This window comes from Vicia villosa, unplaced genomic scaffold, assembly GCF_029867415.1.
Source record: "Vicia villosa cultivar HV-30 ecotype Madison, WI unplaced genomic scaffold, Vvil1.0 ctg.002247F_1_1, whole genome shotgun sequence".
In the NCBI taxonomy this organism is placed as follows: Eukaryota; Viridiplantae; Streptophyta; class Magnoliopsida; order Fabales; family Fabaceae; genus Vicia; species Vicia villosa.
The window spans coordinates 168774-240862 of record NW_026705875.1 but is presented as its reverse complement, the minus strand read 5'-3'; the positions used below and the strand labels follow the sequence as shown (position 1 = coordinate 240862).

The window sequence follows — 72089 nt, the reverse complement described above, 5'->3', positions numbered from 1 at the left end:
AGGTACAAAAATCCTTAACCTTAGTTTACCATTGGGGCGGGGATTGCGTTTGGACTTCATGACCACTATACCCTTCAACGCCATGTTTGTTTAAAACTCTTGTGTGTGCATTCATGCATTCATTCATCATTCATTAATAAACAACTAAAAACAAAAAGAGTCTTTTTCGAGTCGTTTTTCAAGGAAACTAAATAACGAACGTTTTGAACTTCATAGAAAGAGAGAAACGGAGAAAGGACTTAAGGATCTATATTATGGATTACGGGAGAAAGAGAGCTAGGAAATACACCTTCAAGATTCCCCAGGTCGAGGAACTGGGAAAGCTCGGAAAACTGGTGGTCAACCCCCAGGCTTTCAAGGAGAAGTATGGAAAACTTTTACCTTTGCTCAATACCAACATGGTGGATGGGATCCTTCCCACCTTGGTACAGTTTTACGATCCAACGTATCACTGCTTCACCTTTCCAGATTATCAGCTCATGCCTACGTTGGAGGAGTACTCTCGTCTGATTGAAATACCCGTGTACGCGCAAGATCCGTACTCTGGTTTGGAAAAGAATCCTGACGACATTATCATTGCTGCAACTACTCCTTTGAACGTAGTCGACATCAGAACTCATATGGTGAGTAGAGGAGGAATTCAAGGATTGCCCTCCAAATTCCTGTTTGATCAAGCTCGGTACTTCGTCAGCATCCAAGATATGAGCGCTTTTGAGGAAGTCTTGGCTTTGCTTATCTACGGATTGTTTTTGTTCCCTAACATTAACGATTTTGTCGACATCAACGCAATTAAGATCTTCTTAATTGGAAATCCAGTTCCAACCTTGCTTGCGGATGCTTATCACTCTGTGCATTCAAGAAACCTGCAGCGAGGAGGATTAATCACATGCTGCGTACCGTTGTTATACGAATGGTTCGTTTCGCACTTGCCAAAGTCTAGCACTTTCTGGAACATGAGGGATGGCCTTTACTGGTCACAGAAAATCATGTCTCTCACTCATACAGACATTGATTGGTGTAGTCCTGACAACGACGAAACCAAGATCATTTTCAGTTGCGGAAGTTTTCCCAACATACCCCTTATTGGAACTAAGGGAGGAATCAGTTACAATCCAGCTTTAGCCCGTCGTCAATACGGCTATCCTATGAAAAACATTCCAAGTAACATCCAATTGGAGGGTCTGTTCTTCAAGAACATCGATGATCATGGCAACATGCTAAAGAAGGAAATTGTCCAAGCCTGGCGTCTTGTTCACAGCAAAGGGAGAAGATTGTTAGGAAAACATCTTTGCATCTCCCTGGATCCTTACCTTCAATGGGTACGCGTCAGAGCATTCAAGCTTAGGATGCCATATCAACATCAAGAACCCATTCCCTTAAGGGAACCAATTTACCTTTTCTCCACCGATGTTGAAAAACTGCAAGCGGCATTAAACAAGGTATGCCAAGAAAGGAATGCTTGGAGGAACCAGTATCGAATTGTCAACATGGAAAATGTTGAAATTCAGAACATCCTAAGAAGGAAGGATGAGTTACTTGAAGTACTCGATCGACAAGTGACACAAACGTCACTTTCTCATCATATCCCTCCTGCTTCCTGGATCATCGATCAGCTCACGTCAGAGAACGCTCAGCTCAAGAAACATAAGAAGATGTTAGAACGTGAAGTCGGCTCATCATCAAAGTTTTAGAGTCCTTTCTCTCAGTTTCTCTGTATTTCCATTTTCAAAGTGTGTAAAAACGGCGTTTTCGCTTAATTAATAAAAGTTTGATGTTTCATAACGTAATTATGGTGTTTCCTTGAAAAATATTAACTTAATTGCATATCATGCATCGCTTTAGTCGTACGCACTGACACGAGAATTGTCGCGGATCTAATAGTCACTTTCCTTTCTCCAGAAAGAGAGGAGGAGAAGGAGGTGAACCAAGACTTTCAAGCTGTCTCATCCATACAACATTCGTTCAAGTCGCAAGAAAAGAATGGAAGACTTTGAGCAAGAGAATGAAGAACTCAAGGAAGAGATTAATACTCTCAAAGGTACTGTTGAAAGACTCAATAGTATGGTAGAAGCCCTGGTAGTTGCGCAGAATCGACCAACGCAGAAGAACCACAAAGGACTGTGGTTTCCGAGATTGTTTCTACTCCTATTCCTCATTATACCATGCCGCCTGATCGACCTTGGGGCATGCCGTATAACTTTACTCCAGAAGGGTACATACCTCCAGCTTCTGAAGCTCCAAAAGTCACCATGGATATGCGTCCACCGGAGGGTTACAAACCTCTGGAAATTCAAGTTCCAAGAGCAACGACAATGGGTTTCGCACAACAGAATGCTGAGATACCGAGATCTGCTGTCATGGCTTCTCCACAGCCCATTATGCATACTTTTCCCCCGCAAGGCGGACAAGTATATCATCACGCTCCAAGTGAGGATGCTGGCGTGTATGAAAGATTGGACGAGTTCCAAGAACAGTTTCTGCAAATGCAGAAGGAACTCAAGACTCTCCGAGGACAAGATCTATTTGGGAAGAATGCTGCAGACCTCTGTCTGGTTCCAAATGTTAAGATTCCTCACAAATTCAAAGTACCAGAATTCGAGAAGTATAAAGGGAATTCATGCCCACAAAGTCATCTTGTGATGTACGCTCGAAGAATGTCAACTCAGACTGATAATCAACAATTGCTCATTCATTATTTTCAAGACTGCCTGACTGGTGTTGCACTCAAATGGTACATGAACTTGGACAGTTCAGAGATTCGTACTTTTCGAGACCTCGGAGAGGCCTTCGTCAAACAGTATAAGTACAATCTGGATATGGCTCCCGACAGAGATCAACTCCGGGCCATGACTCAAAAGGATAGAGAAAGCTTCAAGGAATACGCTCAGAGATGGCGTGAAGTTGTTGCTCAAATTTGTCCACCACTTGAAGAGAAAGAAATGACAAAAATCTATCTCAAAACTTTAAGTCCATTTTACTACGGACGAATGGTTGCAAGTGCACCAAGTGACTTTACTGAGATGGTAAACATGGGTGTGCGTTTAGAAGAAGCAGTTCGGGAAGGACGCTTCAACAAAGAACCAGAATCTTCTGTTGGTCCAAGGAAGTATGGAAGTTCTTTCCAGAAGAAAAAGGATCAAGATGTCAGCAATGTCTTGCACAAAATCAAGAAGAAATTCCAACCTCAAGTTGCAACAATAACTCCGGTTGTTAACTCAGCGCCAGCTTATCAACCTCAGGTTTCGCAACAACAAATTCAACAAAGGTCGCAGCAACCTCAGCAGCAGGTTCGACCTCCAAATTACAACAATCGGGCTCCAAGGTATCCTGCCTTTGACCCCGTACCAATGCCGTATGCAGAATTGTTTCCAACATTACTTGCAAAAGGACTCATTCAGACAAGGAGTCCTCCAAATCCTACAAACAGTTCCTCACCATGGTATAAGGCTGACCAATCTTGTCCCTATCATCAGGGGGCACCAGGTCACAATATTGAGAACTGTTTCTCTTTCAAGATTGACGTCCAACGATTAGTGAAGAGCGGAATGCTATCCTTCAAAGATACTAATCCAAACGTCCAAGCAAATCCTTTGCCGCAGCACAAAGAAGCTTCAGTAAATCTGATAGATCAACACCCCAACGTCATTCAAATCTACGACATTCGTCAGATAGGGGAAAATCTTGTCAGGATGCACGCTAAACAAGCTGGGTACGGTCATGTACCACCTCACAACTACTTCACATGCGAAATTTGTCCAAAGAATAATCAAGGATGTGCCGTAGTTCAAGCTGCATTACAAGAACAAATGGACTTGGGATGGATTCAACATATCCGAGTCAGAACTGAACATGACATCAACATGGTTCAAGGATGTCCAGGAAAATACAAAATCTACAAAGTTGAAGACCTTGAAGGATCGGTAGTCAGGTTCCACAAAACTTTAAATGGACTTGCCTACTTTGGAACAGATTTCCACGCTTACAGTAGATGCAGAATTTGTCGAAGAAATTCAAGAGGATGTTTGCGTGTTCGCGACGACATTCAAAAGCTGATGGATGACAATATCATTACTGTTCTTGCCAACAGAGAAGATGATGAAGTCTTTACCGTATCTCCTCAAATTAATCAAGATGAACCTATGCAAATTAAGTATGATAGTAGGAAGACAGCAGTTGCACCACTAGTCATCTACTTACCAGGTCCTGTACCGTATGAGTCCAGCAAGGCTATACCATACAAGTACAACGCTACATTCATTGAAAATGGTAAGGAAATACCATTACCGTCTGTTGTCAACATTGCTGATGTTAGTCGAGTCACCAGAAGTGGACGAGTCTTCAACAGAACAACAGAAAATGTGGAGAAACCTTCGGAGGAAGTACCACATAGGCAAGACAATCATCCGACCAATGATGTTCAAGCAAAAGAAAATGATGAGATCTTGAAGTTAATCCAGAGGAGTGAATACAACATTGTAGATCAATTACTACATACTCCGTCTAGGATTTCTGTTCTTTCCCTACTATTGAGTTCTGAAGCTCATAGGGAAGCTCTACAGAAAGTTTTGGAACAAGCTTTCCTAGAACCTAGCGTCACAATAAGCCAATTTAACAAAATCGTTGCCAACATCTCTGCGGGAACTAGCCTAAGTTTCTGTGACGAAGATCTTCCTGAAGAAGGGGTGGACCACAATCTTCCACTTCACATCTCAGTTGGCTGCATGGGTAATACACTCACAGGAGTCCTAATAGACAATGGATCCTCTCTCAACGTCATGCCTAAATCAACATTGTCAAGATTATCTTTCGAAGACTACCCTCTAAGAAAAAGTCATGTCATCGTCAAAGCATTTGATGGATCAAGAAAGTCAGTTTTTGGAGAAGTAGATCTTCCCATAACTATTGGACCTCAGACGTTCAATATCACTTTCCAGGTTATGGACATTCCAGCACAATACAGTTGTTTGCTAGGTCGCCCATGGATTCATGAAGCTGGGGCAATTACTTCAACACTTCATCAGAAACTGAAGTTCATAAGAAATGACAAATTGGTAACCGTATGTGGAGAACGAGCTCTGATCGTCAGCAACTTGTCATCATTCTCCGACATAGAACCAAAAGAAGTTGTTGGAACTAAATTCCAAGCACTTTCCTTGGACAAAGGAAAGGAGAAAGCAGCGTCTATCTCTTCATACAAAGATGCAATCCAAGTTGTAAAGAATGGCACTACCAGTGGTTGGGGGCACATTAATATTCCTACCAACAACAAGAACAGAACAGGAATTGGATTCTTTCCGATATCATCAAAAGCTATCCCAGGGATTGAGGTAGTTCTCCCTATTCAAGAAACTTTCTGCAGTGGAGGTTTTCTTCAACCTGTTCAACAAACAGTCAATACCATCGGTACAGAAAACACCGATGAAGAGGAATGGTTATCCTATCTTAACAAAGCAGGATACATCTCCCTACCAGAGTCTGATTCACCTTGCTGTTATCCGACTAAAGGATCTGAAAGTAAGACTCAACCAAGCAGTGATGAAGTTACTGACAGCTTCACCACCAGAAGTCATAGTTCATCAGAAGAAGTTCCTCCTATCCCCGAAGAGACTTGGGATACATTAGGAGAACCAAGCGGAAAATTCGACTACATGGTGAAATACTTCGCTCCTGAAAGTTCAAGAATCTCTCTTGAAGATATTGTTCCAACTGGATGGAACATTGATTATGAGTACCTCTCTCAGCCAAAAGAGATGTATAACCCTTGCTATTCATCATCATCGACTGGTGAAATCATTATTGAGGATTATATCCCCAAGTCACCTTCCGAGGCTACGGATCTAGAGTTCACATATCTAGTTAATGCCATCTTGGGAGAAGAGCAAGACCAAAATACAGAAGAGGATGATCTCGAAAGTGTCTCCGACAACGAGTCTCTCCATTCAGAAGATTGGAAGTTTCCTCAAAAGAAAGTTCGACATACTCCACTTGGAAATGGGTATGCTCACACCGCTCCGTCTGCTGAAGTAGAAGAAGACCGTCTGAGTGTTGCAAAGACAGTGGTTGGTAAATCAAGACCTACCACGGGCCAGCTTAAGCCTAAGATTCCAGATTACTTAGTGCACAATGGGGTTCGCCACTACTGGACAGCTGTTGAAGTTTCAACTGTTGTTCGCACTCCTAAGTAGGAACTTTCACCGTTATTTTGTCCTCTCACCATAGCCCAGGGTGAAGAGATGTTTCATAGGGCTTTGCATTTTACTATTTCTTAGGAAAATGTTCCTCTTTGCTTCGCCCAAAGCAATAGAGTTTTGTTTTATAGGGTCTTTGTTTCAAGAAATGACTGTCAATAAATAAAAATGTCATTCTGTTCCTTCGTTTAGTTTTCCCTTTTCTTTTTTCGGAAATTGGTAATCCTAAAAACCACCCTTAAAAAACATCAAAAATTATTAACTGCATACACCGAGTCTTCCCTCGTTGTCTAAATAAAACTTATCACACATATGCAGATTAATCATAAAATACCCCGTTGAAACGTGCGACCGTATGACTTCTCCAAGCTTTGAGTTTCCTGTATTCGAGGCAGAGGAAGAAGAAGACGAAGAAATATCAAAGGAAATTTCACGGTTACTTCAACAAAAGGAAGAGGCCATTCAGCCATACAATGAGCCTCTAGAGATCATTAACCTTGGTTCCGATGGAAACAGAAAAGAGGTTAAGATTGGAGCTTCGCTCAGTTCAGAGATCAGAGAGAGTTTGATACAGCTGCTCAAAGAATTCTCAGATGTCTTCGCTTGGTCTTATCAAGATATGCCAGGGTTGGATACCAATATAGTGGAGCATCACTTGCCATTAAAAGCAGAATGCCCTCCGGTCAAGCAAAAATTAAGAAGAACTCATCCGGAGATGGCCATGAAAATCAAAGAGGAAGTTCAAAAGCAGATCAACGCAGGTTTCCTCGTCACTTCAGAATACCCTCAGTGGTTAGCTAACATTGTTCCCGTTCCTAAGAAAGACGGAAAAGTCCGCATGTGCGTCGACTACAGAGATTTGAACAAAGCTAGCCCTAAGGATGATTTTCCTTTACCACATATTGATATGTTGGTAGACAGTACAGCAAAATCCAAAGTGTTCTCATTCATGGACGAATTTTCAGGATACAACCAAATCAAAATGGCACCTGAAGACATGGAAAAAACAGCTTTCATCACCCCCTGGGGCACGTTCTGCTACCGTGTTATGCCTTTTGGACTAAAGAACGCAGGGGCAACTTATCAAAGGGCCATGACTACGCTTTTTCACGACATGATGCATAAAGAAGTGGAAGTCTATATGGACGACATGATTGCCAAATCAGAAAATGAAGAAGATCACATACAGAATCTGACAAAGTTATTTCAACGCTTACGGAAGTTTCAGCTTCGCCTGAACCCTAACAAGTGCACCTTTGGTGTCTATTCAGGAAAACTCCTTGGTTTCATTGTCAGCAAACGAGGAATTGAAGTAGATCCAGACAAAGTCAAGGCAATTCAAGAAATGCCTTCGCCCAGAACCGAGAAACAAGTTAGAGGATTTCTTGGACGTCTGAATTACATCTCGAGATTCATATATCTCATGACAGCAACTTGTGCTCCTATTTTCAAACTTCTACGGAAAAATCAAAGTTGCGTCTGGACAGACGATTGTCAGAAAGCGTTCGACAGCATTAAGGAATATCTGCTCGAACCACCCATCTTGTCTCCTCCAGTGGAAGGAAGACCTTTGATAATGTACTTAACCGTCTTAGAAGATTCCATGGGATGTGTCCTTGGACAGCAAGACGAGACGAAGAGAAAAGAGCATGCCATCTACTACCTGAGCAAGAAATTCACTGACTGTGAATCCCGCTACTCCATGCTCGAGAAGACGTGTTGTGCTTTGGCCTGGGTTGCCAAGCGTCTCCGCCAGTACATGATTCGACATACTACTTGTTTGATCTCTCATATGGATCCAATCAAGTACATCTTTGAGAAGCCTGCTTTAACCGGGAGAATTGCCCGTTGGCAGATGTTGTTATCAGAATATGACATTGAGTATCACGCACAAAAAGCCGTGAAAGGAAGCATTCTAGCTGAGCACCTGGCTCACCATCCACTCAATGGTCATGAATCAACCAGTTTTGACTTTCCGGACGAGGACGTCATGTACCTCAAGATGAAAGATTACGACGAGCCACTACCAGACGAAGGACCTGAGATAGGATCCCAGTGGGGCTTAATCTTTGACGGAGCTGTCAATGCTTATGGACGAGGAATTGGGGCAATCATTGTTACCCCTCAGGGTACCCATATTCCATTTACTGCCAGATTAACTTTCAAATGTACAAACAATGAGGCCGAATATGAAGCTTGCATCAAGGGTCTCGAAGAAGCCATGGGTCTAAGAATCAAACACTTGGATGTATACGGAGATTCTGCTTTGGTCATCAATCAAATCAAAGGAGAATGGGAAACACGCCAACTGTTGAAAGTATTTGTGGGTAAATATTTTCTGTAATATATCGTATCCACAGGGATTGGTTAATATCACTGCCGTTCTATAGTTGTTTATTTTGAGTTAAGAAATTTGGTTTGGTTTGTTTTATACTAATAATAATATCAAAAGCAAATAATAAAATAAAAGCAAGTAAAGGACTTTGTGTTAACAAGTAAAGAAAGATGTTGAGTCTTTAGGGTTCATCAACCTAATCCTATACAATTATCAATTAATTCACAATAGAACAATCCTTTGAATCATTATCTTCACTTATCCTCAAATAAGATTCCATGTCTGCAAATCAAATTAGATAACTTTTACCGGTATGAGATTCGATCTCTCCAAATCACAATAACGATAATAGTAATTAAGAACGATAATTATGAAAACCCAATTACAATTCCATCTCTGCAAATTGCAATTGAATCAATATAGTAACCTAGGGCAAAAGTTAAATCCTTTCTTTCGATCAAAGATTCAACAATGATGTAAATTAAAAGCAAGGTTTCTTATTGATAATAAATTCAAACAATTGTTCACAGGGATTAATCAATGGTAATGTATATTCATAGGTTAACTACTACCTTAGACTCAACAAGAGGGATTTAGCTCTCCATAGACATGAAGAACATACAAGAATCAATGGAGGAATTCATCTTCATCAATAGAATGCCTTCAATTGGTAAAGAATCCACCTTCTATTGTTATTCTCAGCTTCAGAATCAGATAGCTCTCCTAATTTCGCTCCCAAAAAGTATATCTAACCACTTGGAAACTAGGGCTTTAAACAGAACTTTTGGGCTTTTAACGCCGAGGCCGCGGCGCGGCAACGGGCTGGCGCGGCGCGCCCCTCAAACAGAAGTATTTTCGCGACGCGCCTAGGAACTCTCGCGGCGCGCCCTTTGTACTTTCCATCTTTTTCTTCAGCCTTTGAGACTTCCAGCTTTCTTTCCTCCTCATGTTCTTCTTAAGTTCTTATTCAGCTCAAAACCTGCAACAATAACACCCACAAGTGATTCGATTTGCTTTACGCACGAACTAAACTTATTCAGTTCAATTCTTAATAAAAACCTATGGATTCATCACATTTTTGCATTGGTTTAGAGAAGAAATCACTTATATTAACACATGAATTTACCATTAATTTACTCCTAACAAACTTTCCCCAACTTAGAGTTTTGTTTGTCCCTAAACAAAATTACTTACCTCCAACAAAGTTTACCGACAATCAAGCAACACGTTTTTCAAAAAGTTTTTCTCAAGTGGTTCAATCTAGCAACTAAGTCAGATACTCCTCTTCTACCTGCAAACTCAGAATATACACAAGAAACAAACTTTGAAAGCAAATTACCTCCAGAAGTTCAAAACACTACACAATTGTAATTGAATCAGCACTAATCACTCTCATCAACAAGTATGATGAATAAAAGAGGGGTTAAACACTCATCCAAACAATTAAATCAACAAAGATCCATATCATACATTCACCAAATTGCTCGCATCAAGTCTTGTGGAATCTGAGAATCAGAAGGTCTTTCTATGGTTGTAATGTGGTTTAGATTCAAAGAAAAGAAGATAATCAAGGGTTGTTCCTAATATAGGGAAGCATCCAATTCATAACTTATTTCTTTTTCTCTAAAACTCTACTTCCTTTACCTGTCCATCTTTTTTCATTCATTCGTAGCTTGATTCTTCTTTTTCACTTTTTTTTCAACAATCTTTATATTCAAACGTTGTTACTTCTCTTTTTTTTTTTTTCAAGCTACGACTTCTTTTATCTTTCACCGATTACCATAAGTACTTACTCTTCTTTTAAATGTGACTCTCCCCAACTTGGAGATCAACCTGTATTCAGATTATATGAATGCTCCCCTACTTTCTAAAAAGGTCAAAGAGAAAACACATCACCAAATTTTATGGTTGATGGTCCAGAACAAAACTTTTTATTGAGATCAAAACTCACCAGATATTTTCCTTGGTGTATATTATAATGCTTACCTTGACCTCAGGCTCAAAGAATGGTTAGCAAAGGATCACACTCTCACAGAAGAAGATAATTTTTACGGTGGAGTCGGCTCAAAGAACTCTCAAATTCAAACAATTGCCTAAATCACTTCCACAGATTTCCACAGACGATGCAACAACCGGTTTAGCATGATACGAACACGTCAACAATAATTGATGGTCTTCCTGCATATAGTAAACAATGGAAAGCTTTCCTCACAATGGTTAAGGCTAAGCCGATCCAACAAACAATGTACCATAAAGAACTTCTGACAGTATTTACTAACACCTTAAGTTTCATTGCACACATTAAGAGTTTGAGTTCAAAAATTCATACCTGCTTTGTTACTTATTGAAAAAGAAAGTGAAACTGAAAAATTTTTGAACATTCACTTCCTACCACTTTTCATACATGTTGCTTCCTTGTTGATACTTCGCTTGAGATTCTCGCTTTGTTATGGGACTACCTACTCTAACTGGGAGTACAAAAAAAAACTAGAATTGAAAGAAACAACGAATTGCAATACTTAACATAACTTAACTCAAATAAAACAAGTCATAGTGACCACTGAGGTTCACTAGAGTCTAGATCAGATAAACAGAAAAAAAAACAGTCTTATCATCAACCCAATTACCAACACAAAACACTTTTTCACTCAAATCTCAAACAAACATGGCATCAATATCAGCCTCAATATCCTCCTCATTCTCCTGGCCTTGGTTATCAGCCCCAGCAGTACCACCTGCATCAGCACTTGTACCAGTACCTGCATCCCCCCCAACAGGAAAAGGGTTGGTCTCCGGCCAACCACAGTAAGTGAAGTAGCTTTCCCTGGTTGGGAAAGTTCTCTCTTCAGGAGCTACAGACAGGTTCCTGAATTGTTGCTGCATAGCATCGTGCAGAAAGATCTGGGACCTCTGATTTGCTTCAAACATAGCAGAATAATAATGATGGGCTACCAGAGGGTCAAAAGGGGCTGCACTACCCTGAGGGGGTGCTGCAGAAACGGAAGGTCCAGCTGGAGGAGGATCGGTTGCTTGATCCCTGTAATATGGCTTCGCACAAAACCTGTCAATAAAAACATCATCAATAAAAGTGTTAATAACGTGATGTCCCTGTGCAGGAATTTCCACTCCGGCGTCTTTACAAAGACCCATAATCAATCCAGGTAATGGCAACACACATTTGGCATTAATGCCATGTTGTGTGTCACTCAAAGCAGCTCGTCGCAATTCCTGGGAGAGGATGAATGCGACATCAACAGAGTTTTCCGTCATGATTGTGGTTATTAAGAAAGCCACATCAAGAGGAATGGTGGTGACATGAGTCCTTGGTCGGATGTTGTAGAGGATCACCGACAAAATTCCCCTTGCTGAAACCTTTAGATCCTTCTTGTTGTAGTGAGTTGGATTCCCTTGCCGACTAAGCTCTGGTCCTCGCCCCCTAGTACAAATGTTCTCCGTCATCAGTTCCACAAAGTCGACACAATTGTTGACATTCTGCCGGTAGAAGCATTTTTCATTCTCACCCAATTGGAGTGGTTCCCCTAAGAATTCACTGATTGACTCTCTGTCAAACGCCACAGTTTTGCCTCTTACATAGGACTGATAAGAGTAAGCGACAGATTCATCAGTAGTCTTGATTGCATTGGCATAAAATTCCTTGACTATGTCATAGTCAATCACTGTGTGTGGTTCAAACACTTTTTCCCAATTCCTGTTTTCCAGAAAACCCCACATATTAGCATAAGGAGCGTCTTCATCTCCCCGAGGTACAACAACTTTTTCAGCCAAGATGGTTCTCGAGCCCAGAATCTTGAACCTGTCGGCTTGAGCCCGACCTAAAAACTTCTCGGATTGGTTTGCAGTAGCACGGGATCCTCTAGGACCAGAGCTTGTGGACTTGGTGCGCACTCTCTTGGCTGGATTCATCTGCAATTAAACAATGACAGAGCAGCATAGCGGGTTAGATAAACAAAACAAAATTTGTCAACAATCTCCAGCCGCGGCGCGACTGCGGTTTCCCGCGGCGCGACTGCGGTTTCCCGCGGCGCGGCTGCGGCGCATCTAAGGGTTCCTTCCCTGCACTGAACCTTCTTTGAAGGTCCTAACGCCCTTAGTCAGACCATAGCAGAGCAATTGGACAATAAAACAATGTCTTCTACCCTAGGGTTCACACAAATATCATTTAATTCTTAATACCTCATGATTTAGGGTTACCTTCAAGTGAAACACAGCGGCTAGAACACAAGAGTGGAGAGGGAGGAACATACCTTGCTGTAGATTGAGTAATGATGGGCAAACATAGCGAACTGGGTGATTGATTGGAGCTCTGAACCGGAGGTTGCGCTTTTGGACTTGGAAGTTGTAAAAGATAGAATGAGGGGGAAATGAGGGTTTTCAAAATAAAACCTATTTTTAGCCTTGTACCGCGGCGCGCAAGCGTACCTCCGCGGCGCGCAAATATTTCTGTTTTGCGTCGCGGCGCGCGCTTAACGCCCGCGGCGCGATCCTTTTTAAAAAAATTTCTTTTGTTCCTTGTTCCCCCACTTCGCTCTTTTGCAACTTCCCTTGTGCTGATGGCACTGATTGATGATAACTGAATAAACTAAAAAGATAAAAGAAAATTACTTAAATTGAAAGATGCTTACTCTGTTGGGTTGCCTCCCAACAAGCGCTTCGTTTAACGTCGCATGGCTCGACGGTTAAACCCCTTTGACTAGGAGTTCAACAGGGAGATTGTGCATACTTCTCTATCAAACTCTCCCCTAAGGTAGCTTTTTACCCGTTCTCCATTAACGGTCCAACTGTCTTTGGTCTTACCATCTTCAATAGTAATGGCCCCGTAGGGTTTAATTTCCTTGATTATAAACGGTCCTGACCACTTAGACTTCAATTTGCCTGGGAAGAGCTTGAGTCTGGAGTTGAATAGTAATACAAGGTCGCCTACCTTGAACTCTTTCTTCTTGATTCTCTTATCATGGTACCTTTTCATGTTTTCCTTATACATTTTATTAGACTCATATGCTAGGTACCTGAATTCCTCAAGTTCATGGAGTTGATTCTTCCTCTTCTTATACGCCAAACTATCATCTCTATTGAAGAAACGAAGGGCCCATAGTGCTTTGTGCTCTACCTCCACCGGTAGATGACATGCCTTACCATAAACCATTTGAAAAGGCGATGCGCCCGTTGGTGCTTTGTATGCTGTCCTATATGCCCACAAGGCATCATCTATCCTTACCGACCAGTCTTTACGGGATTCTGACACTGTCTTCTCGAGAATGTTCTTGATTGCTCGATTGGAAATCTCTGCTTGCCCGTTGGTTTGGGGATGATAAGGCGAAGCTATCTTGTGGTTGATATGATATTTGTCCAGCACTTTTGCCACCTGTTCATTAACAAAATGAGATCCACCATCGCTTATGATCACTCTAGGCATGCCAAAACGTGTGAATATGTTACGATTTAAAAATTTTAGCACTGTTTTGGCATCCGCCTTTGGTGTAGCGATGGCTTCAACCCACTTGGAAACATAATCTACTGCAACTAAAATATATTCGTTAGCAAAAGAGGGAAGAAATGGCCCCATAAAATCAATGCCCCAACAATCAAAAACTTCTATTTCAATGATGGTTTGAAGTGGCATCTCATCCCGTTTGCTTATCCCTCCAACTCTTTGGCATTTGTCACAACTCTTTGCATGGTGATGGGCGTCTTTAAAAATTGTTGGCCAGAAAAATCCGGATTGGAGGACCTTTGTTGCTGTCCTCCATCCATTAAAATGACCACCACTTGGTGAATTATGACAATGCCACAAGATTTGTTGGGCTTCTTCTTCAGTCACACATCTTCTTAGAATTCCATCCTTACCTATCTTGAACAAGTATGGGTCGTCCCACACATAGTACTTTGCATCGGCTAACAACTTTTTCTTTTTGTTCCAGTCAAAGTCCTCCGGTATCATACCGGTTGCTTTATGATTAGCCAAATCGGCGAACCATGGTCTTGTTTGTATTTCAAAAAGTTGTTCATCCGGGAATGTCTCATTTATTTCAGCTTCTTGGTTGGTGACATTTACATTGACCAACCGAGATAAATGGTCTGCTACCACATTCTCTGACCCTTTTTTATCCCGGATTTCTATGTCAAATTCTTGTAAGAGAAGGACCCAACGAATGAGTCTTTGCTTCGAATCCGGTTTGGTGAGCAAATATTTTATTGCTGCATGGTCAGTATAAATCACCACTTTTGACCCAATGAGATAGGATCTGAATTTTTCAAGAGCATACACTATAGCTAAAAATTCTTTTTCTGTGGTAGCATAGTTGACTTGAGCGTCATTTAGCACCTTGCTTGCATAGTGTATGACATGAAAAACTTTTCCTTTCCGTTGGCCTAACACCGCACCTATGGCATAGTCGCTAGCATCACACATCAGTTCAAAATGGTTTTTCCAATCTGGTGCTACTATCACAGGTGCGGTAGCTAGCCTTTCTTTCAGGTCATTGAAGGCTTTGACACAAGATTCATCAAAATTAAAACACGTACCTTGGTTGAGTAGATTACTCAAAGGCTTGGAAATCTTGGAAAAATCTTTAACAAACCTTCTTTAGAATCCTGCATGACCTAAAAAGCTTCGTACTCCTTTGACATTGATTGGAGGTGGGAGTTTTGAAATTACCTCCACCTTGGCTTGGTCTACTTCAAGTCCCCTTGAAGATACTTTGTGTCCGAGTACAATTCCTTCTGTTACCATAAAATGGCACTTCTCCCAATTAAGAATCAAGTTGGTCTCAATACACCTTTCAAGTGCCACGTCCAGATTATTCAAGCATGTATCAAATGTCTTTCCGAACACTGAAAAGTCATCCATGAATACCTCAATACTCTTTTCAATAAGGTCAGAGAATATGGCTTGCATGCATCGTTGAAAGGTTGCTGGGGCATTGCATAGTCCAAATGGCATCCTCCTATATGCGAAGATTCCAAATGGACATGTAAATGCTGTCTTCTCATGATCTTCTGGGTTGACTACGATTTGATTGTATCCGGAATATCCATCCAGAAAGCAATAGTAATTCTGCCCCGATAATCTCTCAAGCATTTGATCCATGAATGGTAATGGAAAGTGGTCTTTTCTCGTTGCTTTATTGAGTCTCCGGTAATCTATGCACATGCGCCACCCGGTCACAGTTCTAGATGGTATGAGTTCATTCTTGTCATTCCGGATTACCGTCATGCCTCCCTTCTTTGGAACAACTTGTACCGGACTTACCCATGCACTATCAGAAATTGGGTAAATCATTCCTGCTTCAAGGAGTTTGATTACCTCTTTCCTTACTACCTCTTTCATTGTTGGGTTCAGTCTTCGTTGTGGTTGGGCCACTGGTTTGAAGTCTTCTTCTAACATAATCTTGTGCATGCAATATGCGGGGCTGATACCTTTCAAATCTGCCAATACCCATCCGATTGCTGCTTTATTCTTTTGAAGGATTTGTATGAGTCTTGCCTCTTCGGTCGCATTTAACTTTGAGCTAATAACGACCGGCTTTCTTCCTTCTTCATCTAAAAATACATATTTCAAATGAGTTGGAAGCACTTTTAATTCTAGCTTCGACTCTTTCACTTCTTTTTTCAGCTCCAAATCCTCCACTTTGTCATCTTTGTTGGATGTGTTGCCACCTTTCTCTAATTCTTTTAGAAACAACTCAATTTCTTTTTCTTCTTCTTGAGTGAGTACATTAAATGAATCAACAAGAGACCTCTCTAAAGGGTTAGAAAGATGAATTTGGCTTGCTACTTCTTCGACACTTGTTTCAGTTACATCCATGCGAAAACAATCATTCTTGTCTTTGGGTTGTTTCATGGCATCAAAGAGGTTAAAACATACCTCTTCATCTTGGACTCTTAGCTTCATTATACCGTCATCGATGTCAATCATCATCCGGGCTGTTTTCATGAATGGTCTTCCAAGAATGATAGGTGAGTCTTTATCTTCTTCCATATTGATTACCACAAAATCTACCGGAAACAAAAATTTGTCAACTTTCACTAACATGTCTTGTGCAATTCCATATGGGAGAGTGGTAGACTTGTCAGCTAGTTGCAAAGTCATTCTTGTTGCTTTCATCTCAATATTTCCCAGCCGCTTTACTATTGATAAAGGAATTAAATTTATGCTGGATCCGAGATCAATCAATCCATTCCCAATATTTTGATTCCCTATTGTAACCGGTAAAGTGACTCTTCCAGGATCTCTCGCCTTTTGAGGAAGACGCGATATGATAGCACTACATTGTGCATCAAGTATAACAACCTCTTCTTCTTCCGGTCTTTTCTTCTTTGTCAAGATATCTTTCATGAATTTCGCATATTTTGGCATTTGGGCAATAGCTTCAGAGAATGGAATATTAATTTGTAGTTGCTTAAAAATTTCCATAAACCTGGCATATTGTCTCGCGTTGTCTTTCTTTGAAGGAGCATGAGGATATGGCAAATGTTGACTTGGAATCGTGTTGTTCGCCATCTTATCTTTAGCACTCCTTCTTTTTAATTTCTCCTTCTTGACTTCTCTACTCAAATCTTCCTCTTCATCCCCCTTTCTAATAATTTCATATTCTTCATCTTCTCCATCATGTTTTTCATCTTCTTTTTCTTTATCGTCTTCAACCTCATTAGTTTTCGTTTCATCCTTGCCACCTTTTTGTCCAGACCTTGTTACCACTGCTTTGCAATGTTCTCTTGGGTTCTCTTGAGTGTTGGCCGAGAAAGTTGCATTTGATTGATTAGTTGCAATCTGCTTAGCAAGTTGGCCCACTTGAGTTTCTAAACTCTTTATAGCCGCTTCTTGATTCTTTTGATTTGTCGTGGACATTTGCATAAATTGTGTCATAGTTTCTTCTAGCTTTGATTGTCCTCCTTGTTGTGGTGGTGGTTGGGTGTATGGTTGGAATGCTTGTTGTTGATACCCTTGATTCGGTGACCTTTGTTGGTACCCTTGGTTGTTGTATCTTGGTGGATAACCTTGTTGGTATGGCTGATTCTGATATTGATTCTGCCTTTGTCCTTGGTTATTATTCATGTAATTCACTTCTTCTTCTTGCACTGGTGGACAGAATCCTGTTTGATGATCTCCCTTGCACAATTCGTACCTAGCAACTTGATATGAATTAGATACCCCGTTCAGCTCCTTGATTTGTTGTGGTAGTTTAGACATTTGTTGTGTCAAAAGTTCCACTTGTGAAGTTAGCAATTTGTTCTGAGCAAGTAGAGCATCACTGTTGTTCAACTCTAACATTCCGGGTTTCTTATCTCTTACCGTTCGATCATGATTGCCTTGACGATCATTTAGAGCCATTCGCTCTATTATCTGAGTAGCTTCTTCAGGTGTTTTGGACATGAGAGAACCACCAGCTGTGGCGTCCAAAAGTGTCTTGTTTGTAGCTGTGAGACCGTTACGGAACATATGGATTTGGTCAACGTCTGAAAAACCGTGTCCTTTGCACTTTCTCAACATAGCTTTATACCTTTCCCATGCTTCATTCAAAGATTCATTACTACCTTGAGAAAATACTGCTATTGCTGTTTTTGCTTCGAAGAATCGGTTTTGAGAGTAAAACCTTTCCAGAAATTTTTCTTCCAATGTGTTCCAATTTGTCATAACTACCTCGGGTTGATCCAGATACCAATCCTTTGCCTTAGATAGCAAAGAGTGTGGGAACAACCTCTTAAATAATGCTTCCTCATCAGCTTGAGCGACACCCGTAGTACCCGCTAACTCATAGAATCGAGTAAGATGCGTGTACGGGTCTTCATGGTCCAATCCGGCGAAAGGACTTGCACAAATCAATTGTATGATACCGGTCTTCAGTTCTGTCGGTCGCCCGTTGGCGGCAGTTCTCGCGAACTGAGGATTGAGTCTTGGACTATTAGCACATGGACCATTAGCAGCCATGTTGCCAACAGTAGGTTGTATAAAAACTTCCGGTTCTTCCTCCGTGAATAGTTCGTGAAAGAAGAATCCTTCTTGCGACTCGTCAATGGTTTCAAGTTGTTGTGACGATGTCGCGGTTGCGTTGTCTCTTGCTTTTGCTATGTTCGCTCTTTTTCGTGCTTTGCTATTTAACCTCCTAGCGGTCCTTTCGATCTCGGGATCAAAAAGAAGTTGATCGCTAGAAACTTTGCTGCGCATACACAATCTTCTGCAAAACTAGCAAACACGTGAAACAACCAAATAGAGAAAATAAAAATTAAAACTCAAAATAAGAACTATTGCAATGCATGCAATATTGACACCAATCCCCGGCAACGGCGCCAATTTGTTGAAAGTATTTGTGGGTAAATATTTTCTGTAATATATCGTATCCACAGGGATTGGTTAATATCACTGCCGTTCTATAGTTGTTTATTTTGAGTTAAGAAATTTGGTTTGGTTTGTTTTATACTAATAATAATATCAAAAGCAAATAATAAAATAAAAGCAAGTAAAGGACTTTGTGTTAACAAGTAAAGAAAGATGTTGAGTCTTTAGGGTTCATCAACCTAATCCTATACAATTATCAATTAATTCACAATAGAACAATCCTTTGAATCATTATCTTCACTTATCCTCAAATAAGATTCCATGTCTACAAATCAAATTAGATAACTTTTACCGGTATGAGATTCGATCTCTCCAAATCACAATAACGATAATAGTAATTAAGAACGATAATTATGAAAACCCAATTACAATTCCATCTCTGCAAATTGCAATTGAATCAATATAGTAACCTAGGGCAAAAGTTAAATCCTTTCTTTCGATCAAAGATTCAACAATGATGTAAATTAAAAGCAAGGTTTCTTATTGATAATAAATTCAAACAATTGTTCACAGGGATTAATCAATGGTAATGTATATTCATAGGTTAACTACTACCTTAGACTCAACAAGAGGGATTTAGCTCTCCATAGACATGAAGAACATACAAGAATCAATGGAGGAATTCATCTTCATCAATAGAATGCCTTCAATTGGTAAAGAATCCACCTTCTATTGTTATTCTCAGCTTCAGAATCAGATAGCTCTCCTAATTTCGCTCCCAAAAAGTATATCTAACCACTTGGAAACTAGGGCTTTAAACAGAACTTTTGGGCTTTTAACGCCGAGGCCGCGGCGCGGCAACGGGCTGGCGCGGCGCGCCCCTCAAACAGAAGTATTTTCGCGGCGCGCCTAGGAACTCTCGCGGCGCGCCCTTTGTACTTTCCATCTTTTTCTTCAGCCTTTGAGACTTCCAGCTTTCTTTCCTCCTCATGTTCTTCTTAAGTTCTTATTCAGCTCAAAACCTGCAACAATAACACCCACAAGTGATTCGATTTGCTTTACGCACGAACTAAACTTATTTAGTTCAATTCTTAATAAAAACCTATGGATTCATCACATTTTTGCATTGGTTTAGAGAAGAAATCACTTATATTAACACATGAATTTACCATTAATTTACTCCTAACACCAACCAGGGCTAATCCCTTACAAAGACTACGCGAGAAGATTGTTACCATTCTTCGACAGGGTAGATTTTCATCACATTCCTCGTGAAGAAAACAATTTGGCTGATGCATTAGCCACACTCTCTTCCATGATTAGGATAAATCATTGGAATGACATTCCTCGGATCGATGTTATGCGCCTGGATAGGCCCGCTCATGTGTTCACAGTAGAAGCAATCATCGACGACAAACCGTGGTATCACGACATCAAGAACTTTCTTCAAAAGCAAGAGTACCCTCTTGGGGCATCAAAGAAAGATAGAAAGACTTTGAGAAGGTTAGCTTGTAGATTCTTCCTGAATGAAGATGTTCTATACAAGAGAAACTTCGACATGGTTCTGCTCAGATGCGTTGACAGAAGAGAAGCAGAAATACTCATGAGAGAAATACATGAAGGTTCCTTTGGTACTCACACCAATGGACATACCATGACAAGGAAAATACTGAGAGCAGGATATTATTGGCTGACGATGGATTCAGATTGCTACCAGTACGCAAAGAGGTGTCACAAATGTCAGATCTACGCCGATAGAATTCATGTGCCACCATCTCTTCTCAACATACTCTCTTCCCCTTGGCCTTTCTCCATGTGGGGAATCGACATGATTGGAATGATCGAGCCAAAAGCGTCCAACGGACATCGCTTCATCTTGGTAGCCATAGACTATTTCACCAAATGGGTTGAAGCAGCTTCATATGCAAACGTTACAAGACAAGTTGTCGTCAGGTTTATCAAGAATCACATCATCTGTCGCTATGGCATTCCTAGCAAGATAATCACTAACAATGGGTCAAATTTGAATAACAAAATGATGAAGGAGCTTTGTGAAGAATTCAAGATCGAACATCACAACTCATCTCCTTACAGGCCAAAGATGAATGGAGCTGTAGAAGCAGCTAACAAAAACATCAAGAAAATCATTCAGAAGATGGTCATCACTTACAAAGATTGGCATGAAATTCTCCCGTATGCTCTTCATGGTTACCGTACATCAGTACGTACTTCGACCGGAGCAACTCCTTTCTCCCTTGTATATGGCATGGAGGCAGTCCTACCAATAGAGGTTGAAATCCCATCAATGAGAGTCTTGATGGAGGCAAAATTAACAGAAGCCGAGTGGTGTCAAAGCAGATTCGATGAATTGAACTTAATCGAAGAAAAGCGCATGACAGCTTTATGCCACGGACAGCTATATCAACAAAGAATGAAGAAAGCTTTCGACAAAAAGGTTCGACCTCGCACAATCAAAGAAGGCGACCTGGTACTCAAAAAGATTCAATCTTTTCTCACAGATTCGAGAGGGAAATGGACTCCCAATTATGACGGCCCCTACGTGGTCAAGAGAGCTTTCTCAGGAGGAGCCTTAATACTCACGACTATGGATGGAGAAGAATTCACCCGTCCTGTGAACGTCGACGCAGTCAAGAAATACTTCGCCTAAATAAACAAAAGAACAGCTCGCTAAGTTGAAAACTCGCAAAGAGCGGCTTAGGCAAAAAAGAGCGTCTCGGTGAATCGAAAACCCGAAAGGGCGGTTCAGGCAAAAATTAGAGACATAAAAAAAATATATAATAATCAATCCCGGTAAACTTAAAACCCGAAAGGGGTAGTTTACGCAAAAGTTAGGGATATATGGCAAGTAACTGTGTTCAGGACAAACTTGATCATTCAAAATCCATAGCGGAGTATTCATCAGCAGTAGGTCATCTTCTACGAAGCACGAATACAGCGCAACTCGGAGTGGAAGGGAAAGATAACGGTCGTCACGTTTCATCGTAGCCCTTTTCCCAAAAATTACCAATTTCCAACTTTGTAAATACTCCATGGAATCAAGCATTTGGCTGATTACCATTCCATATATAATAATTTGAGCCTTGTGCTTTTCCTTTGCAATCTAGTCTTATTCAGTTTCTTGGAATGCATTTTAAGTCTAAACAGTCAATTTCTTGAAACAATTGTTTTCATAAAATAAAATGAATTTACTTGCAAAAATAAAGGTGAAATTTCTTTCTGAGGTTTACAAACAATAGGAAGAATGCAAACAGTTGCTCCGAGAACGGTTGAGACTCCGGGAACCCAGATTTCCCCATGAGGTCGCTTTGCGAACATCTCCCGATGACGGATCTTTACTTCAATTCATATTACTCATTTCGGACAGCGGACAACTGATAACCAGGTATTCCCAACAGAGTTCGAACTACAAGAAGAGGACCTCTTCTGATTCACAAGAATTCAAGTCGTATCATAGGATTTTACATCTGCGACAATTCCATTCACATTCACTTTACATTTTATCATTGTCGTAATATTCATGCATACATTACATCATAACTGCATAGTCAAGTCAGGCTTTGATCCTATGAATGCCTAAGTCATTTAGGCATGAACTCAAGTTTCCCCTGCAAGTTCCGGAGAAACTTTTTCCTTCGAAACAACAGTTCATACACAAGGATCTCCTCAAACAAGTCAACAGATGGTAGTCTCCCTCAAAGAGATAGTTTGTTCACTTTTGGAATTCCTCAGCCGAGAATCTCCTGCAGAGCGGCATTCGACAGTCTTCTTCAGATAAGATAGTCTGCTTCACATTTTGGAATTCCCTACAGGTTTGGTATTTCCCCAGCAGGGTCCAGAGGTGCCACTTCTTGTCAAAGAAGAATTCAGAGTCTCCCAGCAGATCGACAAATGATTCCCCAGCGGAGTCAGCGAATGATAGTCTTCGTCCAGAAGATAGTTCAGATTCCCCAACAAAGTCAGCAAATGGCAGTCTCTTTCAGCAGAAGACAGTTTGCTCACTTTCTATCACAACAAAGTCAGCAAATGGCAGTCTCTTTCAGCAGAAGACAGTTTGCTCACTTTCTATCATAACAAAGTCAGCAAATGGCAGTCTCTTTCAGCAGAAGACAGTTTGCTCACTTTCTATCACAACAAAGTCAGCAAATGGCAGTCTCTTTCAGCAGAAGACAGTTTGCTCACTTTCTATCACAACAAAGTCAGCAAATGGCAGTCTCTTTCATCAGAAGACAGTTTGCTCACTTCATATCATAACAAAGTCAGCGAATGGCAGTCTCTTTCAGCAGAAGACAGTTTGCTCACTTTCTTTCATGACACGGTCGACAAATGGCAGTCTCCCCCAGTAGAAGACAGTTTGCTCCCCTAGCAATTGGCAAATGGCATCTTAAGAAGTTTGACGAGGAAACAAACCTTTGAAGTTTCTCTACAGCCGTCAAATGGCATCTTACCTCCAAGCGCTGGTAAGAAGTTTGACGAGGAAACAAACCTTTGAAGTTTCTTTACAGCCGTCAAATGGCATCTTACCTCCAAGCGCTGGTAAGAAGTTTGATGAGGAAACAGACCTTTGGAGATTTTCTCTTTATCTGAGATATTGTCCAAACGCAACTGAGACCAGTTTCGAGATTTGGACATCCGGAACGAGAGGAGGTTGTTTACCTTTTTCTAAGTATCAATACTTAGTTAAAGAAGATGGATTGCGCATCCTACATTGCCATCCATTCACCAGAATTCACATCAAGTATTTCTACAGGAGTTTGTCTCCTCATCCCCCGCCAAGTGCGACAACGGGATCAAATCATGCAAAGATTTTATCATCTCAGGAGCGCCCAAAATTCGGGCATTCTTTGATATTTAAGTCTCTTTTACGCAGGAGAGATCGAGATATCAATCTCTCTCCCTCCAGTTAAAAGAAACTTAAATAGGGGCATCTGTCATACCCTAATTTTTGACCCCCCCTGAGATGACATATCTTCAGAATTTTCATCAAGTCAAAGCAAGTACCCAGAGCAGCCTGACATTCAATCGAGGGTGTTCAAAGACAGGAAAACTCAGGCAAAGGATCAATCAATAGGAGGATTAGTCTCTAATACAATCATAAGACTCAAGAGTTTCATTATTTCACCCATGATTGATTAGACACCCAGTCATTTAAGTACAGAATTACTCAGATCAACAGACTAGGGTTTTGAGCCTTATCAAGGACTAAAATCAGGGATCACATTTGGGAAACCCTAAAAAAACCCTAGGGGATCATTCAGAGACATCAATCATCTTCAAATATCTCATATTACAAGATCTACTGGACATCACACTTCAATTCAAAGTCTACAGTCATTATTTTCACATGGTCGACAAATTAGGATTTTGACCTAATTTAATCAGGGCATGAATCCAAAACTCAAGACATGATTCAAGAGTCTCTACTACCTCAATATAATCCATTTACATCATTCATTTGAGGAAAAGATCTTGTTTCTACACAAAAGCCCAAAAATTCACTTTGTCAGGAAAAGTCAACTGTGTAGGATCATCATTGACTTTTAAGGTTTTTGGTCAAAAAATGACTTTCAAAGATCAATATCATCAATATATGGATGTCAAAGTCATTTGACCAAAGAAATTCAAAGAAATTCATCAAGGAGCAAAAAGTCGGGAATTAGGGTTTTTGAGGGCATGGTGAGAACTCAAAATTTCACCTACACAACTCAAAAAACTTCCAACATGAAAGTTGTAGATCTTGAAAAATAAAACAACATCTCACATAAGAACTTTTTTCAAAAGATCAACCATTTAAGGGTTTTGAAAATTTTGAAGTTTTAGGTCATAAACACTTAGAAAATTTTCTAAGTGTTTTAACCTAGTTTTCATCCAACTTTGGGCTCATTTTTCACAAATTTCCCAAATGATTCTGAAGAAGACATAAACTAATGATTTGAAGTAGATGTTTAGGGCTTTCCAAATTGTGTTCAACCTTCTCCAAATTCAATTTGAGCTAAGAGTTATGCGTGTTCAAAGTTGGCCTCATGAAGTAAAATTATAGGTCATGCATCATTTTTGAACTTTGAAATTTTGTGCACATGACCTCAAATATGGATGCTACACGACCCATAACACATCTGAAAACATGCCATGCATTCATTTTCACCATGCCATGATAATGGAAGAAGATTCCTAAAACAAGAACATGTGATTATGTAATGATTACTTTTGTGAATTTATGGCAAATTGATGAATCACCCAAGGAATCTTCTCACCAACCAATTAGAGCTTATTTCTGGCTCAGAATTGTCCCCTAAGATCAAGCAAAATCGAGGGCTAGGGGATTGATCAAATGGAATCAAAATTCTCATCATTGCACTTGGGATATTCTTTGAATTTCTTCATGGCTAAGAAACCAAAACTCTCCCACTAAGCAAGCTCACTCCTCTGCAGCTATACTGATCCATTTGCCTATAAATACAGATGCATTCCTCATTCAAAAACACACCAAAGCAACCATATTCCTTGCTTTCTCTTTCTCTTCTCATGCTCATTGTTTTTCAAAGTTCTTTGGCAAGAAGAATCGATTTCTTCAAACCAGAGCTTATCTTTGGAAAGTGAGCATTCTAACATCTCAAGGGAGGTCATTTGAGGTGATCCAAGCACCTGGATCACTTCTGTAAGTGGAGGAACACCATTGTTGCTCTCACTTTGGAGCATTTGCAGTTGGAGGTCCATAGAGTAATTCAGGAGGTTTCAAGCCAAGCCAATCATCCAGACACACTCCTCAGGTCATAGTGAAGCTAATTAGATGGCTGCAGCTCATCTGTAACTCGAGAATCATCACCCTCCATGTTCACTTGAAGCTGAAATCGAGGGAGGTCCATAGAGCAATTCAGGAGGATTCAGGCTACAATAAGCATTCAGTTAGCATCATTGAGTCTCAAGGAAGCTATTGAGATCATTCATTCAAGCCCAGGTGCTCTCCATCATCCTCACGACCTCCATTTTCAGAGGTAAGTTTCTGAACCTCACCTCTTTAATTTAAGTACTCTTTGTGATATAGCTCGATTCTATTTTGTTCAGCATCATCAGAGGATTGAAAACCCTCTATCATCATTCATTTATCTTTCAGTATAGTCATTTAATTTGATTTTGAAATTTTAGGGTTCTTCACGATTTCTGGTAAATTAGTTAGATGTAGTTAATATAAATCTATGTTAGTTACATATTTAGAATCGTGAGTGAATTTAGAGCAAGTTTGGTCTTTACATCTTTGCAAATAGTTGAGAAATGAGCAAGTTCACAAATTCAAATTTTTGGAGCTTGAGGTTGAAGACGACCATGGCTGTGGCGCGCAAAATTCAAATCTCTGGTCAAAGTTTATTTTATATTTAATGATATGCGTTTCATAAACGAATGAATAACTTGCCCTAGTGGCCACACATGCGCTCTTAGTCTCCTCATGCCCAAAGTCTGGGGTTCGAATCCCCCTCGCCCCAGACTTTTTGATTCTTTTATTTTTCAAAGATTTACCACTTGTTTTGAAACATAACCAAATGAGTGAAAGTTACTATCACCAAGCGCGCCTTGGCCGAGTGGTATTTTTTTGAGTGTGTGACCTAGAGGGCGTGGGTTCAAACCCTCCAAGGCCCAAAACTATTTTTTAACACACAATTTCTTTCATTTTCTCACAAACTTCACATATTTATTTAACCTATCAAATTAATTTATTTTCACTTCATTTTTCACACACTTGTCATTTAATATACCTATTTTGTGAATAATAAAAAAAATCATAAAATTATTATTTATTTCATATATTTTTATTAGGTTTAAAATAGTATGTTTTAAGTGTTTTCTTAAATACTTTAAATACATATATTCACTTTGTTTTAACCTAATCATTTTGTAAATAAAGTTAATGATAAAACCCTAATTGTTTAGGTCTTAATTAAGTAAAAATCTTTATTTTTACTTTAATTAAGTTGACTTTTGTCAATTTTCAAAACTGTTTTCAATCTCCGAATAAATCAAATGATTAAGGTTTTCAAACAACAAAACCTTGTATCATTCCAAATCATTTTTTTCAAATTGCTTTTATAGCCAGTACTGTAAAGTACTGGGCCTCTAATAGAGTGTAAGTCCCAAACACCTTCTCTTCTTAGCTTGTTTTCAAAACTGTATTTTCAAAATCTTCTTTCTGTTTTCAAAACATTCTTCTGGTATTTGAAGGGCATTATTCCCGGTGAAACTCTTCAGATACCTATGTGACCTTTGTCCATCTTCACTTCTTCTGTTTTCAAAAACCCTTAACTGTTTATAATAAATATTCAATTGTTATCAACAAAACAACAAAAATACTGTTGAGGCTCTGTACATACTTCTTCAATGGCCTCCACTCCATCCAGGTTAGGCTTTACAAGCTTTCAATTTACAGTCTTTATTTAACTTACTGTCAAATATAAACTATGCATATATACATATATTTGTTTAGAACTACGTTTGAGTATAAACCCTAGGACAGTTAAACTATATATATATATATTATAGGAATATGGCCTAGGATTGAGATTGTCTTCCCGGTGAAGGCTCTTTCCTAATTAGAGATCTGTAGTTCAAACCCCCAAGATGAATTATTCTCGGTGAAACATCTTGGCAAAAACCTTAGAATCCAAAAATAATAGGGCACATCTACCCAAAGAGGAATTATTCCCGGTGAAACCTCTTACCCATTTGCTTAGAGCCAAAATAAGTTCAAAAACCACATAGCTTTCTCTTGTGCTATAACAAGGACCCTCGATTAGCCTCCTCTTGGGCTTTGTACAAGGACCCACAGGCTTCTTAAAAGCACTTCCAGCTTCCTCTTGAGCTTGTATACAAGGACCCATCAGGTTTCTTATAAACATAGGAACAGGTCTTTAGTCACCTTTTAGCCTACCCTGGTGAGTTTCTTCCAATTAAAACCAGACTTTAAACAAGCTAAGTTTGTCTCAATTTTGCATTGAGAACACCTTTTGGAATGAGAGACATGGACAGTCTCTGTCACCCTTATCTTCATCAATCTTCCTTAGCAGAGTCTAGGATCTATGTTTATTTTCTCCTCAGCATGTGTCAGCCTTCATCTTGGGCTTTAAACAAGAAGTCTCCATTAGATAATCTTTCTGCCATCCATTTCAATAATAAATTCCCTGGAAAGGGTTAGCTTCCACACATTCTTTCATTTTTCAATAAATTCCCTGGAAAGGGTTAGCTTCCACACATTCTTTCAATAAATTCCCTGGAAAGGGTTAGCTTCCACACATTCTTTCATTTTTCAATAAATTCCCTGGAAAGGGTTAGCTTCCACACATTCTTTCATTTTTCAATAAACTCCCTGGAAAGGGTTAGCCTCCAAAGTCAATTAATAAAAATGTCAAAAAATAAAGATTCATTTCTCTTAGGAGATAATTTCCCCAAAAGAGTCAAAACCGCTGGAAAGGGTCAGCCTCCAAAAAACATGATAAAGTCAGTCTTTTACTAAATAATTTCTCCAGCTGAGTCAAAATCCCTGGAAAGGGTTAGCTTCCAAAGAAAAACAGTCTTTCAATAAATAAAATCTCCTCAGTAGAGTCAAAACCAACAAAAATAGTTAGCCTCAACCTTGGGCTTCATACAAGGCACCAAACAATAAAACTCCCCTGTCAAGAGTCAGCCTCAACCTTGGGCATTGTACAAGGCAGATAATAGAGTCTGTTACACCCGGTATTTAGTTAATTATTTCGAATTTAATTATTGAATTTGTGGAGTGTTGAGAATTGTTGACATGGGTTTTTATGATTAATTAGTCGATTAATTAATTGATTAAGTTGTAGAAATAGTATTGAAGAAATACTAGATTTATTATATGGACTTAATTAAGTGATGGTGGTAGTAAAAGGTGGGGTGTGAATGTTAGGCCCAATAGATTTAATGAAATTAGGTTAAGATAAGGATTAGGCTAATTAGAAGAGAAAAAGTCTTGGGGAATTTGTTATGGGAAGTTGTAGAGAAGAGAGAAAATAGGAGAGAAATTCATTCCCGTTTTTCTTGCAGCAGTCTCACTAAATCGAAGTTCCCCGATTCGTTAACCGTTGGATCATCACCAAATTTTCTGGGTAGGTTCGCAACACCTATATCTAACTTTTGACCGTTGGGATCTTCAAAATAAGGTCTGAGTTGTGAGATATCATCATCGCACTGTAGCTGCAAATTAAGGAAAATTTTCAGCTTTTTATTCGGATTAAAAGAGGCAATGTTTGGGAGCTAAGGCTAGATGGCTTCGATCGGTAGAATTGTAGAATGGACTCCGAATACAAGGTAAGGGGTGGGGTTCTAACTCTATAACCGAATTCATGATGAATGATATGTGGGGGTTAAATTTGTAGGAAATTATTCCTGATTATTTGTTGTGATTCTGTTGTGTTGATTCGATGAAATTAGTTGTTGTTGTGGTGATAATTGTTGTTGTTTTATGCGAAGTTGAAGGATGTTTCAGTGACGATGTATACCTCTATTTATTAGTATAGCGACGATATAGGCTTATGCATTGTGACGATGATTTTGTTTGTTGTGTGTGTTTGTTGCATTCATATACATATGCATTTTTGGCGACGGCCTAGATTGGCAAATTAGTGACGAAGGCTTATGCCTTGATGCCTCTGTTTAACTGGCAATTGGCGATGGGGGCTGAAGCCCTGGGTACCACATGCATGTGCAGTTGTAGAGTCTCATTGTATGTGGCATGAGTGTGATTTAATTGTGATGTGACTTGAGTTGTTGTTAAATTGTGATAATGTGGAGTTGTAATTATAAATTGTTATACTAATGACGTGTTGTGACAAGTATTGTCTGGAAGATGAGAAATAGTTGTTATAACTATTAATATGTTGTCGTTATTGATTTTTGTTAATTATAACTGTTCAGGTTAATTGTTATTATAAATGTAGTCTGAAAGCTGTAACGTGATAATTTCGTATGATTAAATTCTAATATATTGTTTATCATGCGTTTGTTTATATTGGTAGATATCTCACCCTTTCTGAATGATGTTTCCCTACCATGGGAAACGGACAGGTACTCAAGATAGCGGTGGAAGTTTTGAAGTGATTTTATGATGTCTTTAGTTGCTGTTATTCAAGTTGGTGTCTTGCTCTGATACGTAGCACTCGGGGGGAATAAAACGATTGTTTTATTTATTATTTTGTTTGCTGAATTTTTAAGTGAATTATGTTTTAAATTTCAACTTAAAGTTACTATGCAATGATGCTACGACTTGATTTGAATAGTTATGAAGTTTGTTGATTCCGCTGCGAGTTAATTATTGAATTTAAAGAAAGTGATTTTTTTTGTAATGATTTGATTATCGTTTTAAATTCTTGTGCTATGTATCTATATGAAGGCAAGTAAGCCGTAAATGTTTTTGAGATGACGAATATGTGATACCTCAAATGAACTTGTTTGGAATTTATACTCTGATTTTCCGTATAATTTATCGGGTAGATTTGGGGTGTTACAGAGTCTCCCCAGTGAGTTCTTCATCACTCAGTAGCCACAACCATGGGCTTTGTACAAGGCAGATAAACCATATTTTCATATGTCAAAGATTCCTAACACCTAGGATCTTTTCCCCATAGAGTCATCCATACTCAGTTTATTTAAGAGTCTGCCACAACCTTGGGCTTTGTACAAGGCAGAAAATAGTGTTTTCCCTAGCTAAAGTCAGCCACAACCTTGAGCTTTGTACAAGGCACACAAAATAGAGTCATTCATAGTCTCAAAAATTCAGTTATCCTCAGCAGTTAGCCACAACCTTGGGCTTTGTACAAGGCACACAAATAGAGTCTTCCTAAATAGAGTCAGCCTCAATTCTGGGCTTTGTACAGAACACAAAAAATACCCTGTAATTAATCCCCAGTGGAGTCATCTCCCAGAGTCAATAATAATAATTAATCAATCAAAAAGCCTCAAGCTTGGGCCTCATACAAGCCAGCTAAAGTCAAATATTTTATACAGTAAATAGACATAGCTTATCTCTACAGAGAGATATTTTTACTACTCTACCACATTCAAACAAACAAACATTTCAATTTCAATTTAAATCAAAGTCTCCCATTTAGGACTCTGAAAGACATGCTCTGGCACATCCCCAGACTTGTACACTTTCCCTAATTTGGACGAGCATATTTCTTTCATTTAAGAGGCATCTGACTGGCATACTTGCACACACAAGTAAGGTCCCCCTCTTGAATGAAATGAATCCAGTTATTCTGTCACTCTTTTAAATGTTTGTGGTAGAATAGTACTAATACCTCTCTGTAAAGATGATTTCATGTCTCTTTACTGTAAACAGAGATTAAATTCCAAGCTTCAACCTTGAGCTTCAAGCAAGGCACCAAAAACATTTAATTTCCCTAGTTAGTTCCCCGAACTACATTAAGCTCTGACTTCCACTAGGGATATGTAGGCATGAGGTTCACAAGGAATCTCAGCGAGCTAATAAAATACCAAAAATAGTCAGTCTGTCTATCTGTCTGTCTTTCTTTAATCAATTCAATTCTCTCTCCTAACACAAAGGAGAAACTTTCCCAATCATTAGCAGCAAACACAATCACAATGACACAGAGAAGGTTCCTGTAGAGTACTACAGATATGTAGGGTGTTTAAACACTTCCCTAAGTATAACCGACCCCCCGGACTCCAGAATTTCTAGTCTAGGTGTAAATCCCCACACTTAGCAAACTCCTAGGGTTTAGTTGAGATCTTTTTTTCCCTTTCCTACTCGTAGGACAAATAAGAAAGTGCGTGTGATATCGTAGGAAGAACTGAAACAAAATTCATCCCACCGCGGGCGCATTCTCCTTCCAAATTTCGCGTGAAGGGTTTAGCGTGCCGTCCTCCCAAGTGAAACGGGGAGGTAAAGAAAACGACACCACAGGGTGTTTATACAAGGTGGCGGCAAAGCTTTTGGCGGAAAGGCTTAAAGGAGTTCTAAATTCCATAGTTTCTCCCAATCAAAGTGCTTTTGTCCCCGGTAGGCAATTGTTGGATGGGGTTTTAGTGGCAAACGAGGTTGTGGATTTTGCTAGAAAGGAAGGAAGTAATTGTATCCTTTTCAAAGTGGATTTTGAAAAAGCTTATGATAAGGTTAGTTGGAACTTCTTGCGTTACATTTTGACTCGGATGGGGTTTGGTGCTAAGTGGAGGCGATGGATGGAGTTATTGGTGTTTACTAGTAATATGTCGGTTTTGGTTAACGGTTCTCCTACCAAAGAATTCAAGGTCAATAGGGGTTTAAGACAAGGAGATCCTCTTTCTCCTTTTCTTTTTGTGTTAGTGGCGGAATGCCTTTCGGGTCTTGTTAGAAAATCGATTGACTTAGGAGAATTCCAACCTTTTGTTTTTAGAGATTCTTGCAAGGTAGATATTCTTCAATTTGCGGATGACACTCTTATCATGGGGAAAGGTAATTGGAAACATGTTTGGGCGATAAGAGCGGTTCTTCGGGCTTTCGAACTTGTGTCGGGTCTTGGCATTAATTACCACAAAAGTAAGTTAATAGGCATTAATTGCAAGTCTAATTTTTTGGAGGCGGCATCCTACTTCCTATCGTGTAAATTGGAAGATAGCAATTTTCACTTTTTAGGGATTCCTATTGGTTTCAACCCAAGGAAGGAAACAATGTGGAAGCCCCTTTTAGAGAAAATGAAAAAAAGGTTGGAAGGTTGGTCAAACCGTTTTCTTAATTTGGGTGGAAGAATTACTCTTCTCAAATCCGTGCTTAGTTCTTTGTGTATCTTTACCATGTCTTTCTACAAGATGCCGAGGAAAGTTGCAAAAAAATTCACTAGCATTCAAAGTTCTTTTTTATGGGGTGGATCGGAAGAAAAAAGGAGAATTCATTGGCTAAAGTGGGATGTTGTGACTTTACCATTGGAAAAAGGCGGGTTAGGTGTGAAAAACATGTTGTTGTTTAATTTAGCTCTTCTTAACAAGTGGAGGTGGCGAATTATTCAAGGGCATAATTCTATGTGGTTTACTGTGTTGAAGTCGCGGTATGGTGATCTATCCGCGAAAGTGTTGGGAGGGGTTTCGGAAAAGAGAGTCTCTTGCTCCGCATGGTGGAAGGACATATTAAGGTTAAATTTTTCTTCTTCTCAAGATCCTTTTGTTTCTTGCCTTAATTTCAAAGTTCATAATGGTTTTAACACTCTTTTTTGGGAATCCATTTGGTTGCAAGATTCCGCCTTAAAAGAGTGTTTTCCGGATCTGTACCAAGCATCCCTTTTAAAGAATGTGTCGGTGGCGGCTATGGGTGGTTGGAGGGGGGTGTGTGGCATTGGAGTGATTTTGGGTTATCCGCGGCTTTAGTGGATATGGCGGATCATAGGGAGGAGTTCTTGGAATTGAAGAAAAGGGTGGAGGCTTTTAGAGATTGGAAGAGTGAAAAAGATTTGGTGTATTGGTCCGGAAATGTGGATAGGAATTTTTCGGTAGCTTCTTGCTATGCTTTTTATGATAGGCTCCGTATTCCGTTTGGTCCTCCGGTTATTCATGCGGAGGTGTTTGAATTTTTGTGGAAAATGGAAATACCTTTCAAGATAAAAGCTTTCGGGTGGAGAATTTTCCATGAAAGACTTCCGACGAAAGATCTTTTGGCAATAAGAGGTATGTCCTTTTCTTCGGATGATTCTAAGTGCATTTTTTGTGGATATTGTTCGGAAAGTAGTAATCATATATTTTTTGGTTGTTTGGTGGTTAAAAATATTTGGAGGGAGATAGCTTTTTGGGTGGGTAAAGGGGTTAATATAGAAGACGAGTGCCGGCCAAATTTTATGGAATGGTACCATTTTTTTCGTAGTCTAAAGGTAAAGGATAGAAAGTCGGGTAGTGTTTGGTTAGCTACTACTTGGACTATATGGTTGATTAGAAATTGGTCGTGTTTCCGGAAGGAGCCTTGGAATGTGAACAACGCCGTTTGGAATATCAAGCTCTTGGTGTGGAAATGATCGTTTTGCGGAAAAACTACACATCCCAATTATTCATTCTATGAGTTTAGTATGAATCCTTTGTATTATCTCTCGTGATTGTAATTGGTGTGTAATTTTCTTTTTTGTCGGGTTTATCCCGCTTCTTTTGTAAGTGGGTTGGAGAACCCTTAGTTCTCCCTTTAATGATATCTTGCTTACTAAAAAAAATATTAAAATCTAAACAATTAATGAAAGCATAAGGATAATAATGAAATAAAGAATTCAACTAGTGGTTTTGTGTACATTTCGTTTCTGCCCACATCTCTCCCACTCTCACATCACACCAAATGAAGAAAGTAAAAAGAAAACACTTTTGAACTTAGTTGAATACCTACCTGTGCGCGCATTCTTCCGGGCAGTATTTAATTTGGTAAAATAGTTATTTAAAAAATAACTTTTCAAACAATTTTTTTATAAATCTTATAATCAAAATAAATTTTTTTATTCAACTGAAATTAAAAAAAGTTAAATAATAAATTAATATTATTAATGAAAAAAATTGTAAGGATTATTTTTATAGTTGTAGAGCTTAAAATTTTGAGACTCTTCCAATTTTTGAAACTATACTTGGTTGTCCTGCCTCAAAACCAACTCTGATTAAAGATTTGATACCGATATTTTTTATTGTTCTATTTAAATATTATAGTTGGTCTGAAAATTAATCTTTTCAGTTAGTTTGACTATTAGTGTTGGATGGTGAATTTATTGTAGCATTATTTTTATTATTCTATTTTGTAAGATAAACAATTATATTATAATTGTGATATTATGTTTCGAGAAGTTTTCATAATTGCTTCAACAAGCACAATTTAAAGCTTTCTCAAATTTATTATTGTGTTCATATTTAAATGAGATGTGGACTGTTGCCCAACTTTCTCAAATAAACTGTTTTTACTGTAAATATACTGTCAACAATAACATCTCAAGCTGCCAAGTTATCAAAAAAGAAAAAAATGCAATTTGCTAATATAATTAAACATAGAAAAAAATTGGTACCAGTGATGTATGTTGTATTCAGGCCAACTGCAACAATGAGCGCATCTTCAAAGTACAAATAATTTGAAAAATATATTAGTTTATAAAATGAAATACAAGCTCTTATTCCTACATAATAAGATATTAGTTTCTAAAATGAAATGCATGCTCATATATTCCTAAAATTAAGATATTTTCATAAAATAAAGATGAAATATATTTTTAAAATGAAGATATTAGTTTCTAATAAGATATTCATCCGTGCCCGGGCTCAACCCCTATTTTCTTTGTACTTCCCTCAATTTAATAATCGATTTTTAGACAAAACCAAGGGCAAAATTAGGGGCAAGATTAGGAAAAACAGGGTGTGAAAATTAAAACAGATGAATAATTAGTGGTGTAAAGTTTTTGCCCAGACTGACTAAAATTTCTAGCTCCGCCACTGATCCAGAGTCTAACTTTTTATATTTAAACCCTTATTGAAAATTATATGCTAAACAACCTTCACCATGAATTACCTTAAAACCATACAATTCTCTTGAAAAATATACGTAAAGAATCTACAATTCTGTCAAACAGTATGGAGTCTAACTTTTTATAGTTTTATCCTTATTGAATTAGAAAGAAAAAAAAAAAACACACACATATATATATATATATATATATATATATATATATATATATATATATATATATATATATATATATATATATATATATATATATATATATATATATATATATATATATAATAACATTTTACTTATAATAATTTTAATACTAACATTTTAATATTTCACATTTTAAAAGGTTTTTAATATGATGCCACGGTGAATTTAGGATTAAGATTGTGTCCAAAATTGTCATATTATAATTTAAGGGTCATGTTAAGAAACTTAAATATAGTAAATTAGTATTGGAAAACGTAATAAACACATTAATTATAAATTTTTTGTGAAAACAATGCATAATTTTTATGAATTTTTTTTTAAATTTAGTTCTTAACATGTGCCCTAAGGGCATATGTTAGCATGACCCATATTTTAATATGTATTTATCATTTTTTAATAACAATTAACTATGACTTTTTTTTTAAATCAGTTACATTTTATCATTATTATATTAAACTTAAATTTTTATTAGTTTATTTATTGTGTAATGTCAAAACATAAATTTATTTAAATATTTTTTTCTATTATTGTAAAATTTTATTATTCTTTACTAAAAATATTTCTATTTTGATTATAAAATAATTATTTTTTTTAATATTATTTTTACTAACAATTTCATATATATATATATATATATATATATATATATATATATATATATATATATATATATATATATATATATATATATATATATATATATATATATATATATATATAATAATAAGCTACCACTACTAAAAATAATCTCATTTATATAAATAATTTATAATAATTAAGACTTCATGTTCTTCTCATTTATCTTATATATAATATATTATATATGCCCCTAAAAAATATTTTTTTGGCTTTTCTTTATTTAGAATCACAAAACTACATAGATTAATCAAATATTATATTTTATATAATTAAATTATATTGTTATTCATAATTTTAGAAAACTACTAATATTTCTCTATTTTATTTTATTTAAAAAATATTTAGTGACATTTATTTATTTAGAATTATAAATACTACATAGACATTTTAATTAGGTTTAATTGTAATTTTAGAAATACTACTAATATATCTCTTTTCTATTCCATAACTACTGACCACTTTTTAGTTAGGTTTAATTGTAATTTTAATTCTTCTATTTTATTTTATTTTATTTTTTTCAATTTTGGTCCCCTTTTTAAGTTTTTTTTAAATAAATAAAAATAGAGACTAATTTTGCAAAAAAAGATAAAATAGAGGGACGAAAATTGCACCGAAAACTTAAAAGGAGCTAAAATAATGATTTTTAAAATAAAGAGATCAAAATAAAAAATAGAAAGATTAAAGTTGTAATTAAGTCTTTTCATTTTTCTTTTTTTCCATCTCTTTAATTAATTATTAAAGTTTTCATTTAATACTTTATTTTTGAATATTTGTTACTATTTTTCTATTAATGGGCAGAATAATAAACTTTTATAAATGAAAGGTCATAATAATATTAATAATAGTATATGAAAACAATTATAAAATATTATGTATTTTAGTATTCTTACATATCTTTTATAAGTATCCTCGATCTTACATTTATCATTTAGACTCACTTTTTTCTACCAATTTCACATATTTTGTTATTTTCTAAGATTTTTCACAACGTCTCTATTTGGAAATAACTTCAATCAATAAGCAATTTTTAAATTCCCTGGACTTTAGAGTAGTGGTCAAATTGTAAGGCACTTAACTTAAATCGTTCAAACTTAATAATAGCTGTCAAATTGAAAATCACTTACCACCAAACCGGACCAACCCTCAGGTGACATAGTATGGCCCAATCCCGACCAATTTAATTTTTGGTTTTTTTTTATTCAGATTTATTCGGTTCGGTTTAATTAACTGGTTAATTTCGGGTTCAGATAAATATTTTTCTTAATTTTTTATTTAATACAGATTGGTCCTTATTCTTTCTATTTTTTAAAATTGTCACAATTAATAGGTTATTTCTTTTTTAAAAAATGAGTTATTTAGACTCTTTTAATTCTTCTAAAACTGGAAAGTGTTAACCTATTTTATTATTGAAATTAAAACTATCATTAATAATGTTATTATTTAAATTGAAGACCTACCAATAATATTGTTTTTTATTGAAATTGAATGCTATCATCAATATTGTTTTTATTGAAATGGAAGACTGTCATCAATATTTTTTATTGAAATTGAAAACTATGATTAATATATCTACCCTGTTTTTTTTTTACAAAAGCAAACGCAACATATTTCATTAATTAAACAAAGCTCAATACAAGGAGGTATCACATTAAAAATCATACGCCTAGTCCAAGAATTGACCGCCTTAGCTAACGTATGGGCAACCAAATTCGCTTGGCGCTTAATGAACTTTACCTCAAAGTTCAGAAATAAACATAACATATCTTGAATAGATCTAATGATAAAACTAAATTCAGAGGAGCCGACATGTTTAGCTTGGACAGAATTGACAACAACTTGACAATCACTTTCAAATACAACATGAGAAAATTGGGAGGAGATAGGATGTTGGATTGCTTCCTTCAAAGCAATGGCTTCAGCTTCAAAGACCGAAAGCAGACCTACATCCCACGAAATACCTGCTCTGATAAATCTCCCCAAATGATCCCTAAAGCACCAACCTCTATTAGTAGTACCACGAACATTATTAAAACCCGCATCAACATTGCATGTCACCTGATGTACCATTGGCAGACTCCAAACCGCGGAAACATTATTAGTATTGCACTCCGAAGGTTCCTTTCTAGCTTCGAACCAATCATACCAATTATAATACGCTTGTAAACCAATTCGAATGGCATCTTCTCGACTATCTTTCCAAACTACATCATTCCTTCTCTTCCAAAGAACCTCAAGCATGACCGCAAATCTACCTGCATTTATACGGTCCTCCCGACTACAGACGTCAAAAATAATTGACTTAGCATCATGAAAAGAGTGTATACGAGAGTCAATTATAGAAGACAAACCTGCTGCCCGCCAACTCTGAAAAGTAGAAACGCAGCCGAAAAAAATGTGCCACTCATCCTTTTCTTCCAACTCACACCACGGACAAATAGATGGACAAAGAACATGATGTTGTTGCAACTTGGTGCGAGTCGGGAGGCAGCCCCTACAAACTCTCCATAACAGATGCTTAGCTCTAGAAGGAGCGGAAATATTCCACAGATTCTTCCAATTACCCTCCATACCATGAAACCTCGTACCCCTCTGCAACTCTCTTCAAAGCCTATAACCCGATTTCACACTATACTCACGGTGCTTCTCCTCTTGCCAAACCAACCTATCCTTCAAAATATCCTCCACCAACGGTACTTTAAGGATAGATTCAGCCCCTACAGGATCAAAAAAACTCTTCACCTTTCCCACATCCCATTGCTTGACACCGAGAAGTAATAGATCCTTGACAAAAAGTGCATGAACATCTCGACCTTGTGGACCTCTAACCCACAAATTATCTTTCTCTCGAAGCCACGGTTCATACATAACCTTAATATTATTTCCTTCCCCTATGCTCCACCTACTCCCCACCTTTAGCACCTCCTTAGCTTTCCATAAACTACGCCACACATAACTCGGATTGTTACCAACCTTAGAATCCAAATAAGATAAACGAGGAAAGTACCTTGCTTTGAAGATTCTAGCTACAAGAGAATTGGGTTTTGCCAGAATATTCCAACCTTGTTTTGCAACCATAGCCATGTTGAAAGCTTTGAAGTCTCTAAATCCCATACCTCCCTCACTCTTTAGCATAGTCATTTTCTTCCAAGCCAACCACCTGATACCTTTGTTATTACGACCTCCCCTCCACCAAAATGAGTTAAACATTTTTTCAATATCATTCACCACCTCATCCGGAATCAAATAGACACTCATAATGTAGGCTGGAATTGACTGAAGAACTGATTTAATCATAACCTCTTTCCCCGCTTTAGATAAAGCCCGACCACTCCATGAATTGATTCTTCTCCAAATCCGGTCCTTAATAAAAGAGAACACCTCCTTTTTGCTTCTACCAATCATGGACGGTATACCCAAATAAGTCCCTGTTCCCAACACGCGTCTCACCCCCATCACTTTGGCTAGATCATCTTGAGCTGGCCCACTCAAGTTACGGCTGAAAAACACTTCGGACTTGGAAAGATTAACCACTTGACCCGTCGCCTCAGTATAAATATTTAGAATATCCATTAATTTAGAGACTTCCTCTAGGTTCACCCTGCAAAAAAGAAAACAATCGTCAGCAAAAAGCAAGTGGGACACGCTTGGGCCCCCTGCAAATATGAGCACCATGTAGATCTCCACGGGAAACGGCTTGTCTAATAAGAGCAGAAAGGCCTTCTGAGACAAGGATGAACAAATAAGGTGACAAAGGGTCGCCCTGTCTCAAACCTCTTCCTGGAATAATGGGTCTGACTCTATCCGAGCTAACAAGAACAAAGTAATGCACTGAAGTTACACACATCAACAACCAATGTGTCCAACGCTCATCAAACCCCATACGAAGCAGAATCCCTCTAAATCCCATATCTACCCTATTTTAATCCTTTTTTTAAGATGAAATAATTTATCATCAAAATACAAAATGTTAGTCCTCTATTGCAGTTAATAAAAATGTAGCTTCATCCATAATATATCCTCTACTGCAGAAAATTGCTTCCTGTGATAAGAGTATATCATTCCTGTAATAAAAGTATATCTTCAATAACATAGAGAAGATATTCTACAAAAGAAATCATTATTAGCAAAATTATGCTTCCAACCATCTTCAAATTTGGCTTACACATGGATTATGCCCTAGTCACAAGTGTTTCATCATATGCTCTGATAACATAAACTGCAACAAAGAAAAATTTACTATCAATAAACATAGAGATTCTCAACATTATCAAACAGAATTTCTATCAAACATAAGTCATGAATCCTCAAAGCCCTCTCTTATTACCGGTAAGAGTACTGTAACCTTATCAAAATGCTGTAAAAGCAAGAGCTAATTGTAAATATCATGTAGAAAGCTTAAGATTACAGTATACAATAAAATGAAATGAGAATGAAGCATACTAAAAAGAAATATCAGAGATTATTTGCTCATTCCTAAGTCCAACTTCTTCACTGGCTTTTTGCATGCTCTCAGATCCAACTAGCTTTTTGCATGCTCTAAGATTCAACTTGATGTATTTTAACATATCTTTCTTTTGGTTGTTCCTAAGAGCTTCCATATAGACCAAATAAAGTAAAGTTAGGAAAAAACTTAAAACACAATTCAGAAACATAGCAAATCAAACCCTAACAAAAAAACTAGTTGAGCTCTCAACTAGTTGAGCTTTATATCTCTCAACAGTCCCATTAGCATGCAATTTCATTTTAAACACATCCAGACTCTGATACGATGTTAAAAAATGTGGTATGAAGAGTCAAACCATTAAGCTCATCACATTAAGAGTCATCAGATAATGGATTTCCACTTGGAGTATTCCTTTTTGTAAACCACATTACAATCACTCTCCTTTTTTTATCCTCCATATATGATGTTATTAATCAAGTATTAAAACTAATAATATCCTGAGAAAAGCTTCAATGTGGAAAGACTTAATTGTGCAATTGAGAGCTAAATTGTCATCGTGGAAAGGAAGACATCTAAATATGGCGGGTTGTGTATTACTGATTAATTTTGTTTTGAATGTTGTCCCGATATACTCTCTATCTTTTTACAAAGCTCCATCTAAAGTGATCAAAGAAATCCGGAAAATTCAAAGCAATTTTTTATGGCATGGTAGTGATAGCAGCCAGTCTATCCATTGGGTGAGCTGGAAGTTAATTTGTTGTCCGAAGGAGAAAGGTGGTCTTGGAGTTAGGGATGTGAAGACTGTAAATTTGTCTTTATTGAATAAATGGAAGTGGCGAATTATTAATGATCAAGAGGCGGCTTGGTATAGCATTTTAAGAGAAAGATATGGAAACATAGCAGTTAAAGTGTTAAGCGGAGAAGATAGTGAGCTGAATAGAAACGATTCAATTTGGTGGCGCGATCTGATTTTATTGAAGTACTCTGATTCTGTTAGTAATAATGATTTCACAAATGCTGTCTTGAGTAAGGTGAGCAATGGTCAGAGTACTGCATTTTGGCAACTGAAATGGATGGGAAATCAATCTTTAAAGGATGCATTCCCTGTGTTATTTGCTGCTGCCAGGAACAGGTCTGTTTGTGTAGCAGAGGCTGGAGCTTGGCACGGTTCAGATTAGAGTTGGAACCTCGAAACCATGGTGGACAGTGTTGATCCGTTTGTCCAGGCGCAACATGATGATCTTGGGGAGATGCTGTCCGAGGTTAAGCTGAGCAGGGATTCTGAAGACAGTCACAATTGGAAGATGACGGAAGAAGGTACGTTTACCGTTAAATCTTGTTTCGGTTCAATTTCAGCAGAGTTAAATGTAGGAGATATGGTTGATGAAGCCATCCTGAAAGCTTTGAATTTTTTGTGGAAAACTAAAGCTCCGGCTAAGTTATCTTTCTTTGGTTGGAGAGTTATTTTGAATAGGATAGCAACCAAAGATCAACTCATCAAACGTAATGTTGTGTTGGACTCAAACGATAATCTTTGCGTATTCTGTCACTTGCATGATGAAACTATTTCCCATCTTTTTGGATCATGCTCTTTCATGGAAAACATTTGGAATTCTGTTTGTAAGTGGTTAGGAGATGACATGGTTCTGTCTGTGGAGGATTTTAAGGCCTATTTCTACCATGCGGAGAATATCATTCAGGTGGTTAAGAGGAATATATTAGGTGTTGTTTGGCTGGTAACGATTTGGAGTGCGTGGTTAGTGAGAAACAATTGTATTTTTAATCTCATCACTCCCTCTTTCGATAATTGTATGTCCACCATAGTGTTTAGAATGTGAATTTGGCTCTCCTCTATTTGTTCTATAAAAGAGGGTTGTAATTTTTACACTTGGAACTCTTTCCCTCTCCTTTGTTTTGGGAGGTAGAGTTTTTCCGTGCTTGTACTATGGGTTGGGTATCCCAAAATACTCCATTTTTAATAGATTTCTTGCCTATTAAAAAAAACTATTAATGTAACTAAATAAAAATACTCCCTCCGTCCCAAATTATAAGAGAAATTTATTTTTTAGATTCATTGAATAATTAATGTATATGATCTATATATAAACCAGATACATTAATTATTCAATTAATCAAAAAAATGAATTTCTCTTATAATTTGGGACAGAGGGAGTATATGCCAACCGTGGTAATTAGTGAATAATGAAAATCATTAATTATGAAAGGTGAATATGAAAAGCCATACATAATATGTATGAAATTTTACCTTATTGATCTGAAACCTTGTTCCTTTGAATTCTTTTTCCCCAACACAACCTTCTTCAAAACTTTGAATTCTCAGACTATATTAGCTCTTGGCAATCCTTTTAATTATGCAATCCGAGATATGAAAGTTGGCATTTTATTTGTTAAACATAATGGATGTAAAAGAACGCACACACATTAGAAGAAAACTCAGTGTTTTCATAAGTTAAAGAATATAATCTCACACCTACAATTACATGTAAAAAATTATAATATTGAATAAAAATATCGAGAAGCCATATGCTAATTGTCAAGTGTATATCATTCTTTAACAAAATAGGGTTCTAGATGAATTTAAACACATGAATTTAAAGAAGGCAAAATACTCTTTTTAGTCTCGTAAGTTAACCTCGGGGTTCATTTTGGTCCCTTAACTTCAAAAAGTTTCAAATTGGTCCCTTAACTCTTCAAAAGGTGTCATTTTAGTCCTTTTTGTCATATTAGCGACGGAAAAACTCAAAAATCAGTCGCTAAATCAGTTGCTAATATACCAAAAAGGACTAAAATGACACCTTTTGAAGAGTTAAGGGATCAATATGAAACTTTTTGAAGTTAAGGGACCAAAATTAACCCCGAGGTTAACATACGGGAGCAAAAAGGGTATTTTGCCTTTAAAGAACAAATGACTTTTCTTGCACATTATTTATATACGACGCTCTGACGCTCTGATGCCAATTGAAGGATAGAAAAACACTTAGAAAGGGGGGATTGAATAAGTGTATCTCAAAAACTTAGAAGATAAAAACAATCAACACAATGATTTTTATCCTGGTTTGTTGTTAACCAAACTACTTCAGACCACCCCCTTAGAGTGATTTACCTCAACTAAGGATTTAATCCACTAATCCAACTGATTACAATGATTTTCCACTTAGATAACCTCTAAGTCTTCTAGAGTCTACAGATCACAACTTGATCACTCTAGCAATCCTTCTAGAGTCCACAGATCACAACTTGATCACTCTAGGAATCCTTTTACAATCAATGTAAAATAAAATTTACAAGAGTTTGAATGCTTCTAATAAAGCTGTAATCACAACTGTGATATTTCTCTTAAGTTCTAAACTTAACACTCACTAAATATTACAAGAGTTTGTGAGGTTGAAGATGAAGTTCGTAAGCTTTTGAATTTAACAATTTTGTATATTTGCGCAAGTGTTATTTTTTTGCTTCTGATCAGAACTTCTATTTATAAGCGTTGAGAGGAAATGATCGTTGGGAGCATTTAATGCTTTGCGTGAATAGTACAACGCTGCATTTAATGTTTCACACTTTTGTCAACTACCTCGAGCCTTGCTTTTGCTGCTTTTACTGACTTTGCCTTTTGTAGCTTCTACCGTTCCTTTTATCAGTCAGAGATTAGAAGTTCCAGCCTTTCATCTTGTACTTTCTTCTGGACTTAGATTTTGTAGATAACAATGTTTGAATATCAGAGTCGTCAGCTTTGGTACAGAGCATCTTCTATCTTCTGACTTTGAAGAGCTTGAGCGTGATACCATTCAGAACTTCAGAGCTTTTTCTTCTGACTTCTATATTTCCGATGCTTTCCAGTTCATGTTCTGATTCTGCATGACCATCTTCTGATGTCTTTCCAAAGCATGTTCTGATGAAGCCATCCAGAACTTTCTGAGTCAGTTGCTTCTGAGCGCTGATTTGTGCATACTCTTTATATATTTCCTGAAATGGAAAATGCAAAGGATTATAGTACCACATTGTCTTATACAAAATTCATACATAATGTTATCATCAAAACACAGAATATTGATCAGAACAATTCTTGTTATAACAATCCCCCCTTTTTGAAGATAACAAAAACATATATAATTGATATGAATTTGTATCCAAAATATCATATGAACAAAGACAATTACAGAGATATAACATAAGCATATAATCAGAGTGTGTGAATATGTCTCCTCCTGAGATTAACAATCTTCCCTTGAAATAAATACTAGAAGAATATAAATAAAATACTTCCTTGAGTATTTTTCCATTTCAGTTGAGACTTTCACTTTGAATAGAACTTCATAACATTTAGAGCTTCTCTTCAGAGCTTCCATTGGACAGCTGCAGAGCTTTGAATTTCTCTTTGTGATCACTTGTATCAGAGCACTTTAAGTCTTAAGTCTTCTATGTTTCTGATCCATCAGAACTTTGAGACTTTATGCATTAGAGCTTCTTAGTTTGATCACAGCATTTCTTGCATCTGGAATTGAAGCTTCAGAGCACTCAGCTTGCTTCAAATCTTTAAGAGCTTTAGAATTGCTTTTCCCCATGTATTTGCTTCTCATTTTGAGCTTGTCCAGAATATCTCATTCCTGTAAAAACTATCAAAGACAGAAAACTTGCAATATATTTGTTAGGAATGTTGAGACTTAAGCCCAGCAACTGATATTATAAATCAATTCAATTATCTCATTTCTCCCCCTTTTTATCATAACATCAAAAAGCATAAAAGATTTAGATGAAAAAGACACACAGAGTGAATAAAGAAACAGATATTTCATTGATTAATCAGAAGATAAGAGAATACAAAAGCAGATGCAATTCAAGCAGATGCAAAAAACAAAGAAGACAAACTAAGACACAAGACAGACTACGACTGGCTAAACTTAGAAGCTAAGACGGCCAGAAGGTTCTTAATCTCAGAAGTGTTCGCAACTTGCTTCTTAGTAGCTTCTTCTTGAGTCTTCATAAAAGATCTGAACTCAGCATTTATGTCGTCTTGCCTAACCAGACGACTAGCCAGGGTTGCTTGATTCTGTTGGAGCGCCTTCATAGTGTTCACCAGAACAGAAATAGAGGAACTAGCAGAGCCAACATCAAAGCTGTTGTCCAGAATATGATGATTTGCATCAACTTCAACCATAAGAACATCTTCATGATTTTCCTCAACAAGAATATCTTCAACAGGATGTTCTAGGCCTTGAAGAATGTCAGCCAGATTCTCTGGAGCAGAAGGAGTCTCAGGTTCTAGAGGATACTCCACTTCTGGGTAGACCATTTCAGGAGCCTTTTTAGAAGGGTTCTCCCGAAACCAGTTAAACAGAGCCTGAAAATCTCTAGTCAGAACTTTGTATGGATGTGGCTTCCACACAACAATTGCTAGAGGATTTTCTTCTTCAAGTTCATCAACAAATGGATTCTCTTCTAGAGGCTTCCAGTTGGTGATGGGGTGATAGTACTTGCCATCATCATACTGTAGAAGGAATCTAGAAGGACCAGGATCAGCAACCAAGCACTCTTTCTGAAGATCCAGAAATTCTGCTTGAACCTCTCTTCTAAAAGCTCTCCAGAGCTTCCCAGCAGCTACATGATCCAGCTTGGAATCATGAGCAACCTTCGGAACATCTAAACCTGTCCTGACCTTGTTAGATATAAACTCAAAACTTGCATCAACAGAAGTTTTTGGAAGTTTAGTTCTAGGAGGTGAAATGGGAGTTTGAAGATTGAGAGAAGAGATTGGCTTATCTAGGTGAGAGAAGACACATGGTTGAGAAACTTTGTCAAGAACAAACAAAGTTTCTGAAGACGGTGGTTGAGAAGATTCAGCTTCATTGTCTGAGTCTAAGACTAAGACAACAGGTTCAGAATTTGGTTTGGGTTTACCAGTATATTTGTTCATGAGATTAGTGAATGAATCAGAATGAGAGGATTCAGAAGAAGAAGGTGTGAAATTGCAGAACACGGCAGTGTCTACAAGAGTGTAGTTGGAATGTGGAGGAGGTTGAGAAGTGGATATAGTGGCATGAGGACGAATGATGGTTTTTAGGGGTGTGGCTTCAAAGATTGGTTAAGAAATTTGGGGTTCAGAATCAAGAATAGGCGTGGTGCCTTTAGACTTGGGTGAAAGAGGAGGGGTGAGAACTTTGGTGGTGGGAGGTGGTTTAGCAGGGGCTTTTTCTGGTTGAATTTCTGGGTTAGCTTCTGTTGATACAAAATTTGAATTTAAAATAGGAGCAGAACCAGGTTCAGAAATTACAATACCTGAAGGGCGCTTCTTCTTTGGAGGCCTAGCAGGTCCTTCTCCAACTGTCTTCCTTTTCTTCTCCTTTTGTATCTCTACCTTCTGCTTTCCTTTCAAGTCTTCCTTCTTCTTTTATTTTTCAAATTCTTTCTTCTTTACTTCCTTCTTATCTTTCTTCTTTTCCTCTTTCTTTTCTTCTTCGTTCTTTCCCTTATCTTTCCTCTTTTGCTTCTTCTTTTCTACTTCTCTTTCTTCCTTCTGTTCCTTCTTCTGTTCATCCTTCTTTTCTTCTGCTTTCTTATCTTCCTTCTTCTCTTCAGTGATTGTTGGAAGATCTAACTTTATTTTTATTCTCCTTTCTTGCTCTGGCACAACTTCTGGAACTTGATCAGCACTAGTGGCAGCTTTCGGGTTGCTTATCTAAATAGGATCACACTTAGAACCAACTTCCTTGTGCATAGCAATGTAGTTGACAATAACTTATGGTCGTTCATTTCTGAAGAACAACTCAAAGTCATCCAGAACAGGGCCTCTTCTGGACCTAACTTCAGTGTTCACTTTAGGAGTAGTACCAATAGACTGGATTATACCCATTTTCTTCAGAGTATGAGCATTCATGGTACTTCCAATAATGGTGTAAGGATCTTTGACAATGCCAGCATTCTCCAGATCTTCAACTATCTTAGTTTGAACCAGAAGATTTGTGATTATTCTCCCAAAAGGAATAATGTTTCTTTTGCTGTTTAGATACTTCAATCTGTTTTCTTCTCTAGAATCATTCACAACGTGCCACATATGATTGAAGATGATGTAGGGAAGATCCACTTTTATTTGTTTACCAATACAATACATAATGTATTGTTGGTCCTTGTTAACATAGTTTGAAGAAACCATTCTGAAAGATTTCTGCATATACAGCATCCCAATCAGTTCTTCCAGGAGTTGCTTCAGTAACACCTTCAGCGTTTTCCAATCCAAACAACTTCTTCAGAAGATTTTCTATGATGGAGAAAAGTTCACCGTGAACTATAGAAAGAATTGCTTTGGGCATTACAGTTGCATGGACCCAGAACTCCTTCACTAAATCTGGATTGACTGTTCCACACAAGCCATAGAAGAAATCTCCCCATCCTTGAAAAACCATGTTCTTTGTAAGATGAATATCATGCTTTTCCAGATTCTCAAAATCCACCATCAACTCGCAGATAACTTCTAACTGTTCCATAGGAATCAAACAGGTTTTCTGGGGAACAAGTTGTTGCTCTTGTTGCTCTTGTTGATCTTGAAGATGTTGTTGAGAGGATGAACCAACATTATGCATTTAAGGGGAAGCCATTGAAGCACTTCTGAGATTACTAGGTTTCGGTTTAGGGTTTTTGAATAGAGAGAAAAAGAGGCAGAAATGCATAAACAATATCAATGAAGAATGCGTGAAAAGAGGAAAATGATTATGAAAGGTGTTTAAATAGGCATGGATTTGAAACAAAATGCAATTAAATTCTGAGAATGAACAGTTACAGAATGCAGAGAATCAATTAGCAGTTAATGTTGAGTGACATTAGGAGAAAACGTGAGATTTGAAATGATTTGTACAGTTACCTAGGGCGGCGTCTCATCAACTGCACGCATGCTTGTCCCTTCAGAATGAACACGTGTTCATCATCTGGAATAGCTGGTGACAACTGTTTTGCTTTAAAATAAATTCTAAATCATCTTAGACATATGAAACGTTAGTAATAACAGAATCAGAATATCTAAATGATCAAAGAATCCAGAATATCTGATAAGAAAAATAAATAAGCATTTCAAATCTAATCCAAATATCAGATCTTCTCATCCTTTCATTCTGGGCATAAATCCATACTTATATTCTTTAGAATGAACTTAAACCTATCTTCAGCAAGGGGTTTTGTGAAGATATCAGCCCACTGATGTTCTATATCCACAAAGTTTAAAGAAAGAACACCCTTCTGAACATAGTCCCTAATGAAGTGATGTTTAATCTCAATATGTTTAGATTTGGAATGTAAGATAGGATTCTTAGATAAACAAATAGCAGAATTATTATCACAAAATATAGGAATGTTACTTTCATATATCTGATAATCTTCTAGCTAACTCTTCATCCAAAGCATCTGTGTACTACATCCAGCAGCAGCAACATATTCTGCTTCTGTTGTAGAGAGGGCAATTGTGGCTTGTTTCTTGTTGTACCAAGATATCAGATGACTTCTCAGAAACTGACAGCTTCCAAAAGTACTTTTCCTTTCAACTCTATCTCCAGCGTAATCAGCATCACAATATCCTACTAAGTTGTATTCTTTAGATCTTTTGTAGACTAAACCAACATTAGTAGTACCTTTCAGATACCTCAGAATTCTCTTAACAGCAGTTAAGTGAGATTCTATAGGATCTGATTGGAATCTAGCACACAGGCATACACTGAATAAAATATCAGGCCTAGAAGCAGTAAGATATAGAAGAGATCCAATCATACCTCTGTAGAGCTTATGATCTACCTTCTTACTTACCTCATCCTTACCTAATACACACGTTGGATGCATAAGAGTCTTTGCTTCTTTGCTTTCTGAAAGATTAAACTTCTTCAGAAGTTCTTTCACATACTTGGTTTGATGAACATAAGTTCCTTCAGAATTTTGATTGATCTGGATCCCAAGGAAATACTTGAGTTCTCCCATCATGCTCATTTCAAACTCTGCCTGCTGTCATACCCTAATTTTGACCCCCCCCTGAGATGTCATACTTTCAGGCTTTTCATCATAATCAAAATAGATGCTCAGAACAGTCACTTGTTCATCTGGTGCTTAATCGAGGGTGTTCAGAAACAAAAGAGCTCAGTCAAAGGATCAGTCAATAAATGGGATGGTCTCCAACACAAACATAGGACTCAAAAAACTTCATTCTGTTCACCTATGATTGATTAGACACCCATCACCTGGACCCAAGTTTGCTTACTTCACCAGTCTAGGGTTTTGAGCCCCATCAAGGACTAAAATCAGGGATCACATTTGGGAAACCCTAGAAAGCTCCAGGGCATCACTCAAAGGCTTCAATCATCTTCAATTATCTCATATGACAATATGCATAAGGCATTATACTTCAATTCAAGGTCTACAGTCATCAATTTCATCTGGTCGACAATTAGGGTTTTTACCTTAATTCACCTAGACAGTTGACTTTTAATCAGGACATAGATCCAAAACTCAAAACATGACTCAAGAGCTTCTACTACCTCAATATAATCCATTCATATCATTCATTTAAGGAGAAAAACCTGATTCATTGCCAAAGCCCAAGAATTCACTTCATTTGGAAAAAGTCAACTATACAGGACCACCTTTGACTTTTAGGGTTTTGGGTCAAGACATGAATTTTAAGGATCAATATCATCAATATATGATTATTGAAGTCATTTGATCAAAGAAAATCAAGAAAATCAATCAAGAATCAAAAAGTCAAAGATTGACTTTTCATACTTAGAAATTTTTCTAAGTGTTTAAAGGTCTTTTTTTCAAAACTTTGGAAGGCAATATCTCAAAATTTCAAGTACAAACTGAAAAAAACTTCCAACATCAAAGTTGTAGATTTTGATCCAATGAAAAACTTTGTCACATATAATTTATTGGCTAAAAATCAACCATTGAAGAGATATGGAGCTTCAAAGTTGCTGCCTTCACAAAACTAGCAAAGAAACCCTAGTTTTCTTCAAACTTTATGGGACTTTTTCACTAATTTCCCTAAGGATTTTGGGCAAACACAAAACTAATGAATTGAAGTACATATTAAGAGCTTTCCAAATTGTGTACAACAAACGGCCCTGACCATCTTGACTTCAATTTTCCAGGAAACAGCTTCAGTCTCGAGTTAAACAACAACACTAGTTGTCCTTCCCAAAAATCCTTCTTGATGATTCTTTGATCATGCCACTTTTTTGTCTGTTCTTTGTACATCTTAGCATTTTCATAAGCTTGATTTCGAAATTCCTCTAACTCATGTAGTTGAAGGATACGGGACTCACCGGCTCTTACAATATCATAGTTGAGGAATTTAGAGGCCCAAAATGCCTTGTGTTCAAGCTCGAGTGGCAAATGGCAAGCTTTACCATAAACCAAGTGATAGGGTGACATGCCTATGGGTGTTTTGAAAGCCGTCCTGTAGGCCCATAATGCATCGTCAAGCTTCACAGCCCAATCTTTTCTTGAGGTGCTGACAGTCTTTTCGAGAATCTGCTTGATTTGCCTGTTCGATACCTCTACTTGACCACTAGTCTGAGGGTGGTAAGCTGTTGCAATCTTGTGCTTCACATTATACTTCTTCAGCAGATTCTCCATCAACTTATTCAAGAAATGGGTACCTTCATCGCTTATGAGTGTTCGGGGGACACCGAATCTGGAGAATATGTTGTTCTTGAGGAAATTCACCACCACTTTGGCATCATTTGTAGGAAGAGCAACTGCTTCAACCCATTTAGAGACGTAGTCCACCGCTACAAGGATGTAGTTCTTCCCATATGATGGTGGAAAGGGTCCCATGAAATCAATACCCACACATCAAACAACTCTACTTCAAGAATACCCTTCTGAGGCATCTGATTTCTTTTTGAGATATTCCCTGTTCTCTGACACCTGTCGCATTCTTTCACAATGCTTTGAGCGTCTTTGAGTAATGTGGGCCAATATAGACCAGATTGTAGGAATTTTGCAGTTGTTCTATCACCACTGAAATGTCCTTCGTATTCTGAGTCATGGCATGCTTTCAGCACATCTCGCTGTTCCTCTTCAGGTACACATCTTCTAATCAAACCATCAAGACCTTTCTTGTATAAGTAGGGATCATCCCACAAGTAGAACCTGCAATCATGTAAAAACTTTTTTCTACGGTTATAGTCAAAATCATCAGGGATAATACCATCTACCAAATAGTTCGCATAGTCGGCGAACCAAGGTACACCAATAACAGCGAGGATATGTTCATCTGCGAACTCATCCTTTATTGGGCGTATGGTTTCTGTCTCTTCAATTGGTGACATTCGAGACAAGTGATCTGCCACAGTGTTCTCAGATCCTTTCTTGTCACAAATTTCTACATCAAACTCTTGAAGGAGTAGGATCCATCTTAGCAGTCTTGGCTTAGAGTCCTGTTTAGCAAAAAGATACTTCAAGGCAGCATGGTCAGTATAAACAATGACTCTAGAACCCAACAGATATTGCCTGAATTTATCGAAGGCATAAACAACCTCTAACAACTCCTTTTTAGTAGTTGCATAGTTCATCTGTGCAGGGTTCAACACATGACTAGCGTAGTAAATAACATGTAACAATTTTTCTCTACGTTGTCCCAACACCGCCCCCACTGCAATATCACTTGCATCACACATTATCTCAAAAGGTAGAGACCAATCTGGTGCTACAACAATTGGTGCCGACACTAATTTTTGCTTTAGTGTATCAAATGCTACGGAACATTCTTTGTCAAAATCAAAAGCTATGTCCTTAACTAAAAGTGTAGTTAAAGGTTTTGCTATTTTTGAGAAATCTCTTATGAACCTACGGTAAAAACCCGCATGCCCTAAGAAACTTCGGATACCTTTTTCATTCAGGGGAGGGGGCAATTTTGCAATGACTTCTATCTTGGCTTGATCAACTTCTATTCCCTTATGAGAAATTTTGTGGCCCAAGACTATACCTTCACGCACCATGAAGTGACACTTCTCCCAATTTAGGATTAAGTTGGTCTGTTGGCATCTTTCTAAAACAATAGCAAGGTTAGTTAAGCAGTTATCAAAAGACTTACCAAAAACCGAGAAGTCATCCATGAACACTTCCATATGCTTCTCAAGCATATCGGAAAAAATGGATTGCATGCATCGTTGAAATGTGGCCGATGCAATACGTAACCCGAATGGCATTCTTCTATAGGCAAAAATACCAAAAGGGCATGTAAAAGCGGTCTTCTCTTGATCCTCTGGTGCAACATCTATCTGATTATACCCCGAGTAACCATCGAGGAAACAATAGTAGTCATGACCCGCCAACCTTTCTAACATATGGTCGATGAAAGGCAACGGTAAGTGATCTTTTCTTGTTGCTTGATTTAATCTTTGGTAGTCAATACAGACTCTCCACCCTGTAACTGTCCTTGCTGGAATCAACTCATTCTTTTCGTTTTTAACAACGGTAGTTCCACCTTTCTTTGGCACCACATGAGCTGGACTCACCCATGAATTGTCAGATATTGGGTAGATCATCCCGGCGTCCAAAAGTTTTACCACCTCCTTTCTAACCACCTCCTTCATTGCTGGATTCAGTCGTCGTTGAGGTTGGACAACCGGTTTGTGATCATCTTCCATTAAGATTTTGTGCATGCAAAGTGTTGGACTTATTCCTTTCAAGTCTTCAATTGACCATCCAAGGGAACTTTTATGCTTTTTAAGGACTTTGACAAGCTTATCTTCCTGAAGGAATTCAAGATGAGAACTTATGATAGCCAGGCACTTGCTTTCAGTGTCTAAAAATACGTATTTGAGGTTCTCCGGTAATTGTTTTAGTTCAGCCCCCTTCTTTGGTTCATCTTTACTTTCTTCCACTAACGGTTGCCTTAGATCCTCCCATCGGTTGTGGCGAGAATCTTTGAGAAATGATGTTTCCATCATGGCTAAAACTTCACTATCTTTTTCATCAATTACCTCCCCTTCTTCGAATATTGATAGACTCAAAACTCTCTCCAAGGGTAACTTCTATTTTGTCAAAGAGTTTTCTTCATCACAAATTCGCTCAATTACCTCAATGTGTTGACTTGTGGCAACACCATCCTTTTACTTCATAGTGTTTCGCACATCAATCTTCAATTCTTCATCATAGACTTTCAAGGTCATTGTACCTTCCTCTATGTCGATCAAACACCTCCCGGTCTCTAGAAATGGTCTCCCCAAAATGATTGGTATCTCTTCATCTTCGGGCATCTCTAAAATAACAAAGTCTACCGGAAATACAAACTTGTCGATTTTCACCAACACGTCTTCTACCACTCCGTACGGTCTTTTAATAGATTGGTCAGCAAACTGGAGTGTCATTCGTGTGTCTTGTACTTTACCTATTCCCAATCTTTTGTAAATGGATAATGGCATAAGACTCACACTGGCTCCCAAATCTATCAGCGCTTTCTTAAAAGACCTATCACCAATTGTGCATGGTATAGTTACTGAACCTCTATCTTTCTTTTTAACCGGAATCTTCATTCCCTACAAAATAGCACTACAAGTTTCAGTTAGAATAATCGGATCACTCTCGATGGTTCGCTTCTTTGAAATGATATCCTTCATATATTTCGAATAAGTGGGCATTTGCTCAAGTGCCTCTAAGAAAGGAATATTCATCTCAAGTTTCTTGAACATCTCTAAGAACTTCTCGAAATTCTTCTCATGTTGTTTTTTCTTCCTATTTCTCGTGAAAAGGGAGTTTAACTGCCGGTTTTGGTGTAACTATCTTTTCTTTTACCACCCTTTCGTACCTCTTGACTTCTTGACTTATAACCTCAATCTCTTTATTCTTGACATCCACTTCAATCAACATATCCTCATCCTCGGAATTCCTCTCCGGTTTTTCATTGGATTTATTGCTTCTGGTAATTACAGCGTTCACATGATTGTTGTCTCTGGGATTTGTAACCGTGGCACTTGGGAGAGCGCCTTGTGGTTGAGTGTTGGTCATTTGTTGGGCAATCTGACTCATTTGAATCTCTAAGGTTTTGATTGATGCCCCTGTGTTTCTCAAGTTGCTCCTAGTTTCTTCCTGAAATTGAGAGTTTTGAGCTGCCATCTTTTCAATAGCTATCTCCCATTCTGCCTTCTTCGGTACCTGTTGCTGCAATTGTTGAGGTGCTTGAGATTGGAACTGTTGCGGGTGGTGTTGAAATTGTTGATGATAGGGAACTTGTTGTTGAGGAGGTCTGTATTGTTGTGACTGAGTTGGAGGTTGATATTGGGTTGGTCCTTGCTTTTGAAAGTTTCCTTGTTGGTCCTTCCATGCAAAATTTGGATGATTTTTCCAACCCGGATTATATGTATTGGCGTAAGGATTATTTTGCCTCAACATATGAATCTGTTCCACCTGTTCCTGCGTTGCCACACAATGCATGGCAAAATGCGGTCCACTACATATTTCACATATAACTGAGGCGGTTGGCTCAACCTGTGCTACCTTCTGTTCACCGAGATTCATTTTCTTCAATCTTCTTTCTACTTCAGCAGCAATTTGTTCTTCCATTTTAACCACCTGATCAGCAAGCTTCAAATCAATCTTCCCTTCTGGTTGGCTCATAGCGCGGTCGTATAACTCAATGTGCTCATTAGCGGCAATCGCTTCTATGATTCTCTTGATACCAGTGGTTGTTGCAAAGTTAGTTGAGCCACCGGCGGCAGTGTCGATAAGCTGTTTTGTCTTAAGTCGGAGACCATTAACAAAAGTCTGCATTTGCTCGGTTGGGTCCATGTTATGAGTAGGACAAGCAACCAAACACCTCTTGAACCTTTTGTATGCATCTCCCAGCGATTCCCCTTCTTTCTGCTTGAAATTCACAATATCATATCTTTTTCGAATAAAGACTGATGCAGGGAAATATTCATTAAGGAAAGCCGTTTCCATTTGTTGCCATGTTGTGATGCTTCCAGCTGGAAGTGAGTAAAACCACTCTTCCGCATCTTCGGATAAAGTGAATGGGAACATCACGAGTCTCTTGGCTTCTTCAGAATGGCCTTCAATCTTCAATGATGTTGTTGTGGTGAGAAATCTTTGTAAATGCTTATTTGCATCTTCATTGATTCTTCCCGCAAACGGCTTACTTTCCAACTGTCGGATAGTTGAAGGATGGAGTTGGAAGTGTGCCACATTGACCGGTTGGTTTACGATGGTCATTCTTCTAAGCGGGGAATTAGCCCTTCCATAGTCTCCTAAGAGCCTCTCTGGGGGAGGTGGATCAGCTGCCATAGTTTCAGGCTCAGATTCTGACTGTTCGGATGAAATAGATATTCTTTCTTCGTCTTCTGATTCTGAAACTATAGGAGATTCTCCTTTTGAATCCAGTCTTTTCCGTTTAACTTCTCGGAGTCTTGCTCGCAATAGCCTTTCTGGTTCTGCGTCAAAAAGAAGTTCAGCTGAGGCCTTACCTCGCATACAAGATTAGAAGTTAATTAGTTTAAAGTAAAATAAAATGAAAAATAAAACTAAACAAATATAAATTCAGCAAAAATAAAATTTTAATTGCAGAGCAATAAAATTTTAATTGACTAATTAACAACTTATATTTTTGGCAATTCCCCGGCAACGGCGCCAAAAACTTGATCGGAAAAATAGCAAGTGTACTATTTTTACCGGTGTAGTTCTAATGGGTGTTACCCCGAGTATCGATCACGAGGAATTGCGTAGTAAATACAAATTATTGTAATAGTCAATTAAACAAAATGGCATATAGGTGTTTTTGTTATAATGCAATAAGTGAATTCAAATAATAATTAATAAAAATAAGCTGAAATTAGAGTTTGACTTTTAGATATAATTTAGAATAATGCCAAGGTAGGTGTATGATTTGCCTTATAATGACTCTGTAAAAAGATCTCTTTAACAAGTTCATAGGATGCAACTATTTGTTCTTAAGGGTGTTTTCCTAAGTCCTTAGTGAAAACCTTTTGGGTTGCAATCCTAATGCCTAAGTCCTTAGAAACAAAGGTTTGGAAACCAAAGATGTAATAAATCAAGAATGTTCAAATAACCTTTCGATATCCCTAGTCCTAGGTGATAACTATAAGATCTAATTGTTTAAAAACCTTAACAACCGTAGTCCTACAAATTGTTAACCGTAGATCAATCTTTGTTTTGCCGACAAAGAAAGCATAAAAACATTAAACAATCAAATTGCATAATACGAATACTTGATTAAAGAAATACGGAACTCAAAGTCATTACAATTCAAATCAGGGACACCCCCTAGCATTGGGGGGTTTAGCCTCTCATAATATTCAAGAAACCAAAATCAGAAAGTTTAGACATTTACAAAGGATTAGGAGAACTCTGATCTTCAATGGTGTCCACCGTTGAATCTCTTCGTCTTCCACAACCTTGATAACGCTATCTTGCTCTCTTCTGGAATTCTTTCGTACGATCAAAAGTCCCTTCTCCTTGTCTCTCAATCCTCTTTTAATCCCTCTAGGTTTTCAGATCTACGCCGCAATACCCAAACTGCCCCTGGACTTTAAAAAGATTGGAAAAACCAAAATTCAGAAATTCTGTCCGCACAGCTGACACGGCCGTGTCACTTGACACGGGCAGACCGTGTCAGCTTCTGGTCTTAGGGGTGAGATTCTTCAAGAGGTCTGACACGGCCGTGTCAGGTGACACGGTCAGACCGTGTCCGCCTCTGCCCATATGTTCCTTTTTGCTTTTTGCTTCCTTTTTTCACACCTCTTGGCCATGCGATCTTCCATCAATCCGAAGCTAACCTGAAACCATTACCAAACGAGATCAAAAGCACCTAATTTACAATGAGAATGACACAAAAACAAACTTCACACAAATAAACTTAAAACTAGATAAATTAAAGAAAACATTGGGAAATAAACATAAAGTGTTACCAAACATGATGATCGTGTGTCGAATTTATGATGAAATTGAGTGTAAAATGGTGACCGATCATATGCAGACGGCAGGCATCTGTCAGGAACCCTCCTCATCATCTTGAGGCCTCTGTGTTGTAGTAGTAGATGGAGTAGCCCTCTCAACTGGAACGGGCGAAGAATGCCCGACAATTGGAACAGATGGAGACGGCTCGGTTGGAACGGGTGTAGCAGGTACATCGGGTGTATCAGGTATCTGTCTTGGAACGCTAGCTTCATCCATCACCTGTGATACTACATGCATTCACGCCGCACAGATGTATGTTGTGCATTCCTCCAATGTATAACTCTGTCAGGATGGTCGACCATAATGTTTTTATTGTCATTTAATAAAACCGAGTAAGTTACTAGGTACTTATAACAAGAAAAAAATCAGCACAGAACCTTCCATAGATGCATCTACGGAAGTGTCTTACATTTGAAAAAATGGGTTTCTTCCGTAGGTGCATCTACGGAATGACCCAACGTTCCACTCTTCCGTAGATGCATCTACGAAAGGTTCTGAAAACTTCAAAACGCAACAATGGCGTCTGGTCACTGTTGCAGAGGGTTCAAAACCCCTTTTTAATGGATTGTTCGTCCATTTTACACTTGAAACAGGACCTACATTATAGCTAAACCTTACACCTAAAAATCGAATTCAATCTCTATTTTTAAAAACTTTAAAATAACTCGAAACTTCGGAAACTTACCAATTAAATGTAGTTTAAAACTTGTTGGAATATGTTGGTAGTTGACCTTGATGTTCCCGACCGAACTCGAGAGGAAGAAATGAACTAGTTTGAAAGTTTAATTTTTGAGTTTGAGAGAAAGTGGAATTTTGGGAAATGAGAAAGTGAAGAATGGGTGAGAGGAAGACTCTGGCGTGAGTATAACATCATATGCTTATGTGGATGCATCTATGGATGCTTCCGTAGGTACACCTACGGAACAAAACAACGTTAAACAAAAAAAGAGGTGCTTCCCGAAGTACATCTACAAAAGCAGATGGACAATTTTGTCAAATCAATGATGACCGAAAGATCCATGAAGTGGGGTAAGAAATTCTCAAAATTTATCAACAATAATTTAAAATATATAAAATAAATTTAATATTAATATATGAGGAGGGTTATATTGACTCCAAGAGTAAGTTATAATAACTTACTCCACATCTTGACCATTAATTATTTTCAATCTAATGGTTAAAATTAATAAGTCATTAAATGTGGAAAGAGAAAACTATTCCTTATTAATTTTAACCATTAGATTGAAAATAATTAATGGTCAAGATGTGGAGTAAGTTATTATAACTTACTCTTGGAGTCAATATAACCCTCCTCTTAATATATATATATATATATATATATATATATATATATATATATATATATATATATATATATATATATATATATATATATATATATATATATATATATATATATATATATATATATATATATATATATATATATATATATATATATATATATATAATAAACCGTAACATTTGATTTGGGATAACAAAAATATTTTGATGTTCATTATTTTATATTATACAAGAAATAAAGAAGAGTTATGTTAGTATAGATAAAATAAAATAAATATTAAATTAATAAAATAATGATGACTTTTTGATGCAGTATACCGGTATTCTGTATAGGTGAAAATTGAGAAGCTTTTAAATTTTAATGGCTTAATTGCCTATATCAAGTTTGAGAGATTACAATATTTAACGATTTAGTACCAATTATAGAAAATTAATACACAAATTATATTTTATTTTAAATTGTTAGTGCTAGTCTTTTAAATTGGCTTGAAAATTAAAAGGAAGAATCGTTGATAGAAATTAAACAAAAGTAATTTTAAATTGTGAAACTATGTAAATGATTGTTTTAGAAATAAAATTAAAATTTGAAAATATTTTTTTAATTATATTAATTTGACATCTAATTAAAAATATATTTGGTATATCAAACCCCAATCAAGCTCAGATTGTTTCCTTTTTTAAGGGTAGTTTTGGTGTTATGAGTTGGAATGTCTGTTAAGGAAGATTGAGATTAGTTGTTTTCATATGGCTTTTTTCCTTTTTGTCATGCAGTCTCAATTTTCTGTATGCTCTTGATCTGGGATAGCAAATACGTTTGGTTATTGGTTTTAGATTGCTTAGCATTGTTCTACAGGGGAATTAACTTGTGTATTATGGTGAATGGTCTCAGTCTCACTACTTGTGCGTTAGTCTATTCTTTAATGATATTTTTATTGGCTGTTCCAAAATAAAAAACTATGAAGTGACATCATTCAGAGCACTTGAAACATAAGACATGTGTGTTGGTCACCGGATGTCAGTGCTCCATCAAATGTTGTGAAGCTTATATGAAACTTGCACGTTGATTGTGACAATTTTCAAATGGTAAATAGGGAATCTAGTGAAGCTTCCATTAAACTTTATGTTGAATGTGACAGTTTTGATGCGGGGAACAACATATTATAAAAGCCTATTTAGTTTTTTTCAAATATTTAATATTCATCCAATCCAACTATATACTCCACGTTTGGTAAAAGCCTAATTAGAATAAACGCCATATACCGAACAAACACCACATCAGTCAATAAGCGCTTCATTAAAATCACATAAAATGCATTAAAATAAAAATAAAAATATCATGTTACACAATACTTTGTCTAATATATTTTTTTAATAATGATATGGATGTCTTTTTGGAAGTGGTTTTCCTTCCAAAAATGCCTTCCACATCACGAGTGTCCGTTCTGGCTGAAATTTTCCGGGCTGAATGACATGCACCTTTTATTGTTGCAAATGTCAAAAAGTCCCCATATTCTTGGGTCCATCCCGCCACCTTAATAAACAAATATCAAAATAAGATAATTTTATACGTATGAGTGAAAGACAAGATAAAAAATCTTTAACTACAAATTTAGATAATTTTATACGTTTGTTTATATTCACATGTCATCACATAACAATATTTTGATATTTACCTGCCCTCCTTGAAACCAAGCTTCATGGGGCCTTGTGATTTCCACCCCAAAATCCTTGGCCATTTCCTCAATCAACAACTCTGTCCCAATAAATGGAATCCAAGAATCTTGATCACCACTGCAAGAACAAATGAACAACTTTACATAAATATTATATATTAAATTGATACTAAAAAGTTGAAGGAAAATAATTGGTATTAAGATACTACCTAAATGCTAGAACCCTTATAACAGCCTTGACAAGGGTCCCTAGAATAGAGATGGTTGGAATCAACTGACTCTGGGGATTATACAGGAGAGTCCTGTTACAAAATGGAATTGTTATCACTACTCAACCAAAACTTTTAACTAATAAAACTCGGATTTTGTAAATTAAATAACTTACATACTACAAGCTGACCAAATTTTCCTTCCTACATGCACGGCATGTAAAGCTTTTTGCGTCTTTTTCATGTTCATGTAGGCAAATGTTGCATCTCTTATGCATACAAAAGCCTTCTCACCCATTTGCTAAACAAAAATGAGGGCTAACATTAGATGGAATATTGATGGGACATAACAATGTAAAATTACGATCGGATGAATATTTATGTGACATAACAATGTAAAATTATGATCGGATGAAATTCATATACCTTGAGGTATTCCTGATTTTCAGGAGCCGCTGGACACTTGTCAGCAATCACGTTAAACCTGGTTGTGAATCCATGAACCTGCATGCAAGTAAAATTTTCTAATCAATTGTTAAAATGTATTCTTTTTAAATCATATATTTCCCTTTGAAAAAAAAATCTAAATACTACTATTTACTTACATTCAAAGACAATTTTGTATTTACATCTTGGCAACTCTTGGTAAATTTATTAAATATATATTCTCTTCTAATGTTCGGATAGCTACAAACTTCTTTTAGGTCGTGATATGTTGACCTTGAAATTTGTCCATGCGTCTTTAAAAACTCGACGGAGGAATTGTAGTCGACATCGAAATCCAAAAGAGGATTTCCTATCTGCAAATATCAAAAGCTGAATTAGTCTTATTCATCAAAAACATCATTTATAAAAATATTTAAAATGTCAAATATGTTGCCTCACCGCTATTCCCTTCAAGTTTATGTTGGCTTTGATTTTGAAAATGAGCTCTACAAGTTGGGGTGCATAGTGTCCTGAAGAAAAATAAATAAGCATTAATAAACAAAACATTGAAAAGAAAAAAACAAATCATTTGACAAAATTACTACCTGCATAGCTCTCCCCAGCAATAAAGAAGTCATTGGTTCTGAAATTGGGAAATTTGCTGAACCAATGCTCAAGAAAAGCAAGGTGATCCCTTGCTGTAAATCAAGGAGTTAGAATATTAAAATGAATGGATTTAGTGAGTATAAAACTAATTGATGTGTTAAAATTATTTTAAGTCATGTTTTTCCTGTTTTCTAAATTCAACTTCTATTAACTGTTTATACCACCAAACAAAAACACAAAACAAATAAAAAATAAATGATAAGAAGTGTTAAGAATAAATTACCTGCAGTTTCATCATTCACAAAGAAATAATCAGAAGTGTTGGTGGAATAGGAAAATCAGTTGGTAAGAAAAACTCAGTGTCGGTTGAAAAAAAGTGAAAAATTCGAGTACACATGAATTGTACTGGTGCCGTTCTTACTTCTTAGAGTTAAAACAATTTCTATAAAACTAACTTATTCTTTTAAAATTGGATTTTTAACAAAAGTTGATTGTTTATATAAATCAATTTAAAACTCCAGTCTAACCAAATGCCTAAAGGAGGGAATTTATATAGTACATATATTAAGAAAATAAAATTAGAAATGTCATTAAAAAACATTAGAAGATGTACTTTTATCGAGAAATATTTTATCAGAGAAAAAACAATGAACAAGGACCACACATTTTATCTACTGTACAGAACATTTCAATTAAATTTTATTGTCTAGAAAATTGTGTTGTCTTGAGCGCACAGAGAAAAAAATAATGAACAAGGTCCACACATTTTATCTACTTCAATTAAAGTGTGTTGTCTTAAACGCACAGAGTAACACAAAAAGAGAGAAACAATAAAAAAGAAACCAATATACAATCGGTTTTAACAAATGGTAAACCAGTTCAATTTCAATTAAAAAATATGGACGGAATAGTTTATGATACAATTGGTTTGTATTTTTTTAAATGATGCACTGGAATTTATGGAGCGGTTTTGCTAAACCGGTTAAAATGCTGTATTCACCTCGGTTCCTGCTAAATGGGTTTTTCACAAGACCCCTGATTGTTGTCTTGAAAGGGCCGTGTTGGCCGAAAGCACCTTCTCCAATAGCAGAGCAACCAGGCCCTGCAAAGCACATAAACATATCAGCAAAAAAAAATAAAACCTCAAATTAATTTTGCAATGTAATATATTAATTAGCTTACCCCCATGAAGCCAAAGAACTACTGGTTTAGAGGCAGGATGATTCTCTGCCTCTACAAAGTAATAGAACAGTTTTGTTCCATTGTTTACATCAATATTTACATAACCCGCGTATTGTTTAAATCCCACCTTGGGTTGAGTGGGCAAAGCAGTAATTTTGTCACTTCCAGTTCCATGACTAGATGAAACAAATATAGAAAGGATGAAAATGAAAAGAAACATGCTACAAAATGTCATTTTTGAAACAGAATTGGATGTATAGAAGTGTAGAGAAGGGGAGAGTTATAGTTAAGAGTAATGGAAGTGGAGGAGAGGAGATGTTTATATAGGAAGAGAAGATGAGAATAGAGGTGTTTCTTAGTTTAAAATAAGTAATTAACAATGACCTGAATTAATAAATAAAATATGTAAATTATCAATTATTTTTCAATTTAACTTTACAATTAATTTTACTTCTTTCTAACCAAACACAAGATCATTGTTAAAAAAAATGTTTGGGTTTAGTTTTGCTCTATTTATTGTTTATTTCAAAATCAATAGAAAAGAAAGAAAAAAAAGTTAAAAATATAATAATTAAGAGGTAATATTTAAACATTTAGTCAAAAATAAGGAAACTAATAAAAAAATAGTTAATGAAAAAATATCATTTTCTAAAATTTCAAAATAGTTAGAGCAATGTTTGTTTCTATTAAAAAGGAGAAATGCTAGTTTTAATTTTATTTAAATGATAAAATAAGGATATTTTAATTAAAATAATAGTTAGTAGATTTAAAAAAAAAGTTTGGCTAGTTAGTAAAATGTCAATTAATAAACAAATAATTAAAGAACTATTTAAAATTAATAAATTAATCCTAATTTAAGATTTTAAAATTCAAATCTTATTAATACTTTGGTTGCATCGTGTTGTAATCTTAATGTATTCAAAATTCAAAAATGAGATTAAGTGCCATGCTAGTACTACTTTAGAGAAAGATGCATTATTCATGACTTTTTTAAAACTAATACTAGTATTACTTTGGAATTGGTTTCCTAAAATGCAAAGAGTGGGTATGGGAATCGAAAAAGAAAAATCTCTGTGTTGGGTTTTAAATGAATAAAAAAAAAAGTGGTTAGTACATATGCTGTTTAGTTTCAATTGGTTGAAAATGTGTGTTGTCCACTTCTAATTGGAATCAATTTGATTAATAGATTAAATTACAATTTCTTTTTTAATATGAGTTGTCACATAATAAGTTTTACTAATTAAAATGTGGTTGATTGTCATTTATTCTCAATTAAAATTTGTTATAACATTTTATAAAACTGTATTTATTTAAAATATATATGTTAACTATTTACCATATAAATTTTTTTGAGTTTAGATTTAACACAATTACACAATAAATTTGTTGTTTGTTCTTTTATTAAAATAAATAAATTGTGATCATTAAGAATAAAGCACATATTGGTTTCAGATCTAACACAACAGATCAAACAACAGCCAAGTAAGAGTTATTTGGGTTTGAAGGATGGACAGTAACTCTATTATGTACTGAAAATTAACTATCATTTAGCACCCAAAAAAATGAAAGAAATAAGCAATTAATTACGTGAGATGGTGATGAGGATAAAAGATAGCTGACACAAACCATTTGCAAAATTTTCTCCTTAACATCGAACCGTATTTCCTTCACCTCTAATAAAGCTAACTCACGCTAACATGATCGGAAACCAATTGAAAAAAAGTAAATTAAAATCAAAACTTTATATTGAAGCAGAGATATCTACAGCCAAAACATATTAGTGTACTTACTATGTTTTTTATGTTAAGAATAATTACATTTTTTATGTTAAGAATAATCTACTATGCAGAGAAGATCGATGTTCCAACCTGTGATAACCGAGAGGAATCTGAAGCAGAGTTCTGGTATGCATCAGCAAAATATTCCTTGTCAAAGTACCAGAAATAAGAATAAAAGAATCAGAATCAAAAGCAAAAAAATCGAAGAAATTGCTAATCATAGAAGAACAAGGAACCGTACCGGACAATAGATAACTTGCAAAACCATTTAACGGCGGCAACCGGTAATACGGAGGAGGAAAGTGAAACCGCCGATTGCGCTAGGGTTTCTTTCACCCTCACAATACCAATTTGGACTATCAACTTTTAACTCAATCAGGCCCAATGACCTGAATTAATTCAAATTTCATGTATAGCTTTTATCTCAAAATAAAAACTATATTTTACATTATTTTATTTGTAATGTTTTAAAAAATATTTAAGAAAATTAATATTTTTTGTAAATTTTTTATTTTATTTCTAAAAAACATCTTTATCTTTATAATATAAAAATGAAATTTAGAATACATGTTCACTGCTAACTAGAAAATAATTAATATCATTATATCATATCTTACTAAATTATGATTCCACAATTTTTTTTTTATTAAATTTTTTCTCCAAAATCTTCAAAGTTAAAATTGATATTTTTAACTCCTATCACTATTAATTCTTTTTATTTTATTTTTATTTTTCTACCAACAATTTTCACTACTAATATTTTCTATTAATCAATTAATTAATAAAATTCAATTTAGATAAAAACACAAATAAAAAACTAAAATTTACCAACCACCTCAAAATACTAATATTTTTCTATCTTTCTAAAAGCCTATTGTTGCACACGATAGACCAATCTACAATATAAGAAAGTTCACTGATCTGGAAAATACCATATTGCCATTCTGTTACCAAATTCTGTCATATGGATTCCTTAACCATCTTTCTTTTCTTTTGCTTCTACTTTATGTGCCTAGGGTTGCTTCTATTTTGAAAAATCGTTCTCTCTCTTCCTCTACCTCTCTCTTCCTCTTCCTCTTTCTTTTGTCTCTCTTTCTCTAATATCGTTCTTCTTCTGATTTCTGTGCAGATGAATATGATGTTGATGGTGACGATGAACACGTTTGCTGATGATATCGTGATGTTGATTTTGAACCGTTGATGGTTGTTGCTAAGGCTTACGGTCGATAAATTGATGATGATGTTGGTGACTCTCAAAGTCATAACAAATCTGTGAGATCTTTCTTTGTTTTTTCGTGTTTTGAGTTCTCTAATCTCTCTTCTTCTCTCAATATTTTCTGAAGGATTTGTGTAAAAAATGAGGAAGATGATGATAAAATAAGGTTTCATGAAGGTTAGTGTTGTATCCCATTTACTGAATATGAAGTGAGTTCTTTTTCTTTCTTCTCATAGTTTTTGGAAAATTTGTATTCATGTTTAAACTTTGTTGTCAAGACAACAGGATCTTGACCTAAGAGAAGTAAGGGGGAGGTGATGAAATGAGATTGAATCACCTTTTCGAAAAGCTAGGAGTGAATCTGGTGGGAACAAAAGGATTGGGGTTGAATGTTGAATCTCTCATTGCTTCTATTAAAGCCGAGAGGGGAAATCGTGAACCTGTTTCAACTTCTATGTCTCTTAAACCAGGTAAGTGATTTATCCTTCATTTTATTCTTTGTCCTCAGTTTATGCATAGATGCAACAGCTTAATTAACATTTCATATGGTCTATTTAAGGGTTACGGGTGTCAAAAATAAAAGCAGACATTATGAAGCGAAAGATAATCAGGTTTGAGCATAATTTCTTGATATTCAGTTATAATGTTGATTACGCATAATTTAATTCAGGTATGCATTCCCTTGGTGGAGAGAAAAGGAGATAGTTTCTGAAGAGAGGAGATCACAGGTTTATGTCCTTTAACACCAGAAGAGGCGGCCTTAGTTCTTCAAGCGCTGTGTTTTGGTAGGAAGACACAGATTTACATTGCATTTGGTGAGATTTACGGGTGGCGAACGTAGGCGTGCACAAGTAAGAGCAGTGTTTCCTAAGACGGTGGGATAGCGGAAATGGCAGCGATATACTGCTTTTTTTCTTTGTCGGATCTTTTGAAGAATACATTGTTATAACCTTTGAGGATTGTTAAGATTGCTTTAAAACAACTTATAGAACATTTTTTTATGGGTCATTTTGATGATATTGTAGAATTGGTGGCTAAGTAAGTTAACCTTATATTTGCAGTAGATGTTATTCCATGCTTTCTTATGGTTACTTTATATTCGTAGCTTGGAAATGGAATACTCACTGGATTCGACCGTATTCAAAAGTGGCCCTTCAAAGCCTTCAAAACGGTAATATCTCTTTCACGCCGTTATAATCGAACATATTATGAGTGATTGATTATTACACTATATTTGTAGGCTGCAAATGGAATTCTCATTATATTCAACTTTACAATTTTCAAATGATAATGCATCCAAGATATTTATTTCTACGATTTTGAATTGGGGTTTACTGATTTCATAACACATTATCAGGATTGTGAGATTACATTGGTCATTCAGATATACATAATTAACATTTACCTCAGAAATTGTTGTTCGGATATATACATAATTAACAAGCTCAAGAAGATAATCAAATGATGTGGCAAACGTAATTAAAAAATTATGTCATTCAGATATATTTTGAATTGGGGCTACTCAAAAATACTGTTCTATACGTTCTGTTATGTCCAGACACTATAATTATTGTAGGTGCAACTTTCAACTGGTCAAAGAAAGTTAAAAGCAGAAAGCCTAAGGAATGCACCTGTAGAAACAGAAGTTGTTGGAGAATCAAGCCCTTCAGAAATGCTTGGAGAATCATGCCCTTCAGAAATGAGTAGCTTTGAGAAGAACTCGTCCAACAAAGTGAGTCAATTAAATGAAACTATCAGCATTGATAAAAAGCGCATGAATAATCACAGGAGAGAGTCTTTGGTTTCTTCTGACTCCGTGAGTTCACCATCATTTGGAAGCCTAACAGTGTTTTAGAAAATTCAAAAGGTGAGTATTGTTTGTCTGTTGTTGTTTGTTTATGAACCATCACAATATTATTCATTGTGAACTATTATGACATGTGAATTGTTTCTCTTATATACTGTTTGATTTTTTAATAAGTGTGATATCGATCATGTGTGTAAGCATCTTGCTTAACTGCAGTGTCTTTAGTTTATGTTTGTGCTGAATAATATTTTAATTATCTGTATGTAGTGATTTAGCCTAAAGAGAGTTTTTGGAGGGATGAGTCAGACAGTCAGTGGCAAATTGGTTTTTCTGCTACTTAATTGCAGTGTCTTCAATTTATGATTGTGCTGAATAATATTGTAATAATTTGTATGTGTTGACTTAGCCTAAAGAGGGTTGCTGGAGGGGTGAGTCAGTGGCAAATAACTTATTACTTTGTGTTTTGGAGTTTGTATATGAAGCAGGTGGTGGTAAAATTTGTGCATGTATGTCATGCAAAGGAACAATAGCATATGAGGTTCCTGTCATGAAATTTATATTTGTGCTATCACTAAAAAGTTTGGGTAGTTACTTAATTGTAGGAGCTTGGTAAACCTGTTGCAAGGAAAAAAACAATGGAGTGGAGGGTGCATGAGGTATGGTTGTTGTCAAGGATTATGGCAGACTGAAAATGTTATTAGTAAAAGACCAGAACAAATATCCTTCAAACAATGTCACTAATAACATGACTGCCTACCTGATGTGAATCAATATATTTAAATATGTATATATTTTTTTAAATAATTTATATTTATATTATATTTACTGTTTTCGTTTTTTTATACTCCTACTTTGTTTGGATGTTGAACATTTTTGTTTTAGATAATCGATAATAGTAAGTTTTTGTTGTAAAACTTATGAAGCACACAAGGCTTTAAATAATTTTTTATTTGAATAATTACGTTATTTTTTACAATTGCTCATAATCCATTTATATGAAATTTTCATCTATCTCACCCACCATGTAGTTTTGTTTGATGGTTATCCATTTAGAAAGGGGGGGGGGGGAGATTGAATAAGTGTAACTCAAAAAACTTGGATGATAAAAACAATGAACACGATTATTTTTATCCGGGTTTGTTGTTAACGAAACTAGTCCAGTCCACCCCTAACAAGGTGATTTACCTCTACTGAGGATTTAATCCACTAATCCATCTGATTACAATGGTTTTCCACTTAGATGCCCTCTAAGTCTTCTAGAGTCTATAGATCACAACTTGATCACTCTAGGAATCTTTTACAATCAATGTAAAATAAGGTTTACAAGAGTTTGAGTGCTTCTAATAAAATTGTAATCACAATTGTGATATTTCTCTTAAGTTCTAAACTTAATACTCATTAAATATTACAAGAGTTTGTGAGGTTGAAGATGAAGTTCGTAAGCTTTTGAATTTGACAGCGTTTCTGTATTTTTGCGCAAGTGTTGTATTAAGCTTCTGATCAAAACTTCTATATATAGGCGCTTTTGGAGTGTTGCAGTCGTTTTGCTAATGATTATGTCTTCAACGTTTTAATTTGAATCGCTCTGCATAAACTTCTGTTCAGTCTTTGTTCTTGAACTTCTGTTGTAGATATGTTTACAGCGTGCGGTATCAGAAGTTCATTTATAACTTGTGTTGTTTCTTTAGCTTCAAGTTTTGATTGCTAGTACTGGTACATCTTCTGGAATGTAGAACCATATGATTAGAGTACCATGTTTGCTTTATACAAAATTTGTTTGCTTTTTATCATCAAAACACTAAAATATAACTAGAACTAACTATGTTCTAACAAGAGTTTCGGCTGATTGAACATATTGAGACATTCCAGACTACCTTATAAATGCTAAAGTATGTGACCTTGTCAATGAGGATGGTGATTGGAACATCAATATGATAGATAGTTAGATACCGACTCATTTGCTTGATAAAATCACATACTTTGTTCCGCCAAGTCTGGATCAAACAACTGACGTTTTTTCTTTTGCAGGGACGGGTAATCAAGAGTTTTTTATCAAGGAGATGTTCAAGTCGATAGCATGGCATAATTTTGAGATGGCGGAGATTGGAATAGGATTTAGAAAGGTTTGGTGCTGGAGAGGTGTAAGACCTTCACGTGGATGCTCAAGCATGACCGGTTGCTTAGAAATTTCAGCAAAAGTAGAAAAGGTCTGGGAAGTGCGGGGTGTAAGTTGTGTGGTAACGTTTGTGAAACTACAATTCACGCGATGAGAGATTGTAACAAGTGTGTCTCGGTTTGGAAGAGCCTGGTGCCTAGTTATATTCATGGGGATTTCTTCAAAGTTGATCTTAGTAATTGGATTAACATGAATCTCAACTACAACGACAATAATAATTTAAACTGGAGCAATACCTGGATTATAGTTTGCCATGCCTTTTGGTCGTGGAGAAACCTAAAGGAGCATAATGCAGACTATATGAGACCTATGGATCCTATTATGCAGATCTTTCAGAGAAACGAATACTATAAGCAAGCAGTGTGTCTTTTCAAAACTCACAGCAAAAATGATAGTGGAAATAAGTTCATAGGATGGAAACTGCCCACTAGCAGAATGATAAAACTTAATATTGATGGAGCTTGCAATACGAATGTTGCTAGTTATGGAGGTGTCTTATGTGATCACAATGGCATTTGGAAAGGGGGATTCTCCAAGTTTGTCAACAATTATAGTGCATTAATGGCTGAGTTTTGGGATTAAAGCTTTCAAAAAAATCTAGGCTTCAATTATTTGGAAATTAATGTTGATTCCTTGATAGTTGTTCAAACCATTGAAGACGGAAAGGTGGGAACAATTGAGTGTGTTGCTATCCTTCGGCGAATAATGGATGTTTTGTCCACCTTTGAAGTCGTAGTGATCTCTCACGTGTATCAAAATTCAAATTCCTGTGCTGATTGTGTCTGGCTAAGCGTGAATGTATGGAGCGGAAGTTTGTTATTCATAAGGAGCTTCCTCACTTCTTGAGGCATTTTGAAGATTAAGATGCTAAGGCGAAAGTTTCTCTCATTATTGAGTTGGTGTAGTTGTTTTGTTTTTTTGGGCTTAGGCCCTCCCTCATATTAAGAAAAACCATATTGAAGGACATAAAAATATTTGATTATAGTGATTGGACAAAATATATATGCATGGAGTCCAATAGTACAAAATAACTACACATAACTTGTGAAATATGGCAATAATATAATGTGATAAAAACACAGAGTAAATTCAACAAAATTACAATATATGTAATGGCCTGTCTTATTATATTAATATTGGAACACAATTTTTTTAAATAAGGAGTCGATATACTAATTTAATAAATAAATAAAAAAATAATAATTTGCGCTAAAACAATAAATAAAGTTGATGTTAAATAAAAAAGTAATACTACAAGTTTTAAGAAAAAAAGATTACAACCATGCATGCAAAGCAATTTCTTAAAGATGTGCATGTATATAGTTCATATTAAAATCTAAACAATTAATGAAAGCATAAGGATAATAATGAAATAAAGAATTCAACTAGTGGTTTTGTGTACATTTCATTTCTGCCCCCATCTCTCCCAGTCTCACACCAAATGAAGAAAGAAAAAAAAACACTTTTGAACTTAGTAGAATACCTGTGTATTCTTCCGGGCCTAGATAGTACTTAATTTGGTAATATAGTTATTTAAAAAATAACTTTTCAAACAATTTTTTTTATAAGTCTTATAATCAAAATAACTTTTTTTATTTAAAAAAATGTTAAATAATAAATTAATATTATTAATGAAAAAAATTGTAAGGATTATTTTTATAGTTGTAGAGCTTAAAATTTTGAGACTCCTTCAATTTTTGAGACTATGAACCGTAGACCTGGTTGCCCTGCCTCAAAGTCAGTTCTGATTAAAGATTTGATACGAATATTTTTTATTGGTCTATTTAAATATTTTAGTTCGTCTTAAAATTAATCTTTTCAATTAGTTTGACTTTTAGTGTTGCAAGGTGAATTTATTGTAGCGTTATTTTTAGGAGAAGTTGAATAGTGTACCTTGAACCAATCACAAAATACCATTTAATTTTAACATATTTATTTATTTAACAAAAAATACAATTGTTTGTTGTTTCCAAGACATTTTACAATGAATTTAAATTTACCCAACTTTTTGAGTTGGATAAATAAATTTACTTTATTTTGTAGAACAAACAATTATATTATAATTGTGATATTATGTTTCGAGAAGTTTTCATAATTGCTTCAACAAGCACAATTTAAAGCTTTCTTAAATTGATTATTGTGTTCAAAAACAA

General features: G+C 36.4%; 2 protein-coding genes and 1 pseudogene across 2 annotated transcripts; 1 reads left to right on the top strand and 2 right to left on the bottom strand.

Moving 5' to 3' along the window:
• Positions 1-34755: 34755 nt before the first annotated feature.
• LOC131638285 (uncharacterized) lies at positions 34756-38717 on the bottom strand. Its single transcript, XM_058908840.1, has 2 exons — positions 37884-38717; positions 34756-34791 (listed from the first exon to the last, which is right to left on the bottom strand). The coding sequence occupies exons 1-2, from the start codon at positions 38715-38717 to the stop codon at positions 34756-34758; spliced, it is 870 nt and encodes a 289-aa protein (XP_058764823.1).
• A 3072-nt stretch (positions 38718-41789) lies between these two features.
• Positions 41790-42431, top strand: LOC131638284 (uncharacterized). Its single transcript, XM_058908839.1, has one exon. It carries the CDS (start codon positions 41790-41792, stop codon positions 42429-42431), a length of 642 nt encoding a protein of 213 aa, XP_058764822.1.
• A 17707-nt stretch (positions 42432-60138) lies between these two features.
• On the bottom strand, positions 60139-63261 carry LOC131638289 (serine carboxypeptidase-like 45; annotated as a pseudogene).
• Between the last annotated feature and the right edge of the window lie 8828 nt (positions 63262-72089).

Excerpts from the sequence above, each read along its gene's own strand:
- LOC131638285 (XM_058908840.1), bottom strand. The coding sequence starts at position 38,717 with ATGGAGGGTAATTGGAAGAATCTGTGGAATATTTCCGCTCCTTCTAGA. Across the intron at positions 34,792-37,883 it reads GTTTATTTCTGAACTTTGAG|CTTGAGATGTTATTGTTGAC; the intron begins GTAAAGTTCATT and ends ATAACTTGGCAG.
- LOC131638284 (XM_058908839.1), top strand. The coding sequence starts at position 41,790 with ATGGTGGACAGTGTTGATCCGTTTGTCCAGGCGCAACATGATGATCTT.